At 36.8% G+C, this 72,089-nt stretch overlaps 1 protein-coding gene across 1 annotated transcript; it reads right to left on the reverse strand.

The window, feature by feature from the left end:
• Positions 1 to 17,121: 17,121 nt before the first annotated feature.
• LOC131052017 (probable aquaporin NIP5-1) lies at positions 17,122 to 20,747 on the reverse strand. The gene is made up of 5 exons (XM_057986627.2): positions 19,919 to 20,747; positions 18,480 to 18,704; positions 18,096 to 18,290; positions 17,603 to 17,664; positions 17,122 to 17,503 (listed from the first exon to the last, which is right to left on the reverse strand). The coding sequence occupies exons 1-5, from the start codon at positions 20,135 to 20,137 to the stop codon at positions 17,311 to 17,313; spliced, it is 894 nt and encodes a 297-aa protein (XP_057842610.2). The 5' UTR covers positions 20,138 to 20,747; the 3' UTR covers positions 17,122 to 17,310.
• Positions 20,748 to 72,089: the final 51,342 nt, after the last annotated feature.

Genomic DNA, 72,089 nt, shown 5'->3' on the forward strand with positions numbered 1-72,089 from the left:
CTTGGTATCTGCTCAAAAGTGATAGTAGTAAATGATGTCTTTAGAGTGTCCACCATTTGCTTATATGGCATGAGTTTATCATCCTTGGTCTGATATTCATCTGTTGCTTGTCGAATGACCAGTTGTGAGTCGCCATATACTTGCAGTTCTTGTAATTTCCATTGGACGGCTAGCCCGAGTCTTGTGATCAAGGCCTCATATTCTGCTATGTTGTTTGTGCATGGAAATGTAAGCCTGTAAGACTTTGGGATGCTATCACCTTGAGGTGTGATAAACAAAATGCCTGCCCCCGAGCCATGCCTAGTGTACGAACCATCAAAGTATAATTTCCAGGGTTGTGTTGTTGTAATCATGAATATCTCTTCATCTGGAAAATTGGAAATGAGAGGATGATCACCTATGAGAGGTGCATTGGCCAACTGAACTGCAATGACCTGCCCTTTGATAGCCTTACGGTCCACATACTCGATGTCAAATTCACTTAGAATCATCACCCATTTCGCCAAGCGGCCTGTCAATGCTGCTTTGCTAAGTAAATACTTGAGTGTATCAATCTTTGCAATGAGTTGTACCTTGTGTGTTAATAGATAGTGCCTCAGTTTAGTAGCTGCCAAGATTACTGCTAGGCAAGCTCATTCAATAGGTGTGTAATTGAGTTCATAGCCCACCAGTGTACGAGAGATGTAGTAAACAACACACTCTTTTCCTTCTACATTATGCTGTGCTAGTAGTACACCCAATGCTGTACTTGTTGCGGAGATATAGAGTAACAATGGTCTACTTGGATCTGGTGGTATCAACAATGGTGGATTCATGAGATAGTCTTTAAGTGTCTGAAATGCTTGCTGGCATCTGGCATCCCACTAAAAGCGGATGTTCTTGTGTAGCAGGTGTGTGAATGGGTGACATTTATCGGCCAGTTGTGCGATGAATCTTCATATAGATTGGAGTCATCCTTGTAGGGTCCTTAACTGATTGATATTCTTTGGAGGCGGCATGTCCATGATTTCCTTAACCTTTGCTAGATCGACCTCAATACCTTTGCTTGAGACAATGTATCCTAGAAGCTTCCCGGAGGTCACTCCAAAGATGCATTTCTTTGGGTTGAGTCGAACACGGTATTGTTCTAGTCTATCAAATATTTATCTAATATGTTGAGATGCCCTTCTCTGGTGAGTGATTTTGCTAGTAAGTCATCCACATAATATTCCATCATAGTATGCATCATGTCATGGAAGATGGTGGTCATTGCTCTTTGATAGGTCGCTCCTGCATTCTTTAGACCAAAAGGCATTACATTCCAGCAATATGTGCCCCATGGACATGTGAAGGCTATCTTATGTTGATCCTCTGGTGCAATCTTTATCTGATTGTATCCTGAAAAGCCATCCATGAGTGAAAGCATGGCATGTCCAGCTATCAGATCTACTATGATGTCAATATTTGGTAGGGGGAAGTCATCCTTAGGACAGGCCTTATTTAGATCTCTGAAGTCAGTACAAATGTGGATGCCCCCTTTTGGTTTGCTGACAGGCACAATGTTGGAGATCCATTTTGCATAATCAATTGGCCTAATGAACCAACATCTAGGAGTTTCTTGAGTTCTATTTTGACTAGTACTACAATTTGAGGATTCATCTTACGAAGCTTCTGTTTGACAGGTTTGGCTCCTTCTGCGACAGTGAGGTGATGCATGACTAAATCAGGATCAAGCCCAGGCATGTCTGCATATGACCATGCGAAGTTGATTTGACGCTTCTGGAAGAACTCTAAAAACTTAGGCTATTCCTTGGGAGTGAGAAGAGATGCCAGATGTATGATATGAGGATTTTCAGGAGTCCTCATTTTGTATTCTTTGGTTTCCTCGATGAGAATCGTTGATCATTCCTGTTGTGCATTAGCAGGGAGAATGTCAAACCCTTCATCCTCAGGCACCTCAGAGAGGTTTTCACCATTGGATACGCTCTTTCTTTTTACTTTTGTTGGATCAAATAGTGCCACAGTGTGGTTTTCACTGGAAGATCCATGTTTTATTGTTATATTTTTGCAGCTGAAAGGTTTGGCATCTGCCCCGAAGTATGCTGCGCTATTAAGTTCAATGGCGAATCCATCTTTGTGATCCCCACTTGGTAGGTTATCCCTTAATTCCAAAAAGTCAATGATGGCCTCATCATTTTGGAAGAAGTCAAGACATGGGGGATTTGGTTGGTTCCATTCAATGAGTTCAGGGTGGATAATGGGCATTGCTTCGTCGATTAGGTTAAGTGCATTAGATGTATCAGTGAGGGTTAAGATGTTATGGTGAAGGTCATTAATGGTACTCTCCCTGTCAGAATTAGGCGTAGGATGAGACGTAGGGTCTGTGGAAGATGTTTCCAGCTTAGGAACCCAAGTGGTCTTTATCTGTGCTTCTCCGTAAACAAGGATGTCTTTGCGTGGCGAAGGTGGTGATGTGTCTTCCTCATCTGAAGTATTAAGTTGTATAGAATCAAATTCCCACTCATGTGAGTCGGTCTTTGAATCACTTTCCAGCATCCGATTGCTATACCATACTGGGGTGTCTTTTGAGTTAAATACTGCAGGTGTGATTGGTTGATGTACCCTTGTAGTGATCGGTGTTGTAGGAAGATTGATGGGGATAAAGGAATCTAGTACAGTGAGTATCGGTAATATTGACTTAGTGGCTTCTACAGGAACTGCTAGTGCCATAGATGCTGCTACCGGTTCTGATACAGTGGCTGCCGCTAATGGTACTATTGATGTGATGGCTGTTGTAGATGGGATTACTGGTTCGCTTGGTGGGATGAATGGTATTGGTGATAGTTGTGTTGGGGTTTTGAGCCTTGATGGGGCAGTTGGGATGGTGCTTGAGGCTGCTTTGATAATGAAAGGTGTCCTTTTTGCAGTAGGCTGACATAGTGGTTTGCTGGGTTTTCCTTTGAATCTGAGCTTAGGAAAGATCTCCTTTTCAAAGCCTAGGCCTGTATTACCTTTGGGCTTTAATTCTGGCCGCAGGGGTTCATGTCGTCCTTGTTTGCAACATCCCAAAGCACTCTGACCATCATACCCCATTCTTTGCATAATGAGGAGACCTTTGCCATACTGATCCGTAGGAAGTTTAACTTGCGATATATCAGTGGTGATGGGATCTTTATAGATCCAGTCCACTAAATCCTCATCTTGGGTTTCTTCTTCTTGACTCTTTCCAAGGATGAAAGGCATCAAAGCACATGCTGGTGTGATCAGTGGTTGCTGGAGTAACTGCTGTGGTTTACCATGTGTTCTAGGAGAAGTGGGCATCTGTCCCACACAAAAGAGTTGACTCAAGTTGTATTCTCCAGGACCTTCCTCTGCTACTTTCATCTTAAGCTTTTCTTGCTTGGGTATAGTGGTGTTTGAACTGGCAAGAGAGGCGGGACTTATATATGATGTGGAGGAAATGGCTTCTTTATTATTAGGAATAGTAATCTCTGGTTGATGGCTGATATTATGGCAAAATGCAAAGGGATTTGCATCGCCCAGGATTGTGATCTCTACACCGTTATGTGGGAACTTGATACATTGATGGTAGGTAGATGGAACGGCTTGCATGGCATGTATCCAAGGTCTCCCTAACAATAGATTGTATGGTAGAGGAAGGTCCAGAACCTGACATATGATGTGTTTTACCACAGGGCCCACTCAGATTGGTAGTACCACAGCTCCTTTGGATGAACGCTCTGCATCGTCATAGGCTTTGATTGTGATCTTCTTACGAGGATCCACTGATTCTACCGCATATCCCAATGCTGTGACCATTTGTAGTGTACAAATATTTAAGCCTGCTCCATTATAGATCAAGACTCGCTTGATCTTATGCTGATTAATAAATCCTTCAATGTGGAGTGAGGCGTTATGAGGTTACTGGAAGGAAGAGTTGTCACTTTCGAAAAAAATGAGACAAGGTGATGACTTTAGACTTCCAACCATGGCTTGAAATTGGTCTATATTCAGATTTGCAGGGACCGACGCCTCTTGGAGTGCTTGATCCAAGATAGTTTTATGAGATGGCGATAGACGCAAAAGCTCTAAAATGGATATAAGCGCAGGGGTTTTGTCTAATTGTTCCACAAGATTGTACTGCTTTGGGATGGAGGTGGTGCCTTGTGGAGCTACCTTTATGGTGACCTTGCCACGACGTGTAACAACATTGCAATTTGAGTTGGGATTTTTGAAGGTTATAGTTGCAACTTGTTCACTGGCATCATACAGATGATTTACAGTGTAATTATACGCAGCCTGTGTATAATCAGTGGTATCAGTGCCTCGCCTGGAAGTGGAAGGACCCCTTTGATCTTGTGATGGAAGTGGATTTTTGAACATCAAATGATCATTATTTGTTGTTTTTGGTTCATGTCCTTCAATTTCAATTTCTCCTTGGTCAATAAGATCTTGAATAAGATCTTTCAATCGGTGACAATTACTTGTCTTGTGTCCTCTTCCTTGGTGGAAATCACAGTGTTCAGTATCTCTCCACCATGCCGGTTCGACCTGAGGCTCATAGTTTGATAGTTTAGGTAGAGTGACCAAATTTTGAGAAATGAGTTGTCGCAATATTGTTTCAATGGGTTCCCCTAAGGGAGTGTATGTTCGTTTTTGTTTTTGTTGACGAGGTCTTGGTTCATCATGAGATGTGATGCAACCTTGGTTGAAAGGAACATTTGTGTTATTCTGAGGTGGAGGATTTTGTCCTGCAATCCGAACCACAGGTTGTGCATTTTGGATAGTCCTATCATCTACAACCCCATCGTTGACGATATTCTTGTTTTTATTCCAGAAGCTTGGTTTATCACTATTGAAGTGCGGACGAGGACCATCTTTTGGTTCATTAAAGATTTTGATGAGTCCTTTCTTGATGAGTGCCTGTTCACATTTCAAACCCTTGGTGATCATATCATTAAAAGAGTCTGTGTCTTTGACATCCAGGTGAAATTCCATTTCTTCATTTAAGTTGGAAATGAATATTTCCACTAGTTCTCGTTCAGGTAACTGAAGAGAACGTTTGCTAGACATTTGGCGCCATCGTTGCAGGAATACTGAGAATAGTTCACCTGGTTTTTGTTTGGTGTTGCACAGATCAGCCATGGTGATGTCACGTTCAATGTTATGAGAGTAATGTGCTAGGAACTTCTGGATGAGTTCCTCAAATGTTCTAATGCCACCTGGTAGTCAGGAAAACCATGTTGTGGTTGTTCCTCCCAATCTTTGGGGAAAAAGGCGCATTAGGTATGTGTCTTCATATGCCACTTCAAGACAAGCAGAATGAAATTCTCTGACATGATCACGGGGATCTCCCTTTCCTCTATATTTTTCAAATTTGGGTGTTTCGAATCCTCGTGGAAAGGGTGGCATATAAAGATTCCTATCAAAAGGATAGGGACATATGTCATTGAGTGAGAATTGGTTAGTCTTGACACCATTATGAAGTTGTTGGGCGAGATTCTCAACTTGTTGCCGCAACATCTCCATTTCATTTGGAGGAGGAGGTGGTGGGTTACCTCGAGGAATGTTATATCTGATGGGATCTCTGCCTCCTTCCTCTTCATGGCAATTTTGTCTTTCTGATGCTTGTCTTAATTGGGCAAGATCAAAGTCAGAGGGGAGTTTTGCTCCTTCTTGAGCGAGTCTTAAGAAGTGAGCATCCACATTGCTCCTGAGTATTTCGTCAAACAGTCTGTTAAAGAGAGGGTTATGCTGGGCCCTTTCTATTGTTGCAGGAGTAGGAGTACTTGGGTTTTCGTCATTCGCATTTCCTCCAAGTGCTTCTTGAAATTCATTGAGATTCTCCTCTTCTTCTTCTTCCATTTCTATTTCTCGTTGCCTTGACTGTGATCGGGTTTGGGCCATTTTGTTTACAAGCTTTTTGTTGAAGTTGTGTGAAAATGATGATGAGTTTTTGATGAAATGAGAGATTGATGGTTGGTGAATTGTGTTGCATGTAGATTGCTAGCACTTTTAAGGTAGATGTAACCGAAATTCCTTCTTTGAATTGCTTGTTTGTTTTGATAAGTTTTGATGTGATAAGGTGTAGAGAAATCTGAGATGTGTTACAGATTGAACTACCTAGTAATGAGAGGATTCACTCATGAACTAGTTTTAACCTATGTAGATGTGTCTCTTAGGATGAGTTTATCCTAGATGTAGAAACAATCTAAAAGTGATGTGATGTGTTTGATTCAAGCAACATCTAAAAGAGAACTTGGGATGAGAACCTCTGAATTTTTTTGAGAGTTTGGAACGAATTGATGATGAAGTGATGATGGATGAATAAGATGATGAATGAAAAATGTTTTTAACTTCAATAAAAAATTTGTGTCGCAAATGGGACAAACTCTACCTCTTCCCTTTCAGGTGTTGGTGGTATTTCTTGAGCTACGTTGTAGGTGATACAGACGTTTGGGAAAAAGTTGGGATTAATCTTACCTCCTTGGTTTTTGTGATAACTTAGAGCTCTATATTGCATAAAAGCTCTGCGGTTCAATGTCTCTGAATCAAATTCGTTTGTTTTGCCTTGAAGGTAGAGACACATGCCATGCAGAAAGACTCTATGTGAGACAAAGATTTGTCTATTTATATAGAAGAACTTCCTCCTTTTGATCAAAGCCTTTGAGCTTAATGGTCTTCTTTTCAAGTTGATATTCTGATGACGCTTCTTCTTTCGCAAGATGTGAAGAATGGTCATAAAGTTTTGACTCTTTGTTGTTTGCACTTTGTTTTTGATGTGTTTGTTTGCTTTGAGAAATGTTTGGTTGGATGAATACTTTGTTTTTGGAAGTAATTTTCTTTGGATGTATCTTTGACAAGAAAACAAAGCAAGCACACAAACACAAGAATGTTGCCTAAAAGGCACAAATGAGTATGGGTCTAGATCAACCCAATCCTTGGACTTGTATATGACCCTTCCTTTAGATGTATTTTAAGGTGTATTTCCAAAGCTTGAAGTCGGCTCAATTTGCACTTGGTCTTTAAAACGAACACACTTTCAAACACTTTTTATCCCTAAGGTCAAATGGCCAGTTGTGATAAATTTAGCCCACATCTTGATATTTCTTCGACTTTGGTACTACATACCTTATGAATCCCGCCGTGGCAGGTAAGGATGTGATATACTAAGTCTTGCGCGAGCATAACAAATAGATGATCCCTATGATGGGGGAGTCACCACTTTTATCAAGCCACAAGTGACTTTTCAAAAAGCTATGTTTCTACTCAAGGAAATATGTATGGTGAGTATCTTGGGAGCAAAACCATCTATGCTCTTGCACTAAATTATATCGCAAATATCCTCAATCAATAGAATGGGTGGGCTACTACTTAAAGGTGTTTAGTCATGTTCGATGTTTTTGGACATAAGTTCATTCTGTAGTGACTCACTTAAGAGCCTTGTAACTGGTGGTGGGGCCCATTTGTCCTTTCAGCCAGTTACACTGTAGGAACAGCTATACCCAAGGCTACAACTTTTGCTCTCACCTGATTTTTATAGCGGCTCAAAGGATTTACCGCTCGAGGTCGTTCCCAAGAGTATCGATCCCTTGGTAGGCCTCTCTTAAAAAGATAAAATTTGAGTGTTACTAACACTTTTGTCTTGCACCTAGGACCATGAAAGCCAAGGGAGAGGATAGTGTGTGTTAGAGGTAGGACCACTCGACTGAGTTTTTGCACAAGTGTGCCAAGCACGAAAGACACTTGTTCTATTTAATCCACCATTGCAATGTGATCTAACTATTTGGAGATGTTGCTTCAACATCCATGGTGTTCTTTTTAACTTTCAAAGGCAATGCGTTTTGTAGTCTAGAAATTAGAAGTCCTGGTCAACTTAATGAAAACACGTTTTGCTTGAAGTAAAACTGTTTTTGAGCTTGAAGGAAAAATGGCTTGTTCTTTTTAGATTTGCTCAAAACAAAGTGTTGATTGTAAATTTCTTTAAGTTGATGCAAGAAAATAAATTTTGTTTTGTTGATTTTAAGCACCAAAATGAAGTTTGTTTCCTAACTAAAAAAATAAAGTTGTTTTGTTCAATTTTAAAACACCAAAGACAAGTGACCCTAACTAGAAAGCAATGAAAATGTGTTTTTGGTTCAAGTTTTTTTTAATGCACCAAAGGAAAATTTGTGATTTTTTAATGGTGAGTTTTAACCTGCACAAACAACAAATTGTTAGTAAAATCTATGTCCAAGGGGGGCTTCCACAAGCCTAAAATTTCTACTTTTTTGGTTACAAGGTGATTTTTATGACATTCTGTTACAATAGTGCTAGTCTGCGTTTGAATAGAGGCACTATTTAACACTAATGCGCTGAAAGAAGGGGAAGACAGAAAGACAAAAGTGCTGAAAGAGGGTCAATAGCACCAAAACAACGTCAAAAGCGCCAAAACAGTTCCAAAAGCACTGAACTTGAGACAATAGCGCTATTGTAAGAACAATAGCGCTAAAACCATAAGTATCGGCAGCGCTAGAACGTGTTCAATAGCGCCAAAGCGCAACCTGTGTGACACTTTCAACATTCAGACATGTTAGTTTGTTAAAAAAAAAAGATGATATTTTTGGTGTTTCGATTCACGTCGGGTTCACCAAATGATGCCCTTCAAAATGGACAAGGTTAGTCAATGATAAACAACACACAAGACAAGAAACTGTTAGTGTTAGTCAATCAAAAACTAATCTAAACAGGCATATCAAGAGAGACACTAAAATCATGAAAGCATATTTAACTAAAGAAGCAAAGATGATGAGGCATCTCCAAATACCTCCTAACATGCTCTTAGCTCTTTCTCCCTTGTTCCTCTCCTCTCCAGGTTCCAAAATAGTGTAGCTCTCAGCAGTTTTTTGCACTATGGATGCTTATGGAGGATTGAGATTGTAGTATTGTGTTCCAAATATAAAATGAAAAGCTAATATTAAGCTATTGATGCTAAAATGATTTATTTTAACCAAAATGACAATACATGAGTTTTCTATGCTAAATGCTCTCTTAAAATGTCTATAGGTTAAATGCATACAAGTTTTCAAGATCTGGATTATGAAGGAATGAGCTCTATTTATAGGAAAAATGGAGCAATGGATGGTTGAGTTTGAGTAATCTCAACAAGGGTCAGGATTGAATGATTTCAAATCCATGTGAGGGCTTTCAACCCAATCCCAGGATGACAAGTGTTAATGTGAGATAGGTTGAGAGGGGAGGGAATAAGCATTAAATGCTTGATATGACCTTGGGAGTTAAAGTCAAGGTTGGTTGAATGAATAAACTCTTTATTCAAAGAATAAAACTTTTATCCAATGGATAAACTCTTGTGCAAATGTGAAATGGATGAATATGGTCAAAACAATAAATGTTTGGGGAGACAAGTTTGAAATAACCATAAATGGTTATGTAAGAGCCATAAATGGTCATGTAAGAGCCATTAGTGGTCTTGGAAGATTTTGGGGGTTAATTTGTTAAACACACAAAACATTAAATGCTTTTCAAAGACTTTGGAGTCTTTGAGAAGTGACTTCATTTTGCTTAGGAATGTGACAATAATTAGGGGATGGATTAGGCTAATTAGGAAGGGGTTAGAAGAATCTAGAAGGGGATTAGATTTTGCAAGTGGATTTGGTGGGTGAGGAAAAATAGGATTTTATTAAAATAAATCAATTTATTTCAATAAATGTGTGCAAGTTGCATTTGTAGGAAAATGCAAGTGGGGGGGGGGGGGATAATGATTTAAATAAATGTTTTATTTAATTTATTTAAAAGAGGAAAAAGGGGAATTTAATTAAATAAATAGGTTTTATTTATTAAATTGAATGTGGATTTGTTTTAATGAATTAATTAAAATAAATTGAATAATTTATTTAATTAATAGGAGAATGTTTGGAGATGCATTAATTAAATATTAATTTAATTAATTGATGACTAATGGATTTTTAATCAAATAAATAGCGAATATTTATTTAATTAAGCTGGACAGATTTGTGTGACTACAACTATATTAACTTGAATCATAATGTTGTCAATGAGGTCATGTATTATATTTAAGGTCCATGCAACATTACACCTAATGGACTTGGACATCATAATATCTAGAGAAAATATTAGCATCATAACTGGAAGGAAAGTAGAAACATATATATTTGAGGGTCTAATGGGGGATAAAGTTATCAAATTAGTTGTCAAGAGTTGCTTCATGATGATATCGTATAGATCTATGAAATGCCTAAAATTTCATAATTACTATAGTAAATTAAAAATATGAACACTAGAATAAAATTGTACATTATCAACATGGTTAACAGATGGATTCTTATTTGGTTTTAAGAAATGGGAGGTTTCAATACCCTTTTTGAATATCCTTCAAATAAAAAATTTGAAGGCGCATGTAGAAGGTTGAGGGTTAAGAAGAGGAGGTGTAGCTTAGAATATTGGCATTAAATATATCCAATTCATAGTCTCGTATGCTACCACACAAGTAGAAATTCTATCATAATAGTCAAATTTTATTCCGGATTTCTGGGAGACAAAAGTTTACGACAAGATGTTATATTCATCATTAACTAATATATAATGCATTTTGCAAAGCATGGATTCAAAATGTTTTGGTAAGGCGTTTGTGGTGGATGAGAGACTCATTGGAGAGGTTACGAATCTTTCTATGGAAGGAATTAAATTTTACAGGGATAGGAAACTTTCTGATGTGCCGTTAAGAAATTCCCTAAGACGACGAAGGAGAAGGCGGATTTTGTTAAGGTTAACAAGTCCAACTTTGAGCCAAAGCAAATTAAGCCCATTTGGAGGGAACTTCTGAAAGCCATCATGGAATTCTTCACTCTAGATGATAGGTTTATGAAGATTTATGGATACCACTTCGTTTTTCTTAACCAATTCAGGCATAAGGTGAAGATTTATTTCCCCTTTTACTTGCTATCTTCTCTGAATGCCAACATTAATGAACATAGAGAGAACCCCCACATTAATCCGGTTCTGCATCAAGGGTTAATTTTGCTTATCTATGAGCATTGTAAGGCTAGGGCCTTTGAGAACCCTAATAAGGCTCCTTCGGTCTTTGATTATGATGGGGAGGGTAGTGGAAGCTCTGAGAATAGGGGATGGGACACTGAGGATGATGATGAAGAGGCTGCCCCCCCTCCCTGCCCTCCCAAGAAACCTAAAAGGGAGCATAAGCATTTGTCTGTCGGGACTAGCAAGGGAAAGGGTTCTCCTTCGACGAGGGAGACAAGTTTGCGAAGAAAACCAAGGGGAAAGGTAAACACTCTGCAATTGTGATTTCCAAAAGCTCCCTGGAGCATGATGATCCTATATCCCCTTCTCACTCTAAGGAATCTCTTTCTCCTCATGATAAGGAGGGGAATTCTTAAGAGTTTGTTAATTTGAGTTCTTAGGACTTTCAGCCCAAGAAAGAGATGGCTATTAGGGTTTTGGAGACTGCCAAAAACAACTCTGTTTATCTCTTTCGACTCTTCAAATGGGCTTTTCAGGAGATTAAAATCCTCAACCTAAAACAGAGAGCCCTTCCCTCAAAATTTGAAGATTTATAGGTTAAGGGAGATTTGGGGGAGAAGCTGCAAGGTATTGTTGAGCCGATGCAATTTGGTGGTGTGAAGGAGAAACATCAAGGGACCATTGTTTATGCCCTTTGGAATGAAAATGAGAAGAAAACGATGGCAGATTGTTTAACCAAGAATGTGGAGGCTATTAAGAAAATCAAATATAGGCATGATAACAAGTGCAAGGAAGTGAAACAGAGGATTAACAAATGTGAAACTACCTTGTAGAAAATTATGGAAGACAGTCATAAAATGGTTAAGTCTACGATAAATTATATGAGAATTGTGGTGGCTAAGTTGGAAAAGTTTCACCAGGACAGGGTATTTGTTGACCTAGACCAAGATAAGGACCTGGGTACCGAGGACACTTCAAGTCCAAGCAAGAGAACCAGGGCTAGTACAAAAAAAAGGTTTGCTAAGATGCCCCAGGATATCATGGATTTGAAGGATATGACCTAGAAGATAGACCGGCTCGAAGCTGAAGTTGCTAAAACTTTAAAGAACCTGGGAACTAGTGTTGTCCCTTTTGCTAATGTTGTTCGGTCTTTCAGCTGGCCTTTTGCTATTGTTGGGCATTGTGTTTCTTTGTTTGTCTCATTTTCCTATTTGTCTTGTTGTCTTTTTGGTCTACTCTGTTTTGAGGGGCTTAAATGATATATCATATGTAATTTCTATGTAAAGGGTTTTAGGTCCCTTTAAAACTTGTTTTTGCCTTAATAAAAAACATAATCATTAATATATAGTAGTGCCTTGCTTACATTGTGTTGGAGCAATGCTCCCAAGCCAAGATCTGGAACACAAACACTTCCACACAATTGAGAGAGAAATATTGATCACTAGGAAAGATGTTTTAAGTTGAGATGTTTACAAATGTACAAAGTCTTTGCTTAAATAGGTAAGAGGCTAGAGAATTTAGAGTATAGAAATATACATGTGTCTCAATGAAATGAGATATTAGGTAGAGTAGGTAAAAGCCAACCACCTGACATCTCAGTTGCACTTAGGAGATATGCAAACCTAAATGGAAGCCTAAAACTATTAAATAAATGTGCCTAAGTTGTACATAAGAACAGTAAATAGGGAAAACCTATTTACTCTAACACCCCCCCTTAAGTGCAACTTAGGAAGAAAAATGCAACATGATATGATGATGATGTGTCCTGACAAGTAGGGCCATGTTAGGTACCCATGTACAAATGATCATGCAACTAATCTCTTACAAAGAAAGAAGAGAAGAATATCTCATGGGACAAAAAACCTCTTCAAAAGAGAGATAATTTAAATAAACATAAGTGGTAGGATGAATGATGAATGGAGGACTCAACACCAATACCCTCCAAGAACTACATCCATTAGGAAGATATAATGAATAGGCCCCCATAAGAGGAACAGATAGAGACAACATTGCCCCCCCCAATAGGAGGAAATAATAGAGACAACATTGCCCATCCATAATGAATAATGACCTGCAAGAATAGTAAGTGTTTGAAGGCAAAACATACTCCAATTCTTACAAATCACTTATCTCCCCTTAGGAAGAAACAAAACCATGTAGAGATGCATGAATTCTTCCCATTCAGGATATGTTGGATATGGTGGAAGCATGAGGAATGATGATGTCTATGAAAATTTCTCATGACATGTCTCCTTGTTCATGAAAGATGATGATGCCATGTAATCAAATCAGGTACATGCCCAATCAAACAAGAAAGTGACAAGATGGAACTATGCAAAAACTAATATGGAGCAAGATCCAAGACAAAGATGATGTGATGACAAAAATGCAACGATTGTCATTAAAGAGAAAATAAATCCCTCAAGTGTGCCCTCCAAATTTGAAACGTGAGACTCCACAGGAAATGAACCAATGTTTGACAAATAGGAATCTCAATCAAGAAGACAAATAGATACAACATGCAATGAAGCATTGACAATGTGTCCTTCAACCAAGTCCAAAAGACAATGATAATCTTGTTGCTTAGGAATGATGAAAGTCTCAAGTGAAGGCTCATCAACTACCTCTGACAAAGAATCAGGAACCTCAGAAGAAACCTCATCCTCATCTGAAGTCTCAAATTGCTCCAAAGTAGCTAATTCCATAATAATATTATAATCATAGGGTATATTCTCTAAAGGATGAAGATCATACAACAATTTGAAAGGGGATCATCTGGGAATGACTGAGAATCACAATCTCCATATAACTCCCAAATATAATTCCAAAGAGCATGAGGACATTTAAAATCTATAATGGATTCCAAGATGCTATTAGGGACATGCATAGAAATGACTCCTAGGATGTATGATCTCCCTTACATCTCCAAGCAACTAGGTGTGCTAGGTAGAGGAACTAGATCATACAAATAAGGCAACAAACAAAGCCAATGGAGATGAGTGATGATGCCATCTCGCCATTTGACATAATTCCCTCTCTTCAAAACAACTTATGATAGATGAAAAGAAAACCCTATTTTTGACCATAATGATTCTTCAAAAAATGCTCTGAAAAGATAGTGCCATCACAAGATAACAGAAACTCCCAAAAAAAAAGATAGAAAAGACAACATTAAAAACCTGATTTGCTGCAAAATCCCATTGATTGAGCAATGAGGAGCTCGTTAAATGAAATGTGACAGGTTCTTGTGTCACGTCAGCTGTAGGTCAAATGACCATGCAAATCACCAATCACCATGAGAGGTTCAAGCACCAATCTTTCATCTCCTTAGGACTCTCATCCCGATGATGAATCACAGAGTGTGATTTGAAATGTTGATGATAAAAATCTTGCACACAATCGAATCCAAAAGCATTATAAGAACCACCACACTACTCGATAGAAAAGTCTGAATCGATCAATAAAACTATGGGTTCAATTTGGCAAACAAATGTTGAATATGGGTTGATCTCGTTGTGCCAAGATACGAACAAGATATATGTCAGCTGCAATTGTGATGCAGGGAGGTACAATGCCAATCATATAAGAAAATGCATCCTCAGTCAATGAGCCAGGTGCCAAACACATGATCCAATTGTCTGCAAAAACTAGCTAGAGGAGAATACAGGCTGTAAAGCGTGGCCTTCACGCTTGATCTGCAAACAACTTTATACTTTGTTGCAACAAATTCTAGGAACAAAAAAATCTTTCAATCCATAGTCCATGAAAAACACCGATTGAATGCAGGCCAAAATCAGTCAAGGCACGACAATAATGATTGGCCAGCCAAAAAAACTAGAGGCCGATCTTATAATATATTGCAGCAAGCAATATATCAACTAGACAATAAACTCGGATCTCAAAAAAATAACTTTGCCTCTACAACAATTAAAACTCGAGCCAACATCGCTCAAACAGACGACGATATGCCAAATTATAAATCGATTTCAACACCCAAGGCAAGGATTTGTTTAGTGATATCAACCTATCAATAGCAAATAAGGTCCGACCCACATACAGTTAAAATATGTCCACCAATGGAATACATCACCACACAATTGTAATGAAGCCGCTTCACGCTCTGATATGCCATGCCTAATGCAAGCAAAAGGCAAAGTGATCACAATCTTTGCAGGAAACGGTAGTACAATAAAGATCCACTCGCATAAACCCTGATCAGGTGGACGACAACCAAAAATGTTCTGTCAAAGGCGATAAATATGGAATGTATTGGCAAAACAACCAGATCCACGTAAAGTCTTTCACAAGCCAGATCTGACGATGACAAATGACAAAATATGTGTTGTAAGGGGTGTGTTCTTGTTCTCTTTGTGTTGTACAATGAGTGTTCAGGTTTGCGACATGGCTTAATCATCTCTTATGGATTCATTAAATCTTGCGGTTGTATCGGGCATTAATAGGTCGATCTTTTGGTGTAATGACAATGGTATACATTTAACAAGTGGTATCGGAGCCTAGGTCATGGGTTCCAACCCCTCGCTTGTGCTAGGGGGGATTGCTGCAAGGTGTGTGCCGTTGGTATAGAAATAAACATGTGTCTAAATGAAATGAAAGAATAGGTAGGATAGGTAAAAGCCAACCACCCGACAACTCAATTACACTTAGGAAATATGCAATCCTAAAACTATTAAATAAATATGCCTAAGTTTGAACTTAAAAATAATAAATAGAAAAAACCCATTTACTCTAACACATTGTTAGAGAAGGTACTTTCAAGACAATTAAAACTATTAGAACAAAAGAAGAAACTAACTCAAGTAAGAGGGAATGAAATTATGGGGGGATTAAATTAAACAATTCTAAGGCAAAGTATTTCAGTTTCCAAGGGAATAGTTTGGTGAGATTAAAAGAATGAATATGGGTCATGGTGTGTCGCTTATCATTCTACATCTAAAAATGGGTAGCTATGAAACTCATGGGAAAAAAAAAAGATAGAATAACATGGGAGTGAGAATTATCTTTAGAATCTGTACTTATGCTTTCACATGAGAGTGTAGGGACAACATTCAATTTAGTTTTCATGGAAACAAATTAATGAAGGATATATTAGATTGCACTTGGAGTATTGATGGAAGTAAGAATATGTGGGTTACAAGAGGAGCGTTAATTTAGGGGAATAGGTGTGGATCTAATGCGTAGAGTTAATATGGGTTATTTAGGGAATAGAGTTGTGTTGAATAATTGTGATAAATTGATGAGATGAGAGAAGGTGGGAGGAGAGGTATATGAAAGAAGTTGAGTACCAACAACATGTATCGAGTAAGTAATGATATAGAGATGAGGGATGAATTGAAAGTTAAAGAATGAGAAAGTGAAAAGTGGAGGTTGGGACCAATTAAAGGAAGAAAGATTAGATATGTAAATAACAAGAGGTTGTGATGGGAAGGGGAGGAGGCATAATGTCAACTAGAGGTAAAAAGGGCACAAGAAGGGAAGGAATTGATGTGAGAAAATGGATGAGAAATCTTGGGTTTGATGAGAAATCAACTCATTCATGATTTGACCAATCCTTTTTATATTGTTTATTTAATATGTTTAAAGTGAGATCGACTTCCTCACCATTAATTACTCATTATTTTCATTGATAGGCATGTTGGTATTATTCATAACGAAAGAAGGATTGAGACGAAAGACTGTACCTAAGAGGAACAGCAGGTCGGTGGGAGATGTTTTGAGCATATAATCCAAAGCAGCATAATTGTAAAAAGGAAAGAAGCAAAATGGGTTTAATTATTGATTCAACCCAAAACATGCTTTACGAGAAGGATTCTCCACCATTGGGCTTTGCCCATTTATCTCAATTAAAATTCAATGAAATCCTTAGATAACGCCGTGCCTCTGGGTCAATTTTTATCTTATTCAAAAATAACCCATGCTTCCCATGTTAGTGCATATTATAATGTCTGAAGTTGCCTTGAAGGAATCGTACCGAATTTCATGGCTAAAACATTAATCAAAATGCATAGAAATAGTTTCTTTACATCGAATAAGAATTAATAATCTCAAGAGGATCAGTATACTGTATATTTATGCAGGCAGACAATGACAGATCACAAATTTTCTCCAAATTGTATGCCAAATGGGTAACATCGACAATTGTATTATAGTTTATTTACAGAACAGATTTGGTAACAAACATGAGATAGTTTCCCTAGCTGGTACACTTTTTCAACAATATATATGAGAATAGCTGAGATGGGTGTTTATTTATGATATGTTTATTGGGTATGTATGCTATAGCTTATAAGCTATAAGCTTCATATACAGATGAGATCACCTTCTGAAACTTCTAGTAGGCCTGCCTTGATTATCTTCCCCTTTGAGACGAACGGCTGTGTAGGCAGCAGCTCCTGTTAGTGCTCCCAAAATTGGTGCTATAAGATATATCCATACGCCTTTGTAGTTGTGTGCTGCAATTGCAGGCCCCAGAGTTCTAACAGGATTCATGGAAGCTCCAGAACTTGTTCTGCCAGAAACCCATTAAGAAAGTTTTCATGAAAACCCAATATGAAAGATGGAATCAAGATTGTAACTTTGTGTAGCAATGGATTAACCATAAACTTACCCTGCAACAAGTATGTTAAGCATGACTGTAGCACCCACTGCTATTCCTGCAAGTTCACCCACCTGCATGCATCAAATAAAGAGTATTTTTAAGAGGAACTGAGTCTGATCATGGCCTGCCATGTATGTCATAAACCACTGCTAAAAATTAAAAAGCTTAGTATGGGAATTTGTACCCAGGGTTGACAAGAAACGTGGAAGATTCTGGGAACTGGTAATAAATTAATAACAATACCACCCAGAAAACTTCTTTGGAACCCAGTACACTAGTTTACTGGAAACAAATGTTACTGTATTAATATTGAATTTGGAGTTTTCCATTATGATTGTTTAAGTATTTTTAAAATAATGTTTGAGATCATGTTTTATAATATTTCATCAAGATGAAGATAAAAGAAAAAGATAAAACAAAAAAAGAGAAATGATGATAGGTCATGAGATATCCAAATTAAAATTATGAACTGTGAAAATTTATATCTCTACTTCACACTTACAGCACGAGTATCTGTAGCCACAGCTGTGACAACGAACATGAGATTGAAAGTGATGAAGAACTCCAAAGCAAAGCTTTGAATGTAGCTACCAGAGGGAACTGTAACCCCACCGCTCAAAAATGGATGAAATATTAATTTCAGTACAAATGATGCACAAATGGATGCAAGCACCTGTGCTCCTATGTAAGCCGGTACCTGAACGAACAAAATCATATAAAACAATCTTTTCTTTATATTCAAAATTAATTTTTTTTGGTAGAATGAATTATCCTCAGTTCTTAATTCTTAATCAAAGAAATATGACATAAATTTGTGTTCTCATATTGAATAAACTCATAGATGATATAAAATCTTCCATAAAATAAATAAAAAAAAACTCCTAACCTGAATCCAAGGAAACTGGCGAAGAGCTGCAAAGGATATGGTGAGTGAAGGATTGAGGTGAGCCCCGGATATGTGGCCAGTTGACAATATGATAATCATAACAGCCAAACCACCTGTAGCGGCAAGGCCTATCAGTGTCACAGAACCACCTGTTTTTTCATTCACAATGGCCGTTGCAGTCCCAGCGAATATGAGCATGAAGGTCCCAATGAATTCTGCTGCAACCTTAAGTCCAAACATACAATAACTCAAACAAATATAATAGCACATAAATGTTTAAAAAAAAATCTTATACCAATATCTTTTTTCTAATATTAGACTTCAAGAATTAATGATCACAGAAAATAAATTAATGATATAAAAGATGAGAGCAGATAGTATCCTGATAAAAGATGAGAGCAGATAGTATCTTGATAATTTTAAGAGAATGGATACCTATCAACTTTTGACTTCCATATCAGATTACAAGATGCTATGAATTCTCCAATAAGCAAGAAGTTAAATTGTGTTATCTATCATTATTTTAGTTGAAACTAAACTAACAAACAGTGAAAAAGTAACTACGTATCCATTAGTAGTTGTAATGGTACAGAAAACATTATATTAATCCATTTTGGCTTACAATATTTCGCTGCATAAAGTTCAGGGGTAAAATTTTGAAGGCTATAGGTACTATCAGACTTTTTCTAGATTTTTCGGAGAGCACTTGTAATCTTTACAGTGGAGGGTAAGATTTTTTTATTGCCCAAAAGTCGGTGTCTCGTGTGCTTTGGCAAGCATGAAAAGCGAGGAAAGAAACAGAAAGATGGTGACATCAATTTCAACACTGGGTCCCACATTCCACACTGCAACTAAATGTGCTGCTACAAGTGTAGTCAGCATAATCAATTAAGAGGTTGTTATTCAATGTAGGATCAGTCATTTATGGGACTGATTGATCATTTTGACAAAGTGGCAATAATGGCATTGGATTTTGGGAACGATATTTTCACATGAAATCAGCATTTAAGTCCTACGACACTACCCCCACTACGGTAACAGTAACTGGCAAAGTATTGAATAATGTCTTCTGTACAGGTACAAATGATCAACCTTTTTAACTCGAGATTTCCAGTACAAGATTAGAAGATTAGATTGATTGCCTGCAAATGGGTAAGCATTGGGAATGAATCTCAGGATAACCGTGCAGCAAAAAAGAATACCCAACTGAAAAAATGGGCAAATCCAATTGATTTAGAACAAGAATATGAAGAAGATGAAGATTCAAAACATACAAAATGATGAACTATGTAATGCAATGCCTAAAAGCCCAACCAACCCAACTGAAAAAATTGAGCAAATCCAATTGAATTAGAACAAGAATATGAAAAAGATGAAGATTCAAAATATACAAAATGATGAACTATTTCGTGCAATGCCTAGAAGCCCAATTACCATACCTTTCTTGCAAGAGAAACTGAGGGCAATGCAGCAGGCAAGTCTGAGAAGACCCTTTCTTCAACCCATGATTCGATGGACAAACATGAATTGCAACCGTTGAGCAGAGTCCGCTTTCCATTGGGAGCTCTGTCCACCCTTACACCAAAAAGTGGTGCACCTGGAGTGCCAGGGGTTGGTGGTGCAGATTGAACAGGGGTTGCATTAGCAGAATCACCCATTACTACAACCAACACACAGAAGAAAATTGTAAGACCAGAAATGTATTTCTAGATTCTATGGCTCATTTTGAACCCCAAATGCTTTTTTTTTCGTTTTTTTTGGGTAGAGGATACTACAAAGGGAGAAAGGCCTGATTTACATCTTGTAGAGGTTTTTATAAAGTTTAAGCTACAGAATAGTTAGTTAACACAGTGGAATCCAGATTCAATGCTACAGAACTCGTTCAATACATCTGAAGCAGCTTTATCTAAAATCTATTGTTAAAAACGAAAAATAGTCTATAAAATGAATCACGTAATGTAATCCGAAATGTTGTTACAACTCCAACACAATCGATTCTAGGAGAGATGAACTATGAAACCTTCCTCTAACTTCTCAGCCTGTGGTTGCTACACATATAGACAACAAAACAATGGTAGTTATGTCAAGGAGCTCAGCAAACAAGACATTGGCAAGGAAGGAAGCAAAATAGAAGGTATTTAAAAACAAGTTCCAGAACAGGAATAGGCAGTCTCCAAGGACTAGTTTATGATGATAAGAAGAAACTTCTTGGCATTGGTCAGAAGGCTTGGAAAGCGGGACGAAACAAGACAAGACTTTAATGGTCTGGATGAGAGGATGGTTGGGATTTTATACTCAAATAACGCAGTTTGGGTCACATGGGTGCTGACTATAATGTATTTCTAAAGTTGGAAGTTGGGTGATGATATGTAAGGTCTTCCACTCAGGCGTGTGTTTGGGGGGGAGGACAAAGCAAAAAGTGAGCATTTGGTCCTCTTACTCTCTAATTGCACCTCTTAGAAAAAAGGTGGACCCGGAATCCAACATATTCAACATTTTGGCGTCATTTAAGAAAAGTTGACCCCCACCACATATGGAAGGTGTATGGTTCTTTCTTTTTTTCCTTTTAAAAAGTGTATTATAAATATAAAATATTATATTGGTAGGTGAAATGGCATCATATTTTAAAGTGTATTGCATTTTTCATTTTCATATTTTAATAGTTCATACCTAATTGATTTTTAGGTAGTGTCATATTAAAATAAAGATTTAGAATTCATTTCATTTTTGTTATTTATTCATCTTGAATGTTGGTATCTATAGATTACATATTTAGGTGAATAAGAGGAAGGACAGTAGAGAGAGCCCACATAATAGTGAACATTCATGTACATACATATTTAGGTGAATAAGAGGAAGGACAGTAGAGAGAGCCCACATAATAGTGAACATTCATGTACACACAATGTATGATTATAGAGCACATTCCTAAGCATTGTGCATTTAAGCATTAGAAGGAAGGCTACTAGCACAATAGTTGACCCTTTAGGCTATTCTTTTATACATTTGTGTTTTCTTCAACACTCAATAATATATTGCCATCTTAGACATTGCTACACATTTTTAAGGATCTCTTCTAGTCTTTCAAAATTTACGAGGCTTGATTGCTAGCTATGAAACTCTTAAAATTCCTCCTATCTCTTGAGACAAACTCCAAAAGGTGCTCACAACACCACCTTGTTTAGATATCAAAATTTAATTGCGGATTGTGAAAAGTATAGAGTATGAGAACAAAACTATAATTGTACAAACACCATTGTGTCAGAATGTCCAAAACCATTTGTGGTAGCATCCAACATTAATATAGATTGTAGTTTTTTAAGGTATATAAATAAGATTTAACTTCAACATTAAGTATCTAAAATAGAGCATGACTGTAGATAACTAAGCATTCTCTAAACCCTCATCTTCTCTTTTATCTATTTTCTATGAGCAATTGCAACTCAATCGAATAATTTAAAGATCCATTAAACAGTAAATATATTGTTGTAATTTATTAGTATTCTAGGTTAAGTGATAGGAGAGTCAATATTTACCTTTTTCATCATCTAACCCAATTTTTTAACTATAAAGAGGATCAAGGTTAATTAATACATAATAAAGCAATCACAATCACAGTCAACATAGATAAAAGAATTGAATCTAGAAACACACATTGACCATGTATAGAAATAAATATCATAATGATAAAAGAAGATAAAAATGCTTAGCTCTATGAATGATGTAGATTACTTTATTATAGATGACGTGGATTGTGATTTGGCTTCGTGATCAACAATAACATCTTCCTTATCCATGCTCCAATGAACTATAAAAATGAACATTTTTTTATTCTAGTTCAGTAACACATGTATGTGGCCTTAATCCCAACATTTCTAACCTTGAACATCATTCATTGCCCTTAAAATTTCAATATCACTTTGAACTATGCACTTTGGGTCTTCAAATTTATGTTTATCTTTGGGGAAGTGCACCAAGATGGTGTGCAAAAATGGGGTATAAGTGGACACCTTTTTGTTTTGAAATCAGCTAAACCTGAACTTGGAGGAGCAATTTGAGACCTGTCCACTCAAAATATGAAAATACTCAAAGAACAAAGATTGTAGTGCTCCGAATCTAGTTTCCAAACTACTAATTTTTTTCAAAATTTGATATTATTAAGGGGCTCAAATCCTTCGCGCACGAAAAAAAGGTCTTGATTTTTTCTAAAAAACATAACATCGTGTCTGGTGTGCGCATCAAAAAAGTCATAGTTGTATTTAGTATTTTGACAAATCCTTTGGCAGAAAGATAGTTAAGAGTGAGCACTAGAAATTGTACATTTTTTTGTAATTTTCTGTTGAGTATTTTTTTTTATGATTTTTTGAAACTGGCACATCTTGAAAATCAGGTACCTGTTCGTGTACGAAGCATAACTTGCTCCACAATAATCGAAAATGTAATTTTAAAAAAAAGTGTAAAGAATCAAGTGCACTATAATAATATATAATTTTTAAAGTTTTTTTTGGATAAGTAGATCAAAAGTTATTAAAAAAATGGTACACACATCTCTGAGAACTATGGAGACACTAGTAAAAGAAATTCAAGATTAATAGGTTAATGTTGTTCAAAATTTTAAAAAATTATATGGTTAGAAAGCTTAGAAGATGGGTGAAATTATGGTGGCAATTTTAGAAATACCCACTATAATGTGTAAACCTGATGACGATGAAGTTGAGAAACCAAATTGGAAGAAGAAAACATGTAAAAAGGAGGGAAAAAGGCTCCCAAGCCTCAACCTTTTTATCCAAGCCTAAGTACAAGGAAAAACACATACGGGTTATTTAAATTAAAAATGCATACAGGTTTTTTAAAATAAAAATGTGACCGTGTTTTAAAAAAAAATAAAAAGGCATGCGGGTTTAAAAAAAATACAAAACACGTACGTGTTATGTTTAGCAAGAAAAAATACGTACGCGTTTTTCTTAAATAAAGTTAGATTAGTAACATGCACTTGTATGCAATTCATTTAGCATTCCATTGGTTTTTTCAGTAGGATATATACATAAAATATAACATTTAAGTATAAGTTAAATTTTCTCTTTTTTCTTTTCTCTTTTTTCTCTTTGTCTTTTATCTTTCTTATACTTTAAGTTATATTTTATGTATATATTGTCAGGATATTTAAGAGTGGTTTCAGATCTCTAGGAGTCATAATGCAGATTTTAGAATTTAGGAGATCTTATAATTTTTAAGACTTAGTCAAATTTCAGTAATCTGTGGGCTTGTATCATCACTCGCTATCTCTATATCTCATGGTATTTGCCTCCCTTAAGCTCTAGACTTATCTATTTTCCCCTCTCTCTCTCTCTCTCTCTCTCTCTCTCTCTCTCTCTCTCTCTCTCTCTCTCTCTCTCTCTCTCTCTCTCTCTCTCTCTCTCTCTCTCTCCACCTCTCTCTATCTCACTCTCTCCTCTCTCACCAAGATTTAGATTTTATAATTTTTTAGACAATCAAATTTCAGTAATCACTAAGCTCTCTCTCTCTCTCTCTCTCTCTCTCTCTCTCTCTCTCTCTATTTCACTCTCTTTATTTTCCTCCATCTCTAGACCTTTCTCTCTTCCTATCTCTCCCCCTCACCCTTCTCTCTCCTATCTCTCTATCTCACTCTCTCCTCTCCTCCAAGATTTAAACCTATCTCTCTTACCCTTCTTTATATCTTCCCTCTATTCTCTAAATACACGACACACATTCTCTCTCTCTCTCTCTCTCTCTCTCTCTCTCTCTCTCTCTCTTTTCTCTCTCTCTCTCTCTCTCTCTCTCTCCGTTTATGTTTTTGATATGGTGTCCTAAAGGATCGTATGGGGTCCTAAGGGGTCATATGACGTCGTTAGGAGTCATATGGGATCCTTAGGAGCCACACATGTGTTAGAAAACTATATGACCCCTTCGAACAATAAGGGTTCATATGGTTTCCTAAGGGGTCATATAGTGTCCCTCCCCTTAAGTCTTTTTAGGACCTCTCTCCCTTTGTCCCCTTTTAGCCTTTTTAAATCTCTCTCTCTCTCTCTCTCTCTCTCTCCTTAAGTCCTTTTAGGGTCTCTCTCCCTTTGTCCACTTTTAGCCTTTTTAATACTCTCTCTCTCAAGGTGTCCCAAGGGGTCATATGGTGTTCTAACACATGTGTGGCCACTTAGGAACCCAAATGACCCCTAACGACACCATATGACCCCTTAGGACGCCATATGATCCATCAGGACACCATATAACCCCATTTAACATCATAGTACATGACATGACCCCTTAGGACACCATATGAACCCTTTTAACATCCTAGTACATGACATGACCCTTTAGGACACCATATGACCCCTTAGGACAATATGATGTGCTAATGGGTCATATGGTGTCCTAAGGGGTCATATGGTGTTCTAACACGTATCACCCCTTAGAACCCCATATGACCCCTACCAACACCATATGATCCCTTAGGACACTATATGACCCCTCACAACACCATATGACCCCTTTTAACATCCTAGTACATGACATGACCCCTTAGGACAATATGATGGATCCTAATGGATCATATGGTGTCCTAAGGGGTTATATGGTGTTCTAACACATGTGTGGCCCCTTAGGATCCAAGATGACCCCTAATGACACCATATGACCCCTTAGGACACCATATGATCCCTTAGAACACCATATGACCCCTTATAACATCCTAGTACACAACATGAACCCTTAGGACATCGTATGAACCCTTAGGACAATATGATGTCCTAATGGGTCATATGGTGTCCTAAGGGGTCATATGGTGTTCTAACACATGTCTAGCCCCGTATGACCCCATATGACCCCTAACGACACCATATGACCCCTTAGAACACCATATGACCCCTTAGGACACTATATGATCTCTTAGGAAAATATATGATCCCTTAGGACAATATGATGTCATAATGGGTCATATGGTGTCCTTGTTGGCATTTTATGATCCGGTGATGCTCCGGTGAAGATTAGTGGTTCCTGATGCTTACCAATTCTTTGGAGTTGTCATTAATGGAAACTTAGCCTTCTGATCTGATTCAGTATGAAGTTTGGCTAACCAGATCTCTTGGATAAAGTATATTCCTAGATTAAGACTGTCGGTATTGTTCAGTATACAATTTTGTGATCATTCTCATTTTCGGTGAAGCGGGTTTTGGTTTCGGTGATTAGTTGGTTGGGTATATGAAGCAAATTATCATGACAATCCAGCCTCCGTGTTGATTCCTATGCCTGTTTGAAGGTCAAGTATCCGGTAGAGCAGTAAAGAAGAGTATTCTTCATGTTTGGTGGTGTATCGTGTGTTCAGATTCTTTAAGTTGATTCCGGTGATTGGAAATGTGTTTGGGGCGCTATGTGAAACCTATAGGAAGCATGTGATCTTGTATTTTGGGTCCAAAATATGGTTCGGTAATAGATCTAAGCTGACTTGCAGCTACACGTTTCACATTTTGATAATTGGTGAAGCCGATTTGTGGAAGATTAATTTTTCTATGTGTGGATATATAAGACTGATTTGGATGATGCATTTGGTATGATATATGATGTGGAGACTATTTTGAAGAGATTGAGCACAGTTTCACGTGCACATCTTGATCTTGGTTGATCCAGTAAGCAGTTGCAGAGCAGATAAGCAGATCAGTTACAATGGATCATTTTGCACTTAACTAGAAATGATTTTTGGCATAATCAGATGCTATTTTCCTGTTCACTACTTGTTGTAATCAGTTTGTAATATCTTGTAAGGTAGTGAGCCTTCCTATGAGGTTGTAGCCCTATTTTTGTACTTGAGCAGTGAGCTCTAGGCAACGTGCTTGAATGCAAGTGCATTCCCCTTATGCAATATTATTTTTCTACTGGCCATAGTGGAATAATATTGTGGGTTCAAATCCCATCGTGGTTTTTCCCATTTGGGTTTCTACATAAAAATCTTGGTGTTATGGTTGCATGGTTACTTGTTTTATGTTTCCGCACTTTGCTTTCTTTGCTATTCATCCGGTGGTTGAAGAATAAGCATATCAAGTTTGAAATTTGCAGAACACTGATTCAACCCCCCGCTTAGTGTTCATTGATTCCAACAATTGGTATCAGATCCTAGTTCCTCTGAGGAAGCCTAACTGCTTGAGGAAGGTCCAGGAGATTGAATCAATGGATTTCGGTTTGCAGAGATAGCTTTGTGTAGCACTTGAGGATCTTGATGCAACAAGAAATGAAATAAGTTCCTTAAAGGGAAACTTGAGTGCAACTGAATACTTCATTAAGGATTTGAGATAACAAGTCAACACTTCAAGAGACAAGAGGAAAGAGCTGATGGACAATCTAAAGGAGAAACACGACCAAAGAATTGAAGACCAAAGCAAAACTGATGAATGTGAAAAGCTTGCTAGAGATAATGAGATGCAATCCATTGTGATGAAGCTGACTAAAGAGATTAAAGACCGAAAGAATAATTAAGAAAGTTTGACTCAATCATTGAAAGACAGATCACATGAATGCTACAAACTTACCTATGAGAATGATCAGTTGAAGCTTGAGTTGATACAATCAAGGAATGATGGACAAGAACTTGAAAGACAAATTGTTGTCTTAAGAGATGAACTTGCTATTGCAAATGAATACAAAGACATTTAATGCTAGCTCAACAAGGCTTGATGAGATGCTGGAAAATTAGAGACATGGAATGGACACAAGAGGACTTGGATATTAGAAAGGAGAATCCTTTGGTTCTGGATAGAGCAATGCAAAGCCTAATCATCATAAGAGAAAGAGTCCTCCAGTAAGACAACCTGATGCTTATAAATTCAATGGTAGATGTTTTACTTGCAATAATTTGTTCATATGGAAATCAATGTAGAAGTAGGATGAATAACGAAATGATGAACAATGTTCCTACCTTTACTGGTCAATGTTTCAAATGCAACAATTTTGGTCACAAGTCAAACATGTGCAAAATGATGAATAAATTTCAAAATAAGAGATGTTTTGCATGTGGGATGTTTGGACATATTTATAACCAATGTAGGATGAGACCAAATAAGATGAATTTCAAACCTATGCAGAGAAATGTTGTTTGTCATTCATGCATGCAACAAACAAGGTCACATTGCAAGGTATTGCAGAAGTAGGAATAATGGTCGAGTAAACAAAGGAAAATTAGATGAGAAAGGAAAACTAAAAGTAGATGAAATCAGAGATCAACATAATAAAATGTGGGTTAAGAAAGAAGATTCCAATGTGCAAAATGGCTCCACACCAATCCGGTGATGGAACCTCATCCAGTAAATAGGGCTTTTTGGCCTTAGGGGGATTTTACATGCAGATTCATAGAACCCCCTCTTCAGTGATCTGTAACTGATTTTGGAAGGTTGCAGAAGGTTTAAATCATGTATACAAATGTTATCCAGAAGATCTAATGAAGATTTGAGGCTCTGGTAAGCGATTTCATGAAAATCAAGGTAGCCAGTTGAAGCATTTATTACAACGCAAAATTAGATTTTCAAAAGTTAAAAAGGCATTTCAAAGGTTTATTTTTCACAATGCGATCAAGAGAAAAGAGGAGTGTAGCGAAGAGAGGATATTTGGTGATCTAAATCGAGCTTGCAGCTATTCAAAAGTAATTTCTTGCGCCCAGTTGAATCAAAATGTATTTATCTATTTTGCAAAGCTATCCATTTTCAAACCCTAGATTCAAAATGACATCAACATGCATAATTACTACCCCGTTGGTTATTGAGATTAAGGATAGGGCTAGACTTGTTTTTAAGAAACACCCCTTCAAGCCTGTCAAAGATGATCCAGAAGGAGCATTTTATTTAGTACCCTACGACATTCTTCACAACGAGGATATTAGGGCATACATCCATTATGATCTTGAGGAGCTTGGAAATGTTGATATGTTGTTCCTATACAACAAACATTTGGTGGACAACTTGGAGAACCTTAAACCAGAATATCAGAATCTACAGGACAAGGGTTTTGCACAGTTCATCCATTTCTCGTCGTTTGATGAAGCATAATGGATCTGGTATGTCCTCAACCGAGTCCATGATGAGTTCATGTGGCTTGATAGGCCTTATAAGATCACTAAGAAGACAATTCAAGTTGTGACATGCCTAAGTGCAACCGGTGAAGTACCTGGTCTGAGAAAGGTATCAAATAACACTGTAATAGTCACTACCGGTTCTAAGTTTGACAAAAGAGAAATGATGATCAATGACATTTTGGAGCATGATGTCAGATTTGCATAAAAGGTGGTTAGTTATAAATTCTATCAATCAAGCAAACATAATTCAATCTCTGAGACTGCAATTTATTCAACATATTAGATTCTGAAGGAAGATAAGAGGTATGATCCGTGTGAAGTTCTCTTGAATTAATTGTTGAGTAACTTGAAGAAGACCAAACAAGATAAAAATATCACCTTCAAGTTTGGTACTCTTATTGTTTGCTTGGCCTTGTACTTCATGAACGAGATTCCCGATGTGGGCAAAGTCCAATGGACTTATGATAAACTGGTGGCCATACAAATCAAGGAATGGATAATGGGAATTGGTGATGCTACAATGAGAATATCCATGTTATGGGGCTATTTCAAGATCTTTCAGGCCTCTATGAAAGCCCGAGAAAGAGTCCCTAAGGAGATTGTAGAGAAGTATAAGAAAACCATTTATTTCATGGTTAACAAAGATCAATGTTTAATGGAAGCTATTGAGCCAAGGACTGTGTGGATCCTTCCCATGGGCTATGAAGTTGATGCAGTTATCCTTGATGCCTATGCTCAACACATGTTGAGCCAATCGGTGGATGAAAAGGAAGAAATATTTGGTACATTCAAGGAAAAGGACCTCACCTTGCACAAAAAGTTCACTGATGTCGGTAGGAAGAGGAAAATTAGGAAGGAAGCAAAGGCGGTTGCAGAGAAGATGGGATTGACTAAGGAAGCCATGAAGAGGGCTAGATCTCAGAATATTCTGAGGGAAGAGGATGTGATCAAACCACAACATAAAATGGTGTCCTCCTCTTCTAAGAAGCCCAAAGCTAAGCCTAGTAAATCTACACCTATCTCCAGAGTGAAGAAACTGGTACCTCCACCTAAGTCCTAACCAACAGTATCTACCGGTGGAGTTGAGAAAAGGAAAAAGGAGAAGCCTTTAAGGTAGTATGTTGTAGTTGAGGAGGAGACAGAGTCAGATGAGGAAGTCCAAAAAGTTAAGAAGACTGCTACCTATGCTTGAGTAGTCAGAAAGCCATCTGGTGATGCTCCACCCTCCAAGAAGACAAAGACTCAAGGTGATCCATTTGAAAGATCTAGAGGAACCAAGAAGTAAAAATCTGAGATAGATGAAGCCTTGGAGTCTGATAAGGTTAAGATTATTCCTCCTAAGTCCTTAGAAGATATAAAGAATGAAATGATTAAGGATAGAAATTTGAATAACATTGCTATATATTATGAGAATGTGGATGTTAAGGAGTGGAGAGAAATTGAAGAAGTAGTTGTTCAATATATGAACAACTTCAGTAGGGATCTGATTGAATTATCATCCGAGTTACCTAAAGAGTTGTATGATATTCTTGATATCCAAAGAAATACTGCCTGTCGAAAAGATGACGAAATGCAAGAATATGTATTGGTTAATACTTGTTCAGTTATATCCAGGGATGAAGTTGAAAGATTATTGAAGTTGGCCAAAGAAAAATTCAGAAGCAAGAGAAGGGTCAACAAAATAATGCTTGGTAATAAAATTGATGAAGTTGCAAAAGAGATAGAGCAAATAATAAAATACTTTTTGTTAGAGTTGAGATATGAGGTAAATCAACCTCAGGATGCCACCCATTCAGAAGGAGAGAATCTTGAAGACACTTCCATTTTGAAAGTACATGCAGAAGTCTCTGGTGGTCAGAAGGATCAACCATCTATTGATTTGGTTGAGCAAGAAACAACACAAGATGCACCTAGTGAGAATCTAACAACAGATATCTTCGGTGAAGCTAGTCAGGACCCTCTTGAGATATAAGTAATTGCAGAGATGATAATAGAGAAGATTGAAAAAGTTGAAAAGGGTGTGAGTGTAGAGGAGAAGGGTGATGAGCCAACAGAGAAACCTCTGGTAACCATGACTGCGACAAATGTCTCTGACAAAGGTAAGGAGATTGATGTAGATGATGATTTTTCTTATGGTTTGGTGGATTTAAGAACTTTTTCCCCTCTTCAAGCATTAAAAATTACCACCCAAGCTCATATTAAGGCAAGTGAAGACCTGTTGAAATCTCAGTCCAAAGATAAAGAGATCATATCTCTTGCAACTGAGGTTTTGGAAAAGCTTTTACCTAGTTTCAGTCAGGACTCCGGTGCTTCTCCCTTCAGAAAGCTTAAGAACTTGTTAAATGTTGTTAAATCCAATTTTGTATCATTAGAGAAGGCTACAAATGAAACTGTGTAGAAAAGGTTTAATGAGATGAGATTGCATAAAAAATTGGAAGAAGTTGAGAGAGATAGAGTGAGCCTGAAGATTGCCATGAAGAGTGTAGAAGAAGCATTGGATGAAGGCGGATTTTTTTTCAAATCATGTCTATTTTTTCCCAAATTTACTACAGACATTGATTAGCAAATAAGAGATCTTGAGAGTTAGTTAGCCAGTATCAATTATTCTTTTGCACCTCAATCGGTCTTCCTGAGTACCCTTGAAGCACAAATTTTGGAACTCACTATAAAATAAAGGGCTTGAACCAAGTCAAGGAGAAAATGTTGAGTAGAGTAGGAGAACTGAGGAGTTTGATTACTCCCCAGATGGATACCTTGTTGGGAGCACAACAGGATGCAATAAGTGCCTTAGGTAAACCGGTGCCATCTGATCCTCAGGATGTTGAGATTCATGCACTCATGTACAATGCCTTAATAAGTGTTTTGGAGTGTTTCCCGGGAGGATGGAACAAGTATCTGAAATCTTGAAAGGTGACTTACTCTGACATCTTTAAGTTCATGTAAACAATTGCATTCATTCATTATTTTGTACATAAGTTTTGGTGGATCCCCACCCTTTGACATTGATGTCAAAGGGGGAGAGAGAGAGTAGTGATAAATGGAAAAAGAAATTCAGGGGGAGTCAGTTAGATTGAGTGTTCAAATTTTGGTATACTTATCATTTTTCACTAGTGTTTCCATCAATGACAAAGAGGGAGATTGTTGGCATTTTATGATTTGGTGATGCTCCGATGAAGATTGGTGGTTCATGATGCTTGCAGATTCTTAGGAGTTGTCATTGATGGCAACTCATCCTTCTGATCTGATCCGGTATGAAGTTTTGGCTAACCGAATGTCTTGGATAAAGTATTCCTGGATTAAGACTATCAATGCTATTCAATATACAGTTTTGTGATCATTTTCATTTTTGGTGAAGAATTTTTTGGTTTCAGCGATCAGTGATTAGTTGGTTGGGTATATGAAGCAGCTTATCGTGACAATCCACCCTCCGATGTTAATTCCTATTCCTGTTTGAAGGTCAGATATCCGGTAGAGCAGTAAAGTAGAGTATTCTTCATGTTTGGTGGTGTATCGTGTGTCCAAATTCTATAAGTTGATTCCGGTGATTGGAAATGTGTTTGGGGTGATATGTGAGACCTATACGAAGCATTTGATCTTGTATTTTGGGTCCAGAATATGGTTCGGTAATGGATCTAAGCCGACTTGCAGCTACACATTTCACATTTTGATAATTGGTGAAGCCGACTTGTGGAAGATTAAATTTTGTATGTGTGGATATATAAGACTGATTTGGATGATGCATTTAGTGTGATATATGTTGTGGTAGACTATTTTGAAGCGATTGAGCGTAGTTTCACGTGCACATCTTGATCTTGGTTGATCCGGTAATCAGTTGCAAAGTAGATAAGCAAATCAGTTACAACAGATCATTTTACACTTAACCAGATCTGATTTTTGGTATAATCAGATGCTATTTTCCAGCTCACTACTTTTTGTAATCAGTTTGTAATCTCTTGTAAGGTAGTGAGCCTTCCTCCGGGGTTGTAGCCCTATTTTTGTACTTGAGCAGTGAGCTCTAAGCAGTGTGCCTGAATGCAAGTGCATTCCCCTTATGTAATGTTAATTTGCTACTGGCCATAGTGGAATAATATTGTGAGTTCAAATCCCACCATGGTTTTTCCCATTTGGGTTTCCACGTAAAAATCTTGGTGTTATGGTTGCATGGTTACTTGTTTTATGTTTCCACACTTTTCTTTCTTTGTTGTTCATTCGATGGTTGAAGAATAAGCATATCAAGTTTGAAATTTGTAGAACACTGATTCACCCCCCTCTCAATGTTCATTGATTCCAACAGTCCTAAAGTGTCATATGGTGTTTTAACACGTGTCACCCCTTAGGACCCCATATGACCCCTAACAACACCATATGACCCCTTAGGACACTATATGACCCCTCAAGACACCATATGACCCCTTTTAATAACCCAATACACTACATGACTCCTTAGGACACTGTACGACCCCTTAGGACAATATGATGGATCCTAATGGGTCATATGGTGTCCTAAGGGGTCATATGGTGTTCAAACACATGTGTGGCCCCTTAGGACCCCATATGACCCCAAACAACACCATATAACCCATTAGGACACCATATGACCCCTTAGAACACCATATGAACCCTTTTAACATCCTAGTACACAACATGAACCCTTTGGACACCATATGACCCCTTAGGACAATATGATGTCCTAATGGGTCATATAGTGTCCTAAGGGGTCATATGTCCTAGTACTCTCTCTCTCTCTCTCTCTCTCTCTCTCTCTCTCCTTAAGTCCTTTTAGGACCTCTCTCCCTTTGTCCCCTTTTAGCCTTTTTAATACTCTCTCTCTTATAGTGTTCTAAGGGGTCATATGGTTTTCTAACACATGTGTGGCCCCTTAGGAACCCATCTGACTCCTAACGACACCATATGATCCCTTAGGACATCATATGACCCCTCATGACACCATATGACCCCTTTTAACATCCTAGTACATGACACGAACCCTTAGGACCCATATGAACCCTTTTAACATCTTAGTACACAACATGACCCCTCAAGACACCATATGATCCCTTAGGATAATATGACGTCCTTATGGGTCATATGGTTTCCTAAGGGATCATATGTTATAACACATGTGTCACCCCTTGGGACCCCATATGATCCCTAACAACACCATATAACTCCTTAGGACACCATATGACCCCTCAGGACACCATATGACCCCTTTTAACATCTTAGTACATGACATGACCGCTTAGGACACCATATGACACCTTAGTACAATATGATAGATCTTAATGGGTCATATGGTGTCCAAAGGGGTCATATGGTGTTCTAACACATGTGTGGCCCCTTAGGAGCCCATATGACCCCTAACGACACCATAGGAGCCCTTAGGACACCATGTGACCCCTTAGAACACCATATGACCCCTTTTAACATCCTAGTACATGACATGACCCCTTAGGACACCATATGACCCCTTATGACAATATGATGTCCTTATGGGTCATATGGTGTCCTAAGGGGTCATATGGTGTTCTATCACATGTGTGGCCCCTTAAGACCTGATATGACCCCTAACGACACCATATGACCCCTTAGGACACTATATGACCCCTCAGAATACCATATGACCCCTTAGGACACTATATGACCCCTCAGAACACCATATGACCCCTTAAGACACTATATGACCATTCAGGACAACATATGACCCCTTAGGACACTATATGACCCCTTAGGACACTATATGACCCCTTTTAACATCCTAGTGCACGACATGACCCCTTAGGACACCATATGACACTTTAGGACACCAAATGACCCCTTAGGACAATGTGATGTCTTAAAGGGGTCATATGGTGTCCAAAGGGGTCATATGGTCTTCTAACACATGTGTAGCCCCTTAGGACCCTAATGGTACCATATGACCTCTTAGGACCCTATATGACCACTAACGACACCATATGACCCCTTAGGACACCATATGGCCCCTTTTAACAACCCACTACTCAACATGACTTCTTAGGACACCATATGACCCCTTAGTATAATATGATGGATCCTAATGGCTCATATAGTGTTCTAACACATGTGTGGCCCTTTAGAAGCTCACATGATCCATTAGGACACCATATGACCCCTTAGAACACCATATGACCCCTTTTAACATCCTAGTCGATGACATGACCCCTTAGGACACTATATAACCCCTAAGGACAATATGATGTCCTAATAGGTCATATGGTGTCCTAAGGGGACATATGGTGTTGTAATAGATGTGTGGCCCCTTAGGACCCCATATGACCCCTAACAACACCATATGACCCCTTAGGACACTATATGACCCCTCAGAACACCATATGACCCCTCAGAACACCACATGACCCTTCAGGACACCATATGATCCCTTAGGGCACTATATGACCCCTTAGGACACCATATGACCCCTTTTAACATCCTGGTACACAACATGACCCCTTAGGACACCATATGACCCCTTTTAACATCCTAGTACACAACATGACCCCTTAGGACACCATATGACCCCTTTTAACATCCTAGTGCACGACATGACCCCTTATGAGACCGTATGATCCTTTAGGACACCATATGACCCCTTAGGACAATATGATGTCTTAAGGGGTCATATGGTGTTATAACACATGTGTAGCCCCTTAGGACCCCATATGACCCCTAACGACACCATTTGACCCTTTTGGACACCATATGGCCCCTTAGGACACCATATGACTCCTTTTAATAGTACACGACATGACCCCTTAGGACACCATATGACCCCTTAGGACAATATGATGTCGTAAGGGGTCATATGGTGTCCTAAGGGGTCATATGGTGTTCTAACACATGTGTGGCCCCTTTGTTACTCTTATGATCCCTAACAACACCATATGACCCCTAAGGACACCATATGACTTCTCTAAACACTATATGACCCCTTTTAATATCCTAGTACATGAGATGACCCCTTAGGACAACATAAGACCCCTTAAGACAATATGATGTCATAATGGGTTATATGGTGTCCTAAGGGGTCATATGGTGTTCTAACACATGTGTGGCCCCTTAAGACCCTATATGACCCCTAATGACACCATATGACCCCTTAGGATACCATATGATGTCTTAATGGGTCATATGGTGTCCTAAGGGGTCATATGGTGTTCTGACACATGTGTGGCCCCTTATGACCCCATATGATCCCTAATGACACCATATGACTCCTTACGACACCATATGACTCCTTAGGACACCATATGACCCCTTAGGACAATATGATGTCCTGAGGGCTCATATGGTGTCCTAATAGGTCATATGGTGTTCTAATACATGCGTGGTTCCTTAGGACCTTATATGACTCGTAACGATACGATATGACCCCTTAGGACACCATATGACCCCTTAGGACAATATGATGTGTAAAGGGGTCATATGGTGTGTAAAGGGGTCATATGGTGTTCTAACACATACGTGGCCCCTTATGACCCCATAAAACCCTTAACGACCCCACATGACCCCTCAAGACACCATATGACCCATAACGACACCATATTGCCCCTTAGGACACTATATGACCCCTCAGGACACCATATCACCCATTAGGACATCATATGGTATCCTAAGGGGTCATATAGTGTCCTAAGGGGTCATATAGCGCCGTTAGGGGTCATATGGGCTCCTAAGGGACCACACATGTGTTAGAACACCATATGACCCCTTATCATGTCATATGGTGTCCTTAGGGCTCATATGGTGTCCTAAGGGGTCATGTTATACTATAATGTTAAAAGGGGCATATTGTATCCTGAGGGGTCATATGGTGTTGTTAGGTGTCATATGGTGTCCTAAGGGGTCATATGGTGTTGTTAGGGGTCATATGGGATCTTAAAGGGTAATATGTTGTTGTTAGGGGTCATATAAGGGTTCATATGGTGTCATTAGGGGTCATATGGGGTCCTAAGGGGCCACACGTGTGTTAGAACACCATATGACCCCTTATTATGTTATATGGTGTCCTAAGGGGCCATATGATATCGTAAGGGGCCATGTCGTGTACTAGGATGTTAAAAGGGGTGATATGGTGTTGTTAGGGGTCATATGGTGTCATTAAGGGTCATATGGTGTGGTTAGGGATCATATGGTGTCCTGAGGGGTCCTATAGTATCATTAGGGGTCATATGGGGTCCTAAGGAGCCACACGTGTTAGAACACTATATGACCCCTTAGACATCATATTGTCGTAAGGGATCATATGGTGTCCTAAGGGGTCATATAGTGTCCTAAGGGATCATATGGTGTCCTGAGGGGTCATATAGTGTCCTAAGGTATCATATGGTGTCTTAAGGGGCCACACATGTGTTAGAAAACTATATGACTCCTTAGGACATCATATTGTCCTAAGGGTTGATATGGTGTTTTAAGGTGTCATATGGTGTCCTAAGGGGTCATGTCTTGTAATATGATGTTAAAAGGGGTCATATGGTCTCCTGAGGAGCCATATGGTGTCATAAGGGGTCATATAGTATCATTAGGAGTCATATGGTGTCGTTAGGGGTCATATTGGGTCCTAAGGGGCCACACATATGTTAAAACACCATATGACCCCTTAGGACATCATATTATCGTAAAGGGTCATATAGTGTCCTAAGGGTTCATATGGTCTCTTAAGGGGTCATGTCATGTATTAGAATGTTAAAATGGTTCATATGGTGTCCTAAGGGGTCATATAGTTACCTAAGGGGTCATATGGTGTCTCGAGGGGTCATATAGTGTCATAAGGGGTCATATGGTGTCTTTAGGAGTTGTATGGTGTCGTTAGGGGTCATATGGTGTCATTAGGGGTCATATGGGGTCCTAATGGGGGAAACATGTGATAGAACACCATATGACCCCTTATGACACCATATGACCCATTAGGACATCATATGGTCCTAAGGGGCTATATGGTTTCTTAAGGGGTCATATGGGGTCCTTAGGGCTCATATGGTTTCCTAAGGGGTCATGTCATACATACCAAGATTTTAAAAAGGGTCATATGGGGTCCTAAGGGGCCACACATGTATTAGAACACCATATGACCCCTTAGGACATCATATTGTCCTAAGGGGTCATGTCGTACATACCAAGATGTTAAAAAGGGTCAAATGGAATCCTAAGGGGTCATGTCGTACATACCAAGATGTTAAAAAAGGGTCATATGTTGTACTAAGGGGTTATATGAGGTCCTTAGGGGCCACACATGTGTTATTACACCATATGACCCCTTAGGACACCATATGACCCTTTAGGACATCATATTATCCTAAGGGGTCATATGGTGTCGTAAGGGGTCATGTTGTGTACTCGGATGTTAAAAGGGGTCATATGGTGTCCTGAGGGGTAAGTAGAGAGGTGGACGAAAGGAGGGAGGGATGCATGAATAGAGAGAGAGGAAGAGAGAGAGGAAGAGGGGAGATAGTGATAAGTTTAGAGGGGGGAAATAGATAAAGAGAGGTGGAGAGGGAAGGAGATAGAGGTAGGTGAGATATACAAAAGTGGAATTGAGAGTTGGAGTGAGGGAGAGAAGGAGAGGTATTCAAAGAGAGGGAGGGAAGGATAGGTAATCTTTACTCCACCTCTCTATCAAGTACCCATCTATCTATACTCTCTATCTCCCCTCTCCCTTTATGAATTTATCTCTTCTCTCTCTATGGGTATCTATCTTCCCTCACGTTCTCTTTATCTCCCTTCTTGTTCTGTCTACCTACCTCTCTTTCCATCCCTATCTACTTTAACTCCCATAATTCTCTACCTCATTCCCTCCATTCTACTATTTATCTCACCTCTCTCTCTTGAGCTCTCCCTTTATCTCTCTCCCTCCCTCCTTCCATCTCCATACTCCCTCTCTAGCTACTTATCTCTATCTACCCAGGACCTCTCTTTAAATAACTCTCCTTCTCTCACTCCAAGTCTCCCCTCTACTTTTGTATATATAACCTATCTCTATATCTCTCATTCCCTCTCCAACTCTCTCTATCTATTTCCCCCCTCTCAACTTATCACTATCTCACATTTTCCTCTCTCTCTTTCTCTATATATATGTCCCTCCCTACAATACCTATATTTATATCTTTTCCTCTATCTCCCAAAATTTCCCTTACCACTTCTATCAATCTCACTCTCTCCCCACTCTCTCTCTCTTTTACCTTTTTCTCAACCTGCATCTCCCTCCCTCCCTACCTATATCTCTACCTCTCTCTGTTTTCATTTCTCTCTTCTTATCTATATCTACCTACATTTTTGCACTCCCCCATAAAATATTTTTCTAAATACCTAGATAGATAGATAGAGAGGTGCAAAGAGAAGAAGAGAGATGGAGAGAGAGAGAGAGAGAGAGAGAGAGAGAGAGAGAGAGAGAGAGAGAGAGAGAGAGAGAGAGAGAGAGAGAGAGAGAGAGAGAGAGAGAGAGAGAGAGAGAGAGAGAGAGAGAGAGAGAGAGAGAGAGAGAGAGAGAGAGAGAGAGAGAGAGAGAGAGAGAGAGAGAGAGAGAGAGAGGAGTTAGAATTAGTGATGGATGAAAAGAGAGGTAGGTAAAGAGAAGGAGAGGGAAGATAAAGAGTGTGAGATAAAGAAAAATAGATAGGGAAGGAGGGGGGAGGAAGTGAGAAAGACAAAAGTAGAGAGCAATATTTATGAAGATTATGTAGAGAGAGAGAGAGAGAGAGAGAGAGAGAGAGAGAGAGAGAGAGAGAGAGAGAGAGAGAGAGAGAGAGAGAGAGCTTAGAGATTACATAATTTTGATAATGTTTGAGAAATTATAAGATCTAAAACTTGGGGAGAGAGAAGAGAGTGAGGTAGAGAGGTGAAGGGAGGATGAGAGAGAGGAAAATAGATAGGTCTAGAGCTTAGGGGAGACAAAGAGCATGAGATAGAGAGATAGCAAGTGAATGATGATACAACCCCACTGATTACTAAAATTTGATTGTCTGAAAAATTATAAGATTTCCTAAAATCTAGAATCTGCATTATGATTTCTAGAGATCTAAAACCACTCTCAAACATCCTGACAATATATACATAAAATATAACTTAAAGTATAAGAAAGATATACTTAAATTTTATATTTTATGTATATATCCTATGGAAAAAACTAATGGAATGGTAAATGAATTGCATACAATTCCATGTTACTTATCTAACTTTATTTAGGAAAAACATGTTTTTTATTTTTTAAAGAACGCGATTGTGTTTTTGTTTTTAAAAAATCATACGCGTTTTTGTTTTAAAAAACCCTTATGCATTTTTTATTTTTAAAAATGTGAATGTGTTTTGGCCTGGATTTAGGCTCGGCTATACGAGCCTTAACACAAATGGGTTATTTAAATTGAAATATAACCCGTTCACGTTAGTAGTTTTTAGATGTTTTTTAAAGAGGGTGTCCACTTTTTCACACACCATCTTGGTGCACTTATCTTGGCATTGCATGAAGACTGCATTGATGAAGTATATTGTTGTCATTGATTTCAATAGTAACCGATAATGAAGATGTATTGCAACTGGTAATGATGTAGTAAAGCAACCAATAGTAAAGCAGTGAAGGCAACCGATATTATTATTGAAGGAGAGAGATCAACTGGTAACCCTAACCAATTTATAAGTAGAACCCTAACCGATGGAGCTTGGAGAATTGATTGTGATGATCTATGACCAAATGAAGATCGAAGATGAAGATGCCACGTATGCATGTTGCACGTGATGAGTTTTGAACTGGATTTGGTGTATAGAGATAACCGTTTATCTTGGGATTAATCAATTGCGTAGTATGAAGTGACAAACGCGTGATGAGCTACATGATCCAATGTGCGGTGATCCAGTGGCAGTTGAAGTTGTCTAGAAAAATGTGTAGTTTATTGTTATGTAATATAACGGTCAAGATTAAACCGGTATGTTTGTACTCTATGAGATTTGTAGGTTTTGTGTTGTGTTACCGACCTATTGTATTTGTTTTTAAGGTTGAAGAGTTGTTTGTAATTGTGTTGGCAAATTTGGTTAAGTGTGTTTGTTACCGAGACGGAATATGTGTCTGCAGAATGTTGTGAAGGTAGATAGGAGCAAAAAAGGATCTGATTAAGCAAGGAAGTGCTATTACCAGATCGACAAAGAAGCTATTGTTGTCTAGTCATTACAACAGTTAAATCCCTTAACTGGGTAAGCTTTAACAGGCTGCTTGTTGAAATCCTCTAACAAGGTGATCCATTAGGTTGGATTTGAAATCCTCCACCGAGGTTGCCTTTAACAGGGTATTGCCTTTAACAGGATATTGTAGCCAATCCCTTAACTGGGTTGTCCTTAACCGAATTTGTTCTTAACAAGACATTATTGTATAAGCTTCTAACAAGGCTTGGCTCCTAATAGGGAGAACTTCAGAAGAGTTCAAAATACTTGTGGGTATTCATCCCCACCATGGTTTTTCCCATTTGGGTTTCCACGTGAAAAATCATTGTGTCAAATGATGAATGATTTTGTGGATGTGTTTTTGATATGGTTGATTTGAATGACTACTAAATCTGTATAGATATATTTGAATGGCCGGAAATGATCTGAAACATGTTTTTACTGGTATTAGTAATGTGGTTTAAGATTTTGTCAAATGGTATTTAAGTTTCAAGATCTGTTGCATTATGTCACTGAGTATTAGGTCAATCGATAAAGTTTGATAGTGCAGTTGCTGTTTTCGATATAGTGACTAAACCGATTAGTTTAGTGATTGGATTCTAAATTGAAAGTTTGCTTGGTGAAAGTTTAGTTTAGTTTACTTTCTATCTACTGATTCACCCCCCCACCCCCCCCCCCCCCCTGTAGTTTACCGAATCCTTATAGTTTCATCATATTATCAACCCCTTTATGTATCTAAAAATGATGGTGCAGAAAGCATCAAAACTTACTATGCTAAGGAAGGAAAATTAATTAGCTTTCCACTTTGTGCCATAGTTAGGTGTCTTAATCATCTTAATCAACTTAACAAATTTGACAAGTTGAGATACCTACTAAAAATGTGAATGCCTATGGATGGAAACTAAAAGGTGCGCCTAATTTTTGGCCTAAGTGGACCACTTCAAGTATATTTTTTAGCTAAAATTTTATTTTCTATCAATTAAAGCAATCAAACTATTAAGAAATTGAAAACAATGCAAACTAAAGATTTGTGAGATTTCTTGTATAGATTTTGAATATACTTTTTAATCTTAAAAAATAATTTATCTCATTTTAAAAATATTTGTTAATTTTATACTTTACAGTATTTATAATGATTAATATTTTCCAACAACACATAACTTGAGCTCACAATATTTTGTATTTTTAATTTCAAAATAGATCATTAACATTGATGTGTAGGATATGCATATTATTTTATTTATTCTTAATTAAGGAATTATGATTTGATTACATATCTCATCATAACACAATTTTCTTTTTGTTTTAAATCAAATTATTAGTTTTTAAATGAAATGAGGACATCATATATATCGAGAAGAGTAGAATTTCAACTAAACTAGAGGAAGAGCATGGTGATTGAACTTAATAATAAGACTTTGGATGATCATCTTGGTTTCCTACAAAAACAATGCAATTATGTTGAATCCTTGAAGGACCTCTCTTATATTAAGCTATAAGCTAGTTTCCTTTATTTTTTATAGTGTGTTGTTTTTCTACTATTGGATTATAATGTCATCTTCAATTCTTTTTGTGCATTTAAAAAAATGTAAACTTGGTATATTTATCTTTTTTTTTATCATAGAAGGGTTTGGGACCTTTCAAAATACATTTTACTAATAATTAAAAAAATTGGAAGGATGATTGTATTTCAAAAAAATATTTTATTGTTATTTTTTCACATGTATTAAAGACGTATTTATGATTAGTAAAAGGCTAAGTTGATTATGAAATATAAAATGAATCTAATAAATCAAAAATTTAAAATATTACAAACTATAGTTTCCAAAAACCTTACTCTGAGGGCTACATCCATGTAAAACTTGTGTTATGATGACTTCAGTTGATTGGGGAAATGTGTCTTAAATTAAAAAAATTCCAAATAGAAATTGAACATTTGGAATGAGTGCCACTTAGGCACATTTTGTAGGTCCTTTCTTAAAAGGTCAACTTCAAAATGGGATTGGCCATAGGCCACAATTTTTATTTTTTTGTGTTAAAAAATAGACCTTCAGTTGAGCATAAAAAATTCAATGCCATGCAACATATCCAATACCCTAATTCATAAGTCCTTTTGGCACATAAAAACATTCATTCAAAGGTGTTTCAACTTATCACTCTTGCAAGACATATTTTTCTAAATTGCTCACAAATGATATAGGGATTTAAGCTTCCACCCCTATGTTTGTCCTTAAGATTCTAAATGTTGATGTAATGTGTAATTCTATAAAAATGATAATGATATATCTTTTTCATATATGCATGTATGACTTGGTGATTTGTCATTTATACAACACCCTAGGATAAAACATAAAATTTTCATGCTTGAGTTGGTAAGAAATTACTAGTTATAGGCAAGTTGGTTTTATCTTACAATTAAATTGAATTTGGAAAGTAGAATTCAAGGCTACGCCTACAATACTAGACTAGGTTTAGAGCTACAATTATGGTCTTAACCTAGGACTAAAATAGGTAAATAAGAATGTGATCTAGATCCACTTGGAAATAAGATTCAAATTTATAATAGGTATATGCTAAATTATGTAAATACTTGGATAGAAGTATACCATTTGAGCACTAAACTATTGCACTAGAGACAAAGGGTCAAAGCAATAGTGGTGCATTTTCACCTCTATATTTTTCCCCACTTTGACTTCTATGTGAACTACCACAAGTCATGCATGTCAAACTAAACAAGTACTCAACATAAAAGAAAGTAATAATAACATGTCAAAATGATATAGATATGGATTATATCATTTTTACTCGCCACATAATTATAGATATCTATATTTATACTTGCATACATAAATTACAATAGTAGCATCTAATAAAAATATAAAAGAAGCACGTGTGATGACTTGGAAATGTAGAAATCATTTTTTAAAAGTAAAAAAAGGTTTAGAATTGTAAGTAAATCACTTTAAACCAAAAAAGAGATAAGATGAGAGAGATATAAGGGTATGTGATCACAAAAATTATCACTTTAACTAGTAAAGGATGTAAACGATCATTGAGAAAACCACTATAACCATTTCCCAAATGGTGGAAAATGATCTAGTGTAGGATCACATAACATATCAAAATTTTATCTATGAAAGAACTTATACTTAGAAAAGAAGGTGGTAGTACAATCACGAAAGGGATTAATTTAACCATAATTATGAAATAATATTAGTGATATATTATGATTCACTCAAATTTGTTGTATGTGAATGATTAAAATGATTTCCAAATTATGAGAGGATATAAGTAATCTAAAAATAAGATATTATCATGCATTGGTTTCATATATAGCATCATGCCATAGACTTAAGATGAGATAGCACTGTAGACACTTAAAATTGTCCTAGCCTAATGAAATAAATATATGTTTATTTAATTATTCTCCTTTTTTCTATTAATTAAATAGATTTTTATTTGTTTAATTAATTAATTAATCCTCTTCTAACTCCTTTTCTATGCTAATTTAAATAAATATTTTATTTATTTAAATTTCCTTTTCTCAAATTAAATAAATATTTTATTTATTTAATTTACATGTGGCCCCTTTCTTCTATTAGTTAAAGAGATCTTTATTTATTTAATTATTTAATTTAGTTTTTTCCCTTATTTATCTTAACCACTTGCTTTATTTTATTATTTCTTCTACCTATCCTTCAATCATAGCCTCAACCATTTATCTTCCCACCTCTTAATCATATCCCTACATTTTTAGGATGTTCTCTATAAGAAAAGACTTCCTCTCCTCATTTCGGGATGAAGAGTTCAAGCATACTTACAGTCTGTCAAAATCATAGCCTACATCCTTGCAATAAAGCATGCATCATCACAACCACATCCGTTCTACCATTGAGCTCTTGTGCAAGCATACAAATCTAAGAGAAAAATATCAAAAGCAAGGTCAATGGAGATAGGAGAATAATGAAGATCAAACCCATTGAATGCGTGAATGGTATCATTTGCATATTGTATGGTTCTTCATTGATGTTGTGTTGGATTTCATTATAGGTCTAGGGTTTTTATGGTTGAATCTTTTTAGGATTTACAATAATTGAGAAGCTCAAATTCGACATAAATTTTTTGGCATGCCCAATGGGACACTTTTCCCTTATTTCTAATATTTTCTTGGAGTTTTAACATTTTAATATTTGCAGGCCAAATTTTGTGATGATTTTATAGCGATTTCACTATTTTGGTAGTTTCTGTTGTGATAATTTTTAGTGCAAAGGCATAACTAGTTTTCCTCCCAAGATACTCACCATATGGCTCCCTTAAGATGAGACATAAATCCCTAACTTAGCATAAGCTATACATAGCTTTCTAGGGAGAGGGTGATTGGGTTATCCTTCCAATCTTGAAGGCCCCTACCTATCCTCTCTCACAAAGACAAGAGTGTACACAACCATTTTAGGTATCCTTACATTTGCGTTAATGAAGATTCCAAGTAGTGGGATGATGTTATCACAGTGAAGCTTTGACCTTAGGCATAGGAAGAGTTTGAAGTCTTTTCGATTGTGACAAGACCCATGGAAATTGGGTTGAATTTGGCCTACAAACATACACTATATGCTCAAATTTTTGACAAATCACATAATAGCCATTGTGTCTTCTTGTTTGTAGTGTTTTCTTGCCTCATCAATCATTAAAGAATTAAATATGGTCACACTTAACACTTTGAAAATTTAAAATCAGAGTTGGATAGACTTAGACATACAACTTTACCAAAAACGTGTTTTTGACACTTTCTACTATGTCTATGGCCAAACCTGTTGCATATCTGGTTATTTCTACTGTGTATTTGAATAGTCTTTCCCTGTATTTGATACATTCTGTTGCATATTTGCATCATATTAGTGCATATTTGGATATTATTAATGCATATTTGGACAAATTCTATTGAACATTCAAAAACTGGAAAACGCGTATCTAGACTCTATTAATGCATCCGTGACACTTTTCGATGTGTTTGCGATTTCTTACTGCGTATATGGTTGCAGAGATTGAAAGAGCTTCTAGGATAATTCCCTAGGATTCCCAGTCAATCAACCACCAACTTGCCATTTCTTTCCTTCTATTTTCAGATACTTTCATATCTCCAATTATTCAAAACATCAAATTTACCTTAAAAAATCAAAGAGTTTGTTGTCCTCATCTATCTTGGAATATACCTTGATATTACTAGGTGGCTCCCACATCGGATTTATCATCTAGGGCACCATCTTAGTCTCTTGAGTTGGGTCAACTTACCTATTGGAATTCTTCATCTCCTAGGAAGCCATACCTTGCTTAAGCTATTGATTTGTGACTATCTATCATAGTCCTAATCTTATCATTTGGAACCTCATCTTAGGACTTTTGCAAGAAAATTATTGACTTTCCCCCATCATTGTCATTATCTTAGCTTCCATCATTAACCTTTTCATTCCTTTCTATTTCACCCAAGTCAAGTCATTTCATTTTTCGTGGTTGAAAATCGGGCTCAAAGATTTAGAAAAAAAATCAAAGAAGCTCCAAGATCTCAAGACATGGATGCTTACACATATGATGAAGAAGAATTTTACAATACGAGGTCTTTTGAAAACTACAGTAATGTGCATGATTTAGACAACGAGTCCTTAACATCAACAAAACTTCAAGATTATACATCCAATGTTAGATTTAATAAAGTGCTTGATACAATTTTGCAAAAAAGATCCCCAATGCTATTTCTATATGCTAGCTCAAGATGGTGTTAAGTTACCTTATGATTTTGATGTAGCTCAACTTTTAGAGGAAGACCCAAATTGCCCTAGTGGTAGAAATAGGTGAAATGGATATGAGTGTATCCCCATGCCCAAGTTACCTTCATCCCTTTTGTAAAAACTAGATATGCCTATCCACACATATACTTGTTCAAATTATACTCGACAGAATCACAAACAATCTCATGCTAATGACCTCCATGGCTAGAGAAATACCCATGCATATACTCGTGATCAACAACAAAATGCCAACCAGGTTCACAAGTGTGATCATGCTCATACTATATGACCCCATGTTACATTCAATGAACATATAAAAGAACATGCTTTCAACACCAACTATGCTCATGGTCATGATTCTTACACCCATCCAAGGTCTAATACTCAATATCAAAATCATATTCTAGGTGGTCCATATAACAATTACATACCTCATCCACCACCTTCAAAAGACCCACATGACCAATATCATGCTTATGTACCTCCTCCCAGTTGCCATTACAATAATTTTATTCCTCCTCCACCCAGTGGCTCAAGCATAAGGGTAAATCAAAAGAATATAATACCACCTAATGACAATTTTCAATAACAAGTGAGAGAATTGTAACAACAGATGGTTAGTATGTGTACTCCTATGAAGAACTACACACTTCAAGATATTTTCCCTTATCCTTTTGATAGGACCATACCCAATCCACCTTTTCTTCCAAATTTCAATTTGCCCAAATTTGACAAGTACAAGGAAAAGATGATCCTAAGGCACATATCAAAGAGTTTTTTATGACTCGTTTAAAAGTGGCTCATGAAGATTCTTACTTAATGTGTATTTTTCCACAAAGTTTGGGTGGACAAGCCATATAATGGTTTTCACAATTACTACTTGGGATTAGTTCATGGGTGATTTGGATGAAGTGTTTATTCAACATTTCTCTCATAGTATTGAGTGTGAGATTTCAGTGACAACTTTGTGTACTACCAAACAACATACTGGGGAATGTTTTGCATCATTTCTACAAAGATGGAGAAGGTTGGCTAGTCGTTGCCCTTGTCATGTTCTACAAAAACAAATGGTTGAAATGTTTACACAAAACCTAAACCAGGAAACAGGATATGAGCTCCACAAGTTATGTTTGTCCACATTTCAAGAAGTTGTTGAGAAAGGTTTATCTATTGAGAAGGTCCTTCTTGAACAAGACATTATCAAGATTTTTAAAGAAAACAAAGATGACTCTAATTCAAAAGAAAAACCCTATTTTTGGAACAAGAATAAGAACATAGTGAATTATGGGGTTGTAGATGCGAATGTGGTCAAACATTTGGTACATTTTCCCAGAGATAGCTCATCTAAAAATCAAGTCAATACCTAAAGGGAACCAACAACTACAACACAAAGAAAATATACACCTTTGGGAGAGCCAATTGAATTGACATTACAAAAACTAGTTGCTAGCAAGCTCATTATAATTTTGGATAATTGACCATTTGAACCAAGAATAAAACCATCATGGTTGAATGATAATGAGTATCATAAAGCAAAGGGCACAAGAGTAGTAATTGTCATAAGCTTAAAAATCCTATTCAAGAACTCATTGACAATGGAAAAATCAAAGTTGAAGGTCACTCATCCAATGAAGAGCATGTGATGTTCAAGATCCATTACTAAAACATGACAAAGGAAAAGCTCCCAAGACCACTACTAATAAAAATGCCAATTATTCTAATACCTCTTATGAGTACATAGTGAATCATATTTTTGAAATGGACCATCACATTTCTACCATAACTATCAAGGGAAAAACCCCTGAATGTAATATAACAAATCGTCAGGGTAAAGTCACCCTACTAGGTACACTGTCCAAGACTACTTCATCATCTAGTTAGTATGACCTTATTGACAAACTTGGTAAAACACTTTCCCTCATATCCATCCTTGAACTTTTATGCACATCCCCTTCACATAAGGCCGTCCTAGACAAGATTTTGCAAGAAACCTCTATACCTACCGACCTAAATGTGGATTAGTTTCAAGCCATGGTGGGGCATCTTTCTACCCCTCATAGCATTACATTCATCAAAAAATATGATTCATCCCCACAACAACCTCATAATGTACCACTCCATATTGAAGCTTTGGTCCAAAAACATCGAATAAAGTGAGTCTTGATAGATGGAGGAGCAGGTCTAAACATTTGTACATTGAAGGTAATGAGATTTTTTGAAGGAGCTGTGGACTATTTAAGAAAGATAACAATGAAAGCATATGATAATAAAGAGTTCTCATCTAAGGGAACAATCACCTTGCTACTTAGAGTGGGGATAGTAGTAAAAAATGTGGTTTGCCAAGTTTTGGACCTTGACTCACTTATAATATACTTTTGGGTCATCCTTAGATACATGCTATGAGAGTAGTTCCTTCAACATAATGCCAATGCATCAAATTACTACGTAATGAAATGGAAGTTACAATTTATGGCGATCCAAACCCATATCTATATTTTAACAACATTCGTCCTAAGCCCAAAGCAACAATACCTATCAATCGTAAAGATAGTTCACCTTCATCATATGTTAACCTCAAGTCACTAAAAGTGTCCACTTCTAAACAATCTTAGATCAAGGGTAAGGTCAAGGACAAAGGAATGGGAGAATATATCTTGCAACAATCCTTGTATCTCAGATAGCTTATGGACTCCCCAAAGTCATATGGTTGACCATAATCATGACAACAAATATCAAGAGTAACCACTTAATGGGATCCTACCACTTTTACCAAATGGGGTGAAATGGAAGAGGAGGACCTTTATAAGATGTTGTACAAAGATCCAAAGAAATAAAAAGATCAAGAGGATATTAAGATACTTGTTGAGGACTATGGAAAAAACTTCAAATTCCCACACAAATGGGATATGATGGAAAAGGTCCTCTTGGCTTGAAAAAGTAGGGAATTCTAGAACCTCTTCAACCAGAGTTGGTACCTATGAAGCTAAGGACAAAATGATTAGGATGCATGCCCTTGAAGTTATGTGTTCCTAAAGACAAAAATCAAACAACATTACAAATAGGGCCATCCTAATTTACAATCAATAAGAAACAAAAAAATGACGATCATCCAAAAACTGACTCCAATGAATGGGAATGAGGTTCAGATAAGTCATATAGTGAATTTATGATCTTGGGGAAAATTTCAGAGAACCTAGTGAGCCTACATCAAAAGATAAATTTAGAGAGACATTTAGAGTTGGACAAAAAATAGTTACACCCCAAGATAAGAATACTAGTGGCAAAGCATGGATCAAAACCTTTTGGGATCCAAAACCCTCTATGTCTTGAGGATTTATGTCTAAGCCACAAAAAGTGAGAAATCTTGTCATTGAGTGTTCTTCTAGTAACGTCGATCTAAATAGCTCTACAATCAAAACCACCAATGACCCTGATGACATAATTGATATATGTGAATATTTTTGTGTCTTTACCCTAGATCCTTTTGAATTCGATCATTTTGATGGTATTCCACTCATTCACCCTCTACTTATAGTTTGGGACCAACAAGAGCCCCCACTACTTGACACCTTTCAAAATAATGAGGCTTTTATAGACTATCTTGGATTAAGAGATGATATTCCTATCGGGAACCATAGAGAAGGTTTCATCATTGAAATAAATAGCGCGACCTAGTTTGGAGAGGGTGCCAAGCCTTCTATTCGCAAATGTATTAAAAAATTAAAATAAATGGTCTTTAAGTGAAAACTGCTTTGCGGTACTTGTAGACCAAGAAAAGGTAAAAATAAAGGACGTATCTAATGGTGAAAACCTAACCGAGGCACTAGAGGATGGAAGGCTTGACTCTCTCCCCATAGCGTCATATCATGAAAGATCATCTATGCCGATAGAAGATAAAATAAAGACTAATCTTGGGACTAAAGAAGATCCACATAATATTTTTATTACATCTCTAACAGAGCAAGAATGTCCTAATTTCATTTTGTTTTTCAAGCAGCATCAGAAAAACTTTGTGATGCCATGGAAATGTGGATAAGAACCAAAGACAAAGTTCAATGCTAGTAAGTTAGTTTCAACCACTAAAACCAAAATAAAGAACTAAAACTATTCCAAAAACATATCAAAGGAGATTCATAAAGCATGAAAGAAGCTTAACAAAATAACAAGAAAGGAGGAGAGTCTCCCTAAGATTCTTCCATGATGCCTTTGATCTCTCCCTTGTTTCCCTCCTCTCCAAGTTCCAAATGAATAGAGCTCTCAGCTTTTAGCACTAACCATGGATGCCAAATGGAGATTCAAGATGGTTGAAAATAAAAAACATATGCTATGCAAATGCAAATAGTGATTTTATGAGAAAGCAGATAAGTATCTATGCAATATTTTAGTATAATAAAAATGCTCTAATTATTCCTCCTTCGCTTGAGAAGAAGGGTTCTATTTATAGGCAAAATAGAAGATTGGATGGTTAAGATTGATCTGGTTTGTGGAGGGCCAAGATTGAATGATTTATGATCCATGTGATGGTTTTCAACCCAATCCCATGATGACAAGTGTCAGTATGAGATGGTTTGAGAGGAGAGGGAATGAGCATTTAATGCCTAAGAAGACATGAGGGTAACCTCATGTGAGTTGGGTTGTTGGATAAAGCTATTATCCAAGGGTAAGGTTATTATCCAATGGGTAAGCTATTGTGCAAATTTTACCCATGGTTAAGCCTTGACCAAAGGGTCAAGACCTATGGTTAGTGTGTTGAAGAAGGGCACCTGGTATACATGGGGACCATGTGTGTTGGTGCATTTGTACAATGATCTTCATGATGTTGTCTACCATGGGATTACTTCTTTGGGGGTTGGGATCACGTTATTATATATCTGGGCATGTGAGCATTTTCCCATCACTAGACCAACATGCATGAGGTTTAGGCCTATTGATCAACCCTATGTATATATGTATGGAAGGATAATGACATAGCCCCAACTAGGGAAGTTGGAGTACTGACGATAGGCATTAGATGATTCTGATATAGTGATCTGGTAGCCTTACCTCAATTGTGAGCCATGGGAGGATGATGCAGAGGCTATGCCATATGTGTATATAGTTTGGTTTTTAATCGGCCACACTTCGTATATTGTTGAGAGGCATCTGCCAGGCCGTGTTATGAGGTAGTTTGGATGTACACATGGTATGCCACAAGGTTTGGGAGAGTATGCTCGAGTAGTGTGGGAGAGATTCCAGTGGGGCTAGTATTTCCCTATGATTAGGCATTGACAGTTTCACAGTTTACAGGCTATGTCGTGGCCATATAAAGCAGACGTGGCCAATGCAAGAGTTACAAATGAGTACACCCAATACTTGGCAGCACATCCCTTTCCGTGCATTTCAGATCCTGCAGAACCAATGCCACCATTTGAGGATGACTAAGCACCGAGATAGGGTATGAGGAGGAGGAGGTGATTAGATAGGGGTGGAGGAGGTGGAGATGGGGGAGGTGGTGGTAGAGGAGGTGGTGGTGGAGGAGGTGGTGGAGGAGGAGGTAGGGGTTTGATGAGAATTAGGGGCGGTCTTCCATTGTGACTTACATAGGGCCCACTGATACATGCACCAACAACAGTAGGAGTAGGGGGGAGAGTGGAGGGCGGAGTAGGAGCAACTGTGGGTAGGGGTATGAGTTACTCTCAAATGCGGCAGGCAAGGCAGAGCGGTCTTAGAGGGGCCAAAGTAGCGGGTGTGTTATGGGTCCTTCACGATGAGATGGTGAGGGTGGTGGGGGAGGAGCCACAACATCCAACGAGAGTGCCATTTGACATGTATTTTTCCTTTGGTATTCTGACATTATGATATTGTTATTTATTGATACTTGGATGGCTCTTGGTAGCCGATATTTTTTTGACATCATTGTACTCTAATTCATATGTACTTTATTTTGATGATAGATATATGATGGGATCTCCTTTTTGGCAGTGGTGATATGAGGGGTGAACTCACAATACCGGTTCCCACTTTTTGACCAACTTTGACACTTAGATGAACATTTTGCAAAAAATCTTCACTTTCCAACACCTATAACTTTTAAACCATTAAGAATTTGAAGATGATGTAAACTAGTGATTTGTAACATCATTTTTGTAGATTCTAAATATAGTTTTTTCAATTTTTTTTTAATAAAATTTTAATGATTTTTCCATCTCCCTCAAAAGTAGTTTTTTATAGCAAACAACATTTTTAAAGAGTGATGTGCATCCCGAAACGTATAACTTGTTTTCTATAAATGATAAAAACTTATCTCTTTTAAATTTTGGTTTGTAACATCAATACTAAGGGCATGCAATTGATTTCATAGTGATATGTTGAATATTTTTTATTTTATTAAGTTTTGAAGTCTGACTAATTATAATTTAGATATAGGTGTATGTTTGAAGACATAACTTGTTCTATATTTATCAAAATTCAGTTTTATTTTTTTTGTTAGAAAGAAGACATCAATACCTAGTGCATAGATATTTTTCAGATTTTTTTTGAATTAGCTTACTATTTTTCCCAATGCATTGAACAAAGAAGTTCATGTTCGGTGAAAAACCTACATTCATAAAAAATAAAATAAAAATATATTAATGAAATTAAATATATTAAAAGTTATACTATTTGGAAAGCTTATAATAAGGACTAAATCCTTAAGAAAACAAAACTTCTAAATGAATTCGTTTGACCCCTCAAAAGCTAATGTAAAATTGTTTTTTTATCAGCATTTGATAGATGCAAAGGAGACTCCATTGCAAGTATGATTTAGAAGTAGAGAGGTTCTATCCAAGAAATTTTGATCTAAGAGCCTTTGATCTAACTCTCTTCAATTAATTACTTCAAATGGGACCTCTTAAAGCTTAAATAATTATATTTTCTAAAAAATGTATGATTTCAGCAAAAATTAGGATGTACCAAAAAGTGGGAACCAGCTTTGTGAGTTCACCCTGAGATGTTGTTTATGATGATTTATTGTGTATGCAGGATGTATGTGAGTTTATGGATGTGATATGCATTACATGTGATGGATTTTATATGTCTTTATATTTCTCTGTGATGAAGATTGTTTTCAGATGAATTTATATATGATGATGTATGTATATGTGGATAATGTATGCAGGTGGTTGTGATATAGTGAATGTTTATGGATGGATGCTCATGTATTAGTTGTATGATGGAGATGACTTCGTTATGTGTATATGATGTTATCTAAGATGTGAAATGTTAATGATGTGTTTATAATGATTAAAACGAGTGAATATAATATAATAATTTTGGTTAATGATAATGGTGTAATGTAAAATGATGCAATATGCTAATGTGATGATGAAAATGAAAATGATGAATATATGATAGTGATGATAAGAATAATGTGATAAATGATATATGATAATGAAAATGATGTGATAAAAAATGATATATGATAATGTGATGATAAATGAAATGAAAATGATGTGATAATAAATGAATTGAAAATTATATGATAATGAATGAAATGATGATATATGATAATGAAATGATATAGATGTTCTGAAAATATGATTTTGTTGATGATGAAAATGATAAATGTATATAATAAATATTTTACCCATGATGTTATATAATGAGTGGATGATAAATGATAAAATACTGAATGATATATAATAAATGTTTTAACAATGATGGAAAAATGAAATGAAAATGATATGATATGATAATGAATGATATAGATGTTTGTGAAAATGTGATGATAATTGAAAAAGATGTGATAGTAAATGATATATGATAATTTGATTATAATTAGGGTAATGATTAATATATAAAAATGATGTTAATGATGTATGAGTGATAAATACATGATAGTGATGAGTAGGATAACATAAGATGTATAATATGATGAGATATATGATGTGAAAATGATGTAATAATGAAACTAATGATAATAATAATGACATAAGATAATAGTAATAACCTTAAATGATAGATAAATGAGGAGATGAAATGCACTATTGCAAATGAGCCTAAATGATAATGTAAGATGAGTGATGTGTATTAGAGTACTCCGTCAGGATTTTTCCTAGCTTTCTCATAGCAACACTATTTAATTGCAAATGCACGCTGACAAAAGATTTGTATAGTGAATGTATGAACAAACAGATGAGCGGTATGCAACGAAATGCAATATAAACATATGAGATGAAATGGCGATCCATGGCCAATTGATCATAGTGCTTTCTTTCATCATTGAGTGTGGTAGTATCGATCTTGGACGAGTTATAAAAAACCAAGGTTGAGTGTTACACCTGTAAACAAACACGAAAGATAAGAAAAGTTCCCCTCCATTTTGATTCATATACATATGATCGAGGTATACGTTGTAGTCAGTAAGCCATAGTGGTCCATGACTTATATTTTTTCATAGGATCTCATAACTTAGTGAACTTCCCACGTAGACACCATTAGTATGCGCCCCAGAACTTCATTGGAACAAATCCACAGACAAAAACCAAAGAAGAAGATATTAGGAACCATCTCAACTACTCTAATCACTTATGAATATCTTGGAGTAGCATAGGAACTTGATATGTAAAGCAATAATCCGACCAAGTGCATATCAGCCAAACAACATCTTGTCAAAGATAGATGTCACCATGTCTTGTTTTGAAGGAATGATGCATCCTTGTTTAAGACAATTTCGTGTATGTGTTGCTCACGTATTTGTTTGTTTGTCTAATAGTTGGTCATCTTGTATGTAGCTCAAAATATTATTTTTCATTTGACTGGATGTTTATGTATGAGTGTATTGAAATGTTTTTGATCGATTTTGATGTTTTATGAATGTTTTTGGATTTATTTCAGGACATTTTCTGAATGTTTTTTGTTTTTCTTTAGAAAATTTTATGAATGAGTAACTCAATGAATTACCAGTATTGAGAATCCACTCTCATCATTAGGTTAAAAAGGTGCCCCCAGTTAGGTGTCGATGTAAAAGCAAGATGCAAGACACATGTGGCAATAACCCTAATTGCAGATCAATAACAAGCCATGGTAGATATGATATATGAGCGGATGCAATGGATGTGTTTGCAACAAGTTTGAAAGAAATGGAGCCACAAACTTTATGAATGGAACATTTTTGCTAGGTTTTCACCACTATACTTATCCAAGGTGCCACTGAAGTGGTTTTCACTGTTTGGATGAATGATTTTTCTTTACTATTTTCTTGATTTTTCCTTTTTTTTTGTAATTTTTTCAAGACTTTTTCTGAATGTTTTTGGTATTTTCTGATATGTGATGAGCCTGATGCTCTGTATAGCTTATGTATGAAACTTTTTGAGATGTATTTTGTTGATGGGATCTTCCAATGGTTCTTCTTTTGAAGTTGCTAACTGATATGCCCCCGACCCGAAGACTGCAGTGATGACATATGGACCCAACCAATTGGATTCAAATTTGCTCCATTGTTCTTTGTTTGGTTGATTGGGAGGATTCTCTTTGAGAACAAGATCTCCTACCAAAAATATGCGAGGTTTGAACCTATGATTGTAGCTTTTTCTCATGTGCTGTTGATATGATTTTAGGTGATTGTAGGTAGCTTGTCGCTTCTCATCAAGCAGTTCCAAGTCCTAAAGACGGGAGACTCGATACTCTTCATCATTGATTAGGTTGTGCAAGGAGACTCTTAGGGATGGTAATTCAACCTCAATAGGAAAGATATATTTTTCTCCATATACAAGTGAGTATGGGGTTGGGCTTGTTGTGGTTCAAATGCTAGTTCGATATGCCCATAGTATTGGATTCATACATATGTACCAATCACAATTATCATCATTGATTATATTCTTAAGGATCCACAATATATTCTTGTTTAAGGCCTTTGCTTGACCATTTCCTTGTGGGTAATATGGGGTGGAGAAGTGGTGTTGGATATGAAACTTCTCACAGAGTTCATAGACATCCTGATTTTTGAAAGGAAGCCCGTTATCTGTGATGATGGATATGGGTACACCATACCGACAAATGATGTAGTTTAAGATAAATGAAGTGATCTACTTGCCGGTGACTTGGGTGAGTGGATTGAATTTGATCCACTTGGTGAATTATTCTATGGTGGTAATGATGAAGTTGTGATCGTTGGATGAAGATGGATGGATTTTACCCTCAAGACCGTCTAATCCCCACTGACAAAAGGGCCATGGTATTGTGATGGGTTGGAGTTATTGCGTAGGAACATTTATCAAATCTCCATGAACTTGGCACTTCTTGCATTTTCTGACAAAGTAGTAGGACTCTTTTTCCATGGAGGGCCAATAGTATCTTGCCCTCATGATATTTTTAGCCAATGAAGGGCCACTTGAATGAGCCCCACATATACCCTCATGTACTTATTCTAAAGTCTTGGTCACCTCACCTTTCTCTAAACATCAGAGGAGAGTACTGTCAAGACCTCATCGGTATAGGGTTTCGACAATGATAGTGTATTAAGCGGATTGACATATGAAGGTTTTTTCATTGGTTGTTTGATTGGTTTGGTGGAAGGATTTGATCGCGTAGGTAAGCGCAAAACTCACCATACCATGGTGAATCAGGACCGATGAGTTGACATACCATCTCAGATTCTGGGATATCATAAGCAAGGATCCAAAGCTGCTCAACTAAGAACTCATAGCGTGTTGAGTTCTATGGAAAATCAAGGAGAGAGGATATTGTAGCCATTGCATCTGCAACTCTGTTCTGTTCTCAAGGAATCTGATCAAAAGTGATAGTTGTGAATAATTCTTTGAAGCTGTCCACCATTTTTTTGTAAGGCATGAGCTTATCATCCTTATTTTGGTATTCATCATTGACCTATCGAATTACTAGTTGTGAATCACCATATACTTGTAGCTCCTTTAAGTTCCATTGTACAATCATTCTTAGTCCTATGATTAAGGCTTCATACTCTAATATGTTGTTCGTGCATGGGAATGTAAGCCTATATGATTTTGGAATTCTATCACCTTGAGGTTTGATGCAAATAATGTCAGCTCCTGAACCATGTCTTGTATAGGACCCATCAAAATATAACTTCCATTGTTGTGTTGACATGACTGTGAAGATTTCCTCATCTGAAAAATTTGAGAAGGAGGATGGTCTCCTATGAGTGGTTCTTCAACCAACTGAACTACAATGACTTGTCCTTTGATTTCTTTTCAGTCCACATACTCTATGCCAAATTTGCTGAGGAGCATAACCCACTTTTCCAAACAGCCTGCTAGTGCTGCTTTACTGAGTAGGTACTTGAGTGGATCTATCTTGGCAATGAGTTGTATCTTGTGTGTTAGCATGTAATGCCTCAGTTTGGTTGCTACTAAAACCATGACAAGACAAGCTCATTCAATAGGGGTATAATTGAGTTCATACCCGACTAGTGTCTTGGAAATGTAGTATACTGCACATTCTTTGCCTTCTGCATTATGTTGTGTGAGTAAGACTCCTAAGGCAGTAGAAGTAGCTGATATGTATAACAATAATGGCCTATTTGGAGATGGTGGTGTCATTAGGTATTTTATAAGCTACTGGAATGCCTGCTGACAATTCTCTTCCCATTTGAAGCGGATATTCTTATGGAGGAAATGTGTGAAGGGATGGCATTTATCAGCCAATTGTGTGATGAAGCGACGAATTGATTGTAGGCCTACTTGTAATGTCTTCAATTGACTGATGTTCCTAGGAGGTGGCATCTGCATGATTTCTTTTACCTTGGAAGGATCCACCTCAATTCCTTTATTTGAGACAATGTGTCCTGGGAGCTTCTTGAAGGTTACTCCAAAGACACAATTATTTGGATTTAGGCGTACATTATATTGTTCTAGTCGGGTGAAGATTTTGTCCAGCACTACGAGGTGACCCTCTCTTGTTAATGATTTAGCTAGTAAACCATCCACATAATGATCCATTAGTGTATGCATCATGTCGTGGAGGATGGTACTCATTACCCTTTGATACGTGGCATCTGCATTCTTGAGACCAAATTGCATCACATTCCAATAGTATGTACCCAATGGGCATGTAAAAGCTATTTTGTGTTGATCCTCTTGAGAAATATTTATCTGGTTGTATCCTGAAAAGCCATCCATGAGTGATAACATTGCATGTCCTGCCGTGAGGTCCACAATCATATCAATGTTTGGAAGAGGGAAGTCATCCTTAGGAAATGCTTTGTTTAGATCTCTAAAATCCATACAGATACAGATGCCCCCAATTGGTTTATCCACTAGTACAAGGTTGGAGATCCATTCTGCATAATCAATGGGTCTTATGAAGCCCACATCTAATAGCTTTTTGAGTTCTTCTTTTACTAATAGTGCGATCTAAGGGTGCATCTTCCAGAGCTTTTGTTTTACTGGTTTGGCTCCTTTTGCTACTATCAAATGATGCATTACTAGCTCTGGATCTAGGGCTAACATGTCTGCATAGGACCATGCAAAATTTATTTGTCTCTTTTGGAAGAATTCTATAAAATCAGGATCTTTAGTTGGAGTCAATGATTCTGCTAGATGTAGCATGTGTGGATTTTCTGGTGCTCCCAGATTGACTTCTTTTGTTTCTTCTATAAGAATAGACTATCTCTCCTGATTAGTGCTGAAGGGGAGAATGTCTAACCTTCCATCCTCCGACACCTCAAAAAGGTTTTCACCTTTGGATATGTCCTTTGTTTTAACTCTTTTGGTCTCCACAAGTGCCACAGTGTGGTTTTCACTTGAGGATCTTGTTTTGATTGTAATATTTTTGTGACTGAAAGGTTTGGCATTCTCTCTAAAGTAAGCCGTGTTGTTAAGTTAAATAGCATACCCAACTTTGTGATCCCCACTTGGTATGTCATCTCGTAATTCAAGAAAGTCTATGATCACATCATCATTTTGGAAGGTGTCAATGTGTAGGGGATCCTACTGGTCCCAATCAATGAGTTCAAGGCGAATAATTGGCATGGATTCATCAATGAGATTAAGGTCATAGGATGCATCAATTAAGATAATTATGGAGGAGTCAAGGTCATCGTTAGTACTATCCTTTTCATAATTGGGTTTGGGAGGTGACCTATCTGTTCTTGAAGTATATTCAATATCAGAATCCCAAAAGGTTTTGATCCATACCTCTCCTTCAATGTTTTTGTGTATAAGAGGACTAGGAGAATCCTCTTTAGATTCATGTGAAGCCAAAGAACCCCATTCGTACTCATGTGATTCCATCTCAGAATCACTTGGTATAACTCTATTATTGTATGTTATAGGGATGTTGATCAATGTGAAAGGTTTGTTGACAACTGCTGCAGGGGTTTTATCTGACGTGGTTATTGATGTTGCTTGGGTGTATGAAGTGGACAAGAGTTTTATCCTGGGAGTGACAGTTTGGCGGGCAACATAAATCTTGTGCTTACTTGCTGTATGTAGAGATTGTAATTAAGAAGTTCTTTCATGACTGGAATTTTTGGATCTTGTAGGTTGATTTGAAATGAACACTATTCTTCTTTTGGAAGGGGTGAACTTGGAAGTGGTCTTCTTTTGTTTTCTTGGAATCTTAAGCTTAGAAGAGCCTTCTGAACAAGGGTTGAATCTGAGTCCAGTTGTATCCCGTGGTTGTAACAATGGTTGCAATGGCTCTTGTACACCTTGTTTGTGTGATCCCAATGCACTATGGACATCATATCCCATATTTTGTATTAGGGTAAAGCCTTTAACATACCTCTCTATAGGGATCCTGATCTATTGTCTAGCTATATCATAAGGGTCTCTATAGACCCATCCTTCCAAGTCTTCATCAATAGTTTCCTATTCTTGTGATCTGCCTGGGATGAATCCATCAAGTGTAGTAGTGTTGGTTGCAACAAGTGGATTGAGTGATATTTATGGTTTTCCATGAGTCCTAGGTGAGAGGGATAGTTGGCCAACACATAGAAGTTGACTAATATTATACTTTCCTTGGTCTCCATCCTTTACTTTCATTTTCAACTTTTCCTGTTTGGGTGTAGGGATCAGTGGACTAGTAAGATTTGCTGGGTGGATGCAAGATGATGAGGTGGTGGCTGCTCTCTTGCTAGGTACTATGATATAAGGTGGATGCCTTATATTGTCGCAAAAGATGAATGGGTTGGGATCACCGAGGATAGTAATGTCTACTTTGTTATGTGGAAACTTGATGCATTGATGGTAAGTAGATGGTACTGCTTGCATGGCATGAATGATGGTACTACTTGCATAGGAGATTGTATGGAAGAGGGAGGTCTAGAACTTGGAAAACCATATTATTCACCATAGGTCCTACCCTGACTTGTAGAGTAACACACCCTTTAGAGGAGCATTTTGCATCATCATAGGCTTTGATGGTGATCCTCTTTCTAGAATCTACTACACCCTTTGCATAATCCAAGGTTGTGATTAACTATAAGGTATAGATGTTAAGGTCAAATCCATTGTCAATCAAGGCTCGCTTGATTCTATGTTTATTTATGAATCCCTCAATGTGGAGAGGGGCATTATGCGGCTACTGAAAGGACGCATCATCATTCTCAGCAAAAGTAAGACATGGTGATGATTTGACACTTCTAACCATGGCTTGAAATTGATCTGTATTGAGGTCCGATGGAATTGATGCTTCTTGGAGAGCTTGGTCTAAGGTGGTTTTATGTGAGGGTGATAGGTGCAAAAGCTCTAGTATGGAAATGAGTGTTGGAATCTTATCCAATTGGTCCACAAGGTTATAATGTTTGGGCACGTATGCCGCTATTGATGGTGCTCCTTGTATAATAATTTTTCTACAACGAGTAACAACATTGCATGCATGATCTTTACCTTTGATTGTAATGGTTACAAATTTTTTATTGGCATCATACAAGTTATTGACAGTATAGGTATATGGTGTGCGGGTATAGTTCGCCATGTTATCTTGGTTCTTACCTTGATGGGAGGGACCTCATTTCTCATATGATGGGATTAAATTTTTGAACATGGTATGATCAGTATTGGAAGTTTTTGCATTGTGACCATCCACTTCTATATCACCTCAATCAACAAGGTCTTGAACGATATTTTTTAACTGATGGCAGCTATTTGTTTTGTGTCCTTTTCCTTTATGAAATTCACAATACTCAATATCTCGCCTCCATGAAGGTTTAATTTGGGGTTCATAGTTTGATGTTTTAGGCAATGTGATGAAATCAAAAGATATGAGTTGTCATAATATCTTTTCAAGAGGTTCTCCCAAGGGTGTGTATGTTCGATTGGGTTTTTAGGTCGGGTACCTATTTTTAGGTGCCTCTTGTTGTGTGTTAGGAATTTGATTTCCTTGATTGTTTTGGGGATTACCTTGATTGGTAGTGGGGTTGTTGCGATTATCTACTTGCCCTACAATTTTGACTATGGGTTGAACAATTTTGATAGTTCTCGCATGTACAACACCATCATTAACAATACTTTTGTTCTTGGCCCAAAACTTTGGTTTGTCATTGTTATAGGCTGGTCGTGGACCATCCTTGTTATCTTTGTATAATTTGACAAGTCCCTTTTTGATAAGGGCTATCTCTATTTTAAGTCCCTAGGCTATCACGTCTTTGAAAGTGTCTAAACATTTGATGTCTAAGTAGAATTCGATTTCCTCATTTAGGTTTGAAATAAAATTTCAACTAATTATTCTTCAGGAATGGGGAAGGAATGTCTACTAGAAAGGTTTCTCCATCTTTGTAAGAATGCTGAGAATAACTCACCATTATTTTATTTTGTACTGCATAGATCAGCCATGGAGACATCCCGTTCTATGTTATGCACATGATGAGTGATAAATATTTGTACTAGGTCCTCAAATGTTCTTATTCCGCCAGGTAAGTGTGAAAACCATTGCATGGCTGATCCGCCTAAACTTTGAGGGAAGAGGCACATTAGATATGTTTCATCATATGCTACCTCTAAGCATGCAGAGTAAAATTCTCTTACATGGTCCCTTGGATCTCCTTTCCCTTCGTATTTTTAAATTTTGGTGTTTCGAAATTGCGTGTGAAAGGAGGCATGATCATGTTCCTATAAAATGGATATGGATAGATATCTTCGAGAGTGTATTATTTTTGTGACCTTCTCGAGTATACTTTTTGGGTGAGGTCTTGCATCTATTTTGTCAACATATCGATTTCTATGGGAGGAGGCAGAATATTCCCTTATTGATAGTTATTGTCATAGTTGTGGGTATTTTGTACCCTTCTGTCATCTTGATTTCATTCTTGCTGATGGTTGTATTGAGATTGTTCTGGTATATCCCTAAGTTGTGACACATCAAACTCTGGTGGGAGTTTTGCTCCTTCTTGAGCAAGTCTTATTAAATGGGCATCAACATTTCCCCTAAGAATTTCCTCTAAGGGTCTGTTAAATCTGGGATTTCTAGTTGCTTCTTCTATTTGTGCTTGTGTAGGGGTGTCTGGATCTCCTCTTTCGGAAAAGGGGTTAACGTCCTTTTCCTGTTCTTCCCATATTTCATTTTGAGTTTGTCTCTAAGTTTGGGACCTTGTCCTAGCCATGTTTGAAGTGCACATTTGTGAAAGTAAAAGTGATATGGGTGCAAAGTGGGTGGTTGATCCCCTGTTTTAGGTCCAAGATGATATGATGATGATGAGTTCAAAGTATTTTGTGGATGTTTGATCTCCTATATGAAAGGTTGGGTATCAAAAAAGTCCTCTTTAGAATTTCTTTTTTGGTATTTCAACAATTATGAGATGAGGTGTAGCAAGGCTTTTGAAATCATAAGCTACTTAGCTTTGAGATTATGCACTTAAAAGTTAGTTTTAACCTATCTAGATGCCTAGTAATGCCCCTTAGGATGATTGATCCTAGATTTAGAGACACACAAGAGTGTATTTTTGTTGATGTGATTAGCAATATCCCAAAAGAACTAAGGACAAAACCTTTGTGTGTTGAGAGGAATGGATTTTGATTGTGAACTTCAGAATGAATGTGAACCTTGAAATTTCTACTAAGGGACAATGAAGTCGATGATTGATTTTAGAAATGATTTTGAAGTGAGAAGGATGGAATAAATTATTATGATGTTTTGATTTTGGAAAGATTTTGAATTTAATTTGTGGAAGATGAAAGCTTTTAGAAAATGACTTATGAAATTTTTTAGAAAATGACTTATGGAAGATGGTGAATTTTGAAATATGATTATGGAAGGTTTGTGAATTTGGAATGTGAATTTTAAATGTGATTGTGGAAAATATGTGAGATTGGAATTTGTAAATTTGAAATGTGATTATGGAGGATATGTGAATTTGGAATGTTAATTTGAAATGTGATTATGGAAGATATGTTATTTTGAAATGTGATTATGGAAGATATTTGAAATTGGAATGTGAATTTGAAATGTGATTATGGAAGATATGTGAATTTGGAATGTTAATTTGAAATGTGATTATGGAAGATGTGAATTTGGAATGTGAATTTGAAATGTGATTACGAAAGGTATGTGAATTTGAAATGTTTGGAAAAAAGTGATTTATGGAAGATATGACTATGATGTTTGAGAATGTGTTGAGAAAGATTGAAAATGATTATGATGTTTTAATTTTTGGAAATGATTTGACATGAATGACTTAAGAAATTGTAGAAGGATGGAAGAAATGATTATGATGTTTTGATTTTTAGAAATGATTTGGAAGATGAAAATGAGTTGGTGCTTTGAAAAATCCTAATAAGTGATTGTGGGTTGTGGAATGTATGATGGATGAATGTGTTGACCATGATTGAGATGATATGACAAAGGTATTCTTTGAAATAAAGCTTGGGATGCAAGTGGTTCCAATTGAAAGTAGTTGGTAAAACCATGACTAAAATTGTGACATCGATGGATGAAGGTGCAGTGTTTTATTAACAACTTACAATTTTTGTATAAGAAACTTCTTCTCTTTTGGATTTTCTTTTCACTTTGTTTTTGTTTCGGTTTTTTGATAAATTGACTTCTTGGCGTATTTGAGAGATTTCCAAACATGAAGCATTGATGACTTTTTCAAGAATGTTTGTTTTGTTTGTTTTTAGATCTTTGTTGGAATGTAACTTGCTTCAAATGGTTGATGATTTCTTTGACAAGAAGACACGACAAGCACACAAGCACATAAAAACACTTCTTCTCTCTTGATAATTGTTGATGTATGTTTAGGATCTTTTCAAATACATTTAAAGATATTTCAAATCCCCTTTTGTTTTCACAGGTTTTGAACAATCAAAAGAAAAATTAGATAGACTCTACTATTGTCAAAAAGGTCATTCCTAATATCAATAGCCCACACTTGATACTCCATCAGCTCAAACAATCTTGTCACACCCTAAGGTGCATCCATTTTTTTGCCTTTGTCCAGAATTTGAACCAAAGAGAATTGCTTCTCAATTGGATCATTTTCTTGGGAGATATATGGTGAGTGTCTTGGGGGCAGATTCTTCCCCACCCTTGCACCATGATATTACAAATGTTTGGCTAACTGACTCGATGAGGTTTCTACTTCTAAAGTTTATAGTTAGGCTTCCATTCAGTCTCCAGTGATAAAATCCCTCGGGAGGCTTCCCAAGCTTTAAAACAAAGGCTTTACGCATATTAAGGATACTGGGGGAAGGCTAATCACTAAGAAAAACCGTTGAACATTATTTTCATCACATCCACATTTGATTATAGTGGGTTGGAATACTTGGCATTAGCCGTTCCTCACTTAGGTCATTTCCCTCTCACCGACCTTAATGGCTTGAGCCTAAGGGGCTCCTTGGGAGGGCAGGATTGCTAAAGGTTTTATCCTATTTTGAAAATGAAAGAAAGCAAGTAAAATGACAAGTTTTGCTTTTAGATCAGCCAATTAAGGGGAAACCATATACCTATCACCTTCAATTCACAATGAACACTCTTTCTTTTTAACTAATATCACAATGTTGTCTAAATGCTACTTGGAAATTTTGTTCCAAAAGACATGGAGTTTATTTTACCCAAGATAGCAATGATTTGAACTGATTTGAGGAAAACTTGGAATAAAAACCTGGCCAACAAAATATAATCGTGGTCAACGAAACAAAGTCGTGTAGCCTTTTGGAGCCAAAAAGTAAATGTTAAGTTCTTGTTATGCACCAAATGAAAATGAAGTTTGTTTTAGTTGCACCAAATTTGAAAGATGATGTTCTTTTTAATCCCTTTTGTAGCGAAATAAAACAAATAAAGTTAATTTTATGCACCAAATAAAAATGAAGTTTGTTTTAGTTGCACCAAATTTGAAAGGTGATGTTCTTTTTAATCCTCTTTGTAGCAAAATAAAACAAATGAAGTTCATTTTATGCACCAAATGAAACTAAAGTTTGTTTTAGTTGCACTAAATGAAAATGAAGTTTGTTTTAGTTGCACCAAATGAAAATGATGTTTGTTTTAGTTTCACCAAATGAAAATGATGTTTGTTTTAGTTGCACCAAATGAAAATGATGTTCATTTTAGTTGCACCAAATGAAAATGATGTTCATTTTAGTTGCACCAAATGAAAATTATGTTATTTTTAATCCCTTTGTGAAAAACAAGAAAGATTATTTCAAACTAAAGAAAATAAAATCATTTAACTAACTCCCAAAAAACTGCACAAAATGTTAGAAAACTTGTAACAAACACCCTCAAAATGTTAGTTCACATGGTGGGCTCAAAAGCCTAATTTTTTTTTTCTTTTGGGTTACAATAGTAGCTCTTTGTTTTCTACAAAGTGCTAAATTGATAGAGGTCGAAAATGTTAGATAGATAACAAAAGTGCTATACTAACCTAAAAGCACTACACTAACCTAAAAGTGCTACACTAACCCAAAAGTGCTAGAAAACCAAACATAATTGCTAAATCCTAAGCAATAAAAACAAGTTACAGGGTGCTAAAAGATGTGACAAAGGTGCTAAAATGCATGGCAAAGGTGCTATTCCAGGCGACGAAGGTGCTAAATTGCGACTTGCACGTGAAAACCTACAAGTTTCAAAAGGGTTAGCAAAATTTTAATTTTTTAAGTGTTGGATTCATGCCGGGTTCACAAAATGATGCCATAAAAATGTGGATAAGAACTAAAGACAAAGTTCAATGTTAGTATGTTAGTTTAAACCATTAAAACCAAAATAAAGAACTAAAAATATTCAAAAAACATATCAAAGGAGATTCAAAAAGCATGAAAGAAACTTAACAAAATAACAAGAAAGGAGTAGAGCCTCCCTAAGATGCTTCCATGATGGCTTTTATCTCCCCCTTGTTTCCCTCCTCTCCAAGTTACAAATGAATAGAGCTCTTAGCTTTTAGCACTAACAATGGATGCCAAATGGAGATTCAAGATGGTTGAAAATAAAAAACATATGCTATGCAAATAAAAATAGTGATGCTATGAGAAATATCTATGCAATATTTTAGTATAATGACAATGCTCTAATGCTTCCTCCTTTGGTTGAGGAGAAGGGTTCTATTTATAGGAAAAATAGAAGACTGGATGGTCAAGATTGATCTGGTTTGTGGAGGGCCAATATTCTATGATTTATGATCCATGTGATGGTTTTCAACCCAATCCCATGATGACAAGTGTCAACATGAGATGACTTGAGAGGAGAGGGAAGGAGTATTTAATGCCTGGGAAGACATGAGGGTAACCTCATGTGGGTTGGGTTATTGGATAAAGCTATTATCCAAGGGTAAGGTTATTATCTAGTGGGTAAATGTTTGTGCAAAGTTTACCCATGGTTAAGCCTTGACCAAAGGGTCAAGATCCATGTGGGTTAGTGTGTTGAACAAGGGAAGCGTTTATGACTCTGTAAGAGTCTTAAATGGTTGAGATGATGGGTTGGGGGTTAATTTTGGTTTAGGATTGTGCAAATGATTAGAAGAGGGATTAGGCTAAATTAGGAGGGGTTAAAAGAATCTAGAAGGAGGTTAGAAGAATCTAGAAGCAAGTGGATGAGGATAAAGTGGAATGTTAATTAAAATGAAATCATTTACTTCAACTAAAATATGCAACTTGCGTTTGTAGGAGAATGCAAGTGGATGAGACATTTTTAAATAAATATTGATTTATTTAAAAGGGGTTTTGATTTGGGGATTTTAAATAAATGTTTAATTTATTTAAATAAGAAGAAAGGAGAATTCAAGAAATTTATTAATTTATTAATAGATGGGACTATAGTTAGTAATTAAATAAATTTATTTAATTAGGATAGAAGAAGAGGCTAATGGTGAATTAATTAAATATAAATTTAATTAATAGAGGAATATTAATGAATTAAATAAATACTAAATATTCATTTAATTCGTGGACAGATTTATGTGTCTACACTTTGCATGGTCATATTTTGATAGGCCTAGTTTAGATCCAGATATTGTTATGCATCACTTGACAGTAGCACCACATGTAAAACTAGTAAAACAAAAGCTAAGAAAAATGCACCCACAAGTATTACTTTTGGTCAAAGTTGAGCTTGAAAAATTATTGGATGTTTGTTTTATTAGACCCATAGATTACCTAGAATGGATATCAAACATTGTACCCATTGGCAAACTAGATGGCAGTCTCAAATTGTGTATGAACTTCAGAGACATCAATAAGGCTTTTCCTTAAGATGATTTCTCACTACCTAACATAAACTTAATTGTCGATCTCACAGTTGGGAATGCAATTTTGCCACTTATGGATGGATTCTTTGGTTATTATCATATCAAAATCACACCTGAGGGTAAACACAAAATCACTTTTACTTGTCCTTGGGGAACTTTTTTTTTAGAACATCATGCCTTTTGGGATAAAGAATGTAGGTGCTACTTATCAAAGAGCCATGACTGTAATATTTCATGATACTATGCATACATTGATGTAAGATTATGTAGATGATCTCTTGTGAAATTCACTCACAAAAGAAGACCATTTGAATGTTTTAGCTAAAATATTTACTCAATTGGAGAAATACAAAGTGAGATTAAATTCCAAGAAATGCGTCTTTGGGGTAACCTCTGAAAAGCTCCTAGGATACATTGTGTCACACAAAGACATTAAAATGGATTCTGAAAAAGTCAAAGCTCTCTTAGAGATGTCACCTCCAAAGAACATCAATCAACTTTGATCATTACACGGGAAACTTTTGTCAATTCACAGATTTATAGCTCAACTTGCAGACAAGTGTCATCCATTCACACATTTGTTACATAAGAATATCAAGTTCAAATGGGATGACAAATGCCAACAAGAGTTTTAGTTGCTCAAATAATATCTCATGAACTTGCCAGTTGTTATGCCACCAACCGAAGGAAATCCCTTACTACTTTACATATCAGTAACAACAACAACATTGGGGACACTTCTAGCACAACAATATTTTGAAGGAAAGGAAAAATCCATCTATTATATTAGTCAAACATTAGTCGGATATGAACTTAATAATACTCTTATTGAGTGTGCATGTCTTGCTATGGTTTTTGCTTCACAAAAGTTGCGACACTATATACTTACTCATAGGACAAATCTTGTAGCAAAGATTGATCCACTCAAATACTTACTCAACAAAGTAGCTCTTCCAAGCAGATTGGCTAAATGGGTAATGATATTAAGTGAATTTGATGTTGAATATGTTGATAGAAAGGCTATAAAAGGGAAAGTGATTATAGACTATCTAGTAGATGTACCAGTGATAGCTGATTATCCCTTAATTTTAGAATTATCGGATGAATCCATCCTAAAAATACACAATCAAAATTATGAAAATTCTATTTTGATGGATATTTCACATAACATGGAGTGGGTGCATGCATACTTTTTGTAACACCACAAGGAGATTGCATCCCAAAGTCATACCGATTATCCATTCCTTGTACCGACAACATAGTAGAATACAAGGCACTCACTACAGGTCTAAGGATTGCAATACAATGTAGGATCTAGGAGTTTCATGTTTTTGGTGACTCCTAACTTGTAATTTGACAAACAAACAATGAATATCAGACTAAGTATGAAAAATTGATGCCTTACAAAAAGATGTTGGATGAATTCAATAAATATTTTATGGAGATAACCTTTGGGTAGATTCCTAGAGAGAACAACCGAGTTGCTGATGCCATGGCTACAATAGCTTATTTGATTGACATGTCACATAATACAACCTATTGTGAATCCTTGGTGGATAATCTCTTGGTCCCTATGTATAAGATCCCTCCATCTAAGCTCATATGTGTTATTGGTCTCGATTCCCTTTGGTACAATGTTATATTCTCCTACCTTAGAGATAATATCATTTCACCGAATCGTTGCAACAACCAATGTTATACTTTCATTCATCAAACCTCTCGATATGTTATCAATATTGACACCCTTTACCACAGGGGATTTTCTGGTGCTCTTTTTCGATGCATAGAAAGTGAGGAAGTTAAAACCATGTTGTGAGAAATTCATGAAGGTATATGAGGGGATCACTCTAGTGGTCCAACCTTTGCTAAGAAATTGATGAGGATTGTTTACTGTTGTCCCACTATGGAGAAATATGCCTATGAATTTATTAAAAAATGTAAATAATGTTAGATTCATGAAGACTTAATACATGCACCACCATTGGAACTACAACCGATCTCTACACCTTGGCCCTTTTATCAATGGGGACTAGAACTTGTGGGTAAGATTCACCCTCCATCCTCCAATGGCCATAATTTAATAATAACAACCACCGAGTATTTCAAGAAGTGGATGGAAGTCATTCCCTTAATACAAGTCATTGACAAAAAAATCACCACATTCATACTCAATTACATTATATGCTGATATGGTGTTCTTGTTTCCATCATCATAGACAACACACATCCTTTCAAGAACCAGGTTGCACATGAGCTCTGTGACAAGTTCCATATCCAACATTATTTCTCCACTCCATAATACCCCCAAGGTAATGGTCAAGCTAGGGCATCTAACAAAACTATCCTGAAAATAATTAAGAAGATAGTTAATGATGCTAGCGACGATTGGCACATACAGCTTAATCCTACATTATGGGCCTTGTTCAAAAAACGGTGTCTCAACCTTGCATTTAAATGAGGCTACTATTTATAGTAAGTTTTTTTTTTAGCACAAAATGTTACGAAATTCTCCTCGAAGCTTCTGGTTGGCTAGATAAGCATGACGATAAATCTTTGTCGCAAGAACATAACTAATTTTGAAGATATTAAAGTTTCCATTTTTGGAGGGTGCGATGAAAGGTTTGAAATTAATTTTGAGGACTTTAGAGGCTCTAAAATTCCCCCAAAAGTGGGTGTAAACATCATACAGGTTTATGAGGTGATAGAGAACTTTTCAAGCTTTCCGATGCTTCATACGGTTCGTCAATCAGACACTTGGTTCACAAGTTATGGCCTCCAGAAGTTTGGACTTCTGAAATAGGAAATATAAAATACATCGGACACATAAATGAGCTGTAAAAGGGAGGAACACATGTTGATGTGTGTTTTGAAACATCATAGGGCATCTAGAATGGAGATAAGGTCATCTCTACTTTGTTGGGTGGTTTAAGCCCATGGTTTTGTAATACTGTTTGACAGTTTCTTGTATTGTATCTCCTATATATGAGGTGAGTGAGATAGAGGTAGTGTAAGAGTCTTATAGCTATTGAGTTACCTCCGAGTCTCTGATTAGTTGTACTCCTAAAAATATCTTGCTCTGCAATTATATTGTAATCAGTTATTGATTGCTGAATAATATATTGAGCTGCTTTTGGAGTGTGGGGTTTTTCTCTCGAAAGGGTTTTCCCCATGTAAATCACTATGTTGATATGTTGTGGTATGCATGATATTTTATTTATTTCTATAATTGTTGTAATGATTTGTAAATTTTTTGCATTACCCTCCTCTAAAGGTTAGTGTAGGAAGTTGTTCCACTACTTAACTTCCTTACAAGTGGTATCAGATCCGGACACCTTTGGTTTCAGTTGTGTGTTGTTTGGTTTTTTGAACTAATTCAGATTTGAGTGGGAGCTTGTGTAGAAGATACTTTTTGATCTTGTTGCAGGAAATTTTAGATGGCAAGTTTGTCAGGGAGAATAGAGGTGGATAAATTTAATGGTAGTAATTTTGAGACATGGAAGCTGAAGATGGAAGATTTGCTGATAGATCAAGATCTGTGGGATGCTGTTGATGCAAATGTCTCAAGACCTACAGATCCTATTGTAGCTGCTTAGTATGATGTTATGGACCGAAAAGTCAAGGGTTTAATCAGATTGTGCCTAGCAGACTCTATTTTGATCAATGTCCATGAAGAGAACACTGCAAAAAAGTTATGGAATAAGCTTGGTGAGATGTATCAAACCAAATCCTTATTAAATCAGATTTTCTTGAGGAAGAAATTGTATTCCTTGAAGATGGAAAAGGGTGGATGAATTGCAGATCACCTAGAAGAATTTAATGTGTTGGTCTCTCGATTGGTATTTGTTGGTGTTAAGATGGACGAAGAATAGAAATGCAAGATCTTTCTTTGTTCTTTGCCTGATTCGTGGGATTCTCTTGTTATGGCTATTAGGAGTACTTCTATTGTTTTGAAGTATGAAGATGTGGTGGGTGCCCTACTT

This window comes from Cryptomeria japonica, chromosome 10 (genome assembly GCF_030272615.1).
Source record: "Cryptomeria japonica chromosome 10, Sugi_1.0, whole genome shotgun sequence".
Classification (NCBI taxonomy): domain Eukaryota; kingdom Viridiplantae; phylum Streptophyta; class Pinopsida; order Cupressales; family Cupressaceae; genus Cryptomeria; species Cryptomeria japonica.

Coding starts and splice junctions, on each gene's coding strand:
- LOC131052017 (XM_057986627.2), bottom strand. CDS start 20,137: ATGGGTGATTCTGCTAATGCAACCCCTGTTCAATCTGCACCACCAACC. Junction 18,705..19,918: donor CAGTTTCTCTTGCAAGAAAG/GTATGGTAATTG, acceptor TTTGGACTTAAG/GTTGCAGCAGAATTCATTGG. Junction 18,291..18,479: donor GCCAGTTTCCTTGGATTCAG/GTTAGGAGTTTT, acceptor TTGTTCGTTCAG/GTACCGGCTTACATAGGAGC.